At 52.0% G+C, this 67,236-nt stretch overlaps 5 protein-coding genes across 5 annotated transcripts in view; 3 read left to right on the forward strand and 2 right to left on the reverse strand.

Moving 5' to 3' along the window:
* The first annotated feature begins 3,135 nt into the window (after positions 1-3,135).
* Positions 3,136-31,713, forward strand: SIN3A (SIN3 transcription regulator family member A). The gene is made up of 20 exons (XM_074155543.1): positions 3,136-3,324; positions 5,417-5,593; positions 7,064-7,170; positions 8,473-8,755; positions 11,144-11,395; positions 12,788-12,940; positions 13,281-13,439; positions 14,702-14,791; positions 16,276-16,394; positions 19,131-19,341; positions 21,430-21,546; positions 22,266-22,504; positions 23,198-23,381; positions 23,565-24,138; positions 24,646-24,815; positions 25,914-26,087; positions 26,904-26,996; positions 27,348-27,442; positions 28,301-28,508; positions 30,468-31,713. Exons 1-20 carry the CDS (start codon positions 3,136-3,138, stop codon positions 30,696-30,698), a joined length of 3,825 nt encoding a protein of 1,274 aa, XP_074011644.1. The 3' UTR covers positions 30,699-31,713.
* A 2,218-nt stretch (positions 31,714-33,931) lies between these two features.
* On the forward strand, positions 33,932-49,121 carry MAN2C1 (mannosidase alpha class 2C member 1). Its single transcript, XM_074155550.1, has 26 exons — positions 33,932-34,050; positions 34,557-34,682; positions 35,282-35,405; positions 36,210-36,280; positions 36,518-36,695; positions 37,178-37,367; positions 37,852-37,958; positions 38,132-38,242; positions 38,619-38,711; positions 39,087-39,203; positions 40,348-40,443; positions 40,732-40,877; positions 41,333-41,456; positions 41,972-42,093; positions 42,873-42,958; positions 43,469-43,639; positions 43,918-44,000; positions 44,176-44,270; positions 44,399-44,503; positions 44,687-44,843; positions 45,400-45,543; positions 45,627-45,736; positions 46,319-46,398; positions 46,524-46,672; positions 48,367-48,470; positions 48,552-49,121. The coding sequence occupies exons 1-26, from the start codon at positions 33,959-33,961 to the stop codon at positions 48,667-48,669; spliced, it is 3,099 nt and encodes a 1,032-aa protein (XP_074011651.1). The 5' UTR covers positions 33,932-33,958; the 3' UTR covers positions 48,670-49,121.
* Positions 49,122-49,504: 383 nt separating this feature from the next.
* NEIL1 (nei like DNA glycosylase 1) lies at positions 49,505-53,817 on the reverse strand. The gene is made up of 9 exons (XM_074155694.1): positions 53,399-53,817; positions 53,142-53,261; positions 52,917-52,980; positions 51,678-51,777; positions 51,394-51,518; positions 50,871-50,898; positions 50,416-50,477; positions 50,028-50,244; positions 49,505-49,859 (listed from the first exon to the last, which is right to left on the reverse strand). The coding sequence occupies exons 1-9, from the start codon at positions 53,815-53,817 to the stop codon at positions 49,840-49,842; spliced, it is 1,155 nt and encodes a 384-aa protein (XP_074011795.1). The 3' UTR covers positions 49,505-49,839.
* A 259-nt stretch (positions 53,818-54,076) lies between these two features.
* On the reverse strand, positions 54,077-55,757 carry COMMD4 (COMM domain containing 4). The gene is made up of 8 exons (XM_074155695.1): positions 55,706-55,757; positions 55,534-55,605; positions 55,349-55,414; positions 55,060-55,099; positions 54,855-54,974; positions 54,652-54,732; positions 54,385-54,561; positions 54,077-54,296 (listed from the first exon to the last, which is right to left on the reverse strand). Exons 1-8 carry the CDS (start codon positions 55,706-55,708, stop codon positions 54,256-54,258), a joined length of 600 nt encoding a protein of 199 aa, XP_074011796.1. The 5' UTR covers positions 55,709-55,757; the 3' UTR covers positions 54,077-54,255.
* A 7,895-nt stretch (positions 55,758-63,652) lies between these two features.
* LOC141470377 (uncharacterized) overlaps positions 63,653-67,236 on the forward strand; it is a 6,014-nt gene continuing 2,430 nt past the window's right edge. The window contains exons 1-6 of the mRNA XM_074156373.1: positions 63,653-63,871; positions 64,818-64,925; positions 65,821-65,882; positions 66,377-66,530; positions 66,740-66,996; positions 67,195-67,236. The exon at positions 67,195-67,236 is cut by the window's right edge and continues 44 nt beyond it. Coding sequence (XP_074012474.1) covers positions 64,823-64,925; positions 65,821-65,882; positions 66,377-66,530; positions 66,740-66,996; positions 67,195-67,236 — 618 coding nt within the window. The 5' untranslated portion in view covers positions 63,653-63,871; positions 64,818-64,822. The remainder of the gene's footprint in view (positions 63,872-64,817; positions 64,926-65,820; positions 65,883-66,376; positions 66,531-66,739; positions 66,997-67,194) is intronic.

Here is a 67,236-nt window from a genome sequence, read left to right on the forward strand (position 1 = left end):
ACAGCTCTCTAATAGAGAGGATCCTTGGAAGATGCCACGGCAGGACCAGCAGAAGCTCAGTGAGGAATTGAATGGACCTTTGGAGCATCACTGCAGGATGCAGACCAGTTTCTGCTCCGGTGCTGGTTTGCTCACCCCTTGGAGCTTTCCCCTTTCCACAGAATTTGGGGGCTGGTGGTGGTGGATGCAGAGTTAAGGTCACTAGTTTTCCTCTAGGTACGGCAGAGTATCGAAATCACCTCTCTGCTAGGATTAATAAAGCCTTGAGAATTAGTAATCTTTGTTAAGTGGTGGTGTTCTGCCAGCCACTCTTACACAGAGGGTGCAGACCCTACGTAGGAGTTTAGCAAGGTGTCGTCTAGGAAGATTGACTAGTGCTATTGACTGTTGCCTATAATATCTTATATATATATATAGATTATAATATGAGATTTTAAAGTTGAAGCGGGTGCAGTGCTTGGATAGAGGCAGACTCCGCGCTCCATTAGTGGAGGTGAGGGGAATTCAGAGGGAAGAAAAACCTACAGGAGCTTTAATTTTCACTAAACAGAGGCTTTAGTGTTAACTGTACAAAAAAGCTGGGTTTCTGGAAGATTGCTCACTTGATCTGCGAGAACTAGGAGCTTCAAAAACTGGTGTTCGTGCTGCTGGTGTGTAACATATTCTGGTGCTGCCACCATTCCCGTGGCCTCACGGGGCTGAGCTGTTTGGTGGCTCCGTGGGGAAAAGGCTTCTCAGTCAGCCTAAGGTGGCGTTTTAATCTTCGTAAGGGCACACGAGTCTTCTGGCCATCTTCTGTCCTCAAACAGCCTCTGCTTTAAAGGTTGATTAGTCCATAGGAAGTGACAAGTGTGGAATGTTGCTTTGGGAAGTGAGACACAAGGCTGGGACACTTAACAGCTGCCACACCACATATACACTGTGTATATACATATATATCTATAAATATATACGTACACACACATCACACCTTATCGCAGACGGTGTGTTAAGCCTGCTGGAACCATTTAACTTCTTTATAGCAAATCACATGTGAACTTCTTTTATTTTTTTGTGGAACTTTCCTGCTTTGGGGACATCGCATGTAGGTGACTGCAAAGCAGCAGCTCGTGGTTGCTCCTGCAGGGAAGGAGAGCAGTTACACCGTTGAGGGGGTAAGGGGTGAACCAGCCTTGCGAGATGAAAAGAAAGTGGAAGGACTTTTCTGGGGGACCAGTGTTTAGAGCAGGAGGGTGTCCAGGTTGGTGAGCGGGTTATAAATAGATGCCACCAAAGCTTTGCCCAGACTTTACTCATGCAGCCAGCCATTGTCATGCAAAATCCTGGCTAGCTCTGCTTGTGGGATGATGGTGCGTGGCCAGATTTGCTGGCATCGCTCGGTTTAGTCCCAGCCCTATTAGCATAAAACCGTATGTTTTTTCCAAAGCTGAATTATAAGATCCAGTTTGTGAGCTTTCTCCTTTCCTTGGGGTGAGGAGTCCTCCTCTGCCTCTGCCAACGATCTTCTACCTGCCAGGGCTTTGGGGACTTGGTACGGGACTCTCTTCTGAGAGCTTAAAATTGAAAAGCAACTCCAAAAAGAGAAGAAGTCATCCTCCCTCTTGTCCTACCCTCTCCAAGCGAAAGGAGGGACAAGTAAAGAGGGACACGGAGGGGAAAAACGCTTCGTTGCACAAAACCTGCGTTTTCGGGCCCACCTCCATCTGTTCTGAACTCTGTCCTGCCGATTCCCATTTACATATTTGATGTGCGCTTGGAGATATTGGTGAATGATCTTTGGGTTATTTGGATAATGTTGGATTTAGGCTGTGAAGAGCAGTCCTGACCACTGAGAACTGGCTCAGTCGGCTGTTGTACCATTATCCTGGGGGATCTTCATTCCCTCTTATCACTGTGTCCGCATTAGCAATGAATGTGTTTAACTGCACTGGAACTGGAAAGGACTTGTTTCGGAGAGGTCCTGGTGAATTAGAGGCTGAAGAGGCTGGATTTCACACTGTTCTCTGTCCATCAAACACCTTAAATAGGTGCTTTTGAGCACACCCAATGCTTTGATGAAAAGCAGATAAGATCTCAAGGATGGCAGTAATTATTGCCAGCACTGGAATTTGCTTGCAGGAAACAGTAAGTGAGTAGTTTAGTCAAACAGAGCAAAGAATTCACGGCACTTTTAGGAGCGGGACAGTGGACAGTGGCAAAACAACCTGTCAGATTTGAAGTGAAATGAGGTTGCATAAAGACAACTTGGAGTAGGGCAGGAATGTGCCTGCATGTTGGAGAAGACAAAGCACCGGAGTATAACTGGGAGAGCTGCTCATCAGTGCTCACTGGCATCCCTGGTAGCCACACAGAGTACCACGGAGCTTGCTAGTGATGCCATGGAGCCTTTTGAGCGCTGCTCTGCTGTGCACTCTTTGGCTTGGTGCTGGTGAGCGGGGCCAGGGTGCTGGTAGGACCACGGCTGTGTGATGTACGGTATCTAAAATACTCCTGGTATAGTGGGTCTGTGGGTTTCCCTGAGGTTACACCATGTCGTATGTGTATTAAACAGGGAGCGCTTTACTTCAGGGCTTAGTAAGTGATTTCAAAATCTGACTACTCATCGTGCTTTTTGCCTCCTTCTTCCTCCCACATTCTTAAAGCATCTCTTGGAGCTGGCTGCCATCCTGCCTGGACTCTCCAGGAGATTCTTTCTGCTTTCAAAGTAGGCAACTTTATCCAGGCTGTGTGTAGGTAACGCGCCTTCCCCCAAGTCTGTTGTGTTCAAATACTGCATTCAGTGAGCTTTCCATTGCTCAGGGTCTGCCTGTGCTTAAGACACCCCTGCTAGCAACATCCTTTAAGTGTGATTGAAGAAATCATTAACTTTTAAGCAGAGTATTTTATTTCTAACGATAAGGCTGTATTATTTGTGATAAAACACAACTGTATGTTTCATGCAGAACGCTGGATCTTAATTCCTCTTTCCTATCTCGAGATATCAGTAACCTCAATGAACAGACAGAAACTTGCCCTACCTGCTCTTGGTGAAGTTAGTGTCCACAGCGCCGGAAGGGAGCGATGAATCAATTGCCTTTTTGTTAATTGGTGTGTTTTTTCACAGGTTTTGTAGTGCTTCCCGAGCATGAGTTCAGCATGAAGCGGCGATTGGATGAGCAGGAGTCACCCGTGTATGCGTCGCAGCAGAGACGTATCACCAGCAGCACCGAAGCTTTCCAACACCAGCACCGCGTGCTTGCCCCGGCACCTCCGGTATATGAGGCGGTTTCGGAGACCATGCAGTCTGCCACCGGCATCCAGTACTCTGTAACTCCCAGCTACCAGGTGCATGACCAGCCAGCGCCCTGTCATTTCGCCCTAGAATTCTGTATTTGAGACAAGGTTTTATTTTAGTAACCAGGGTTTCCTAAAGAGAAATCAGGATTGAGCAATGTGCTTATCGTACATCCCGTTTTAAGCACTTGCTTTAGGACTATTGACTTCGTTAGTGTTCAGAGTCACCTGAACATACACGGTGTGTTTTTTTGAACACGATTCTTTTAGTGACTCTCTCAGATCACAGAATCATAGAATGGTTAGAGTTGGAAGGGACCTTAAAGAGCATTGAGTTCCAACCCCGCTATGGCAGGGACACCTCCCACCAGACCAGGTTGCTCAAAGCCCCGTCCAGCCTGGCCTTGAACACCTCCAGGGATGGGGCAGCCACAGCTTCTCTGGGAAACCTGGGCCAGGGTCTCACCACCCTCACAGTAAAAATTTCTTTCTAGTATCTAATCTAAATCTCCCCTCTTTCAATTTAAAACCATTACCCCTCATCCTATCACTACACTCACTGATCAAGAGTCCCTCCCCACCTCTCCTGTAGGCCCCTTTAAGTACTGGAAGGCCGTTATAAGGTCTCCCTGGAGCCTTCTCTTCTCCAGGCTGAAGAACCCCAACTCTCTCAGCCTGTCCTCATAGGAGAGGTGCTCCAGCCCTCTGATCGTTTCCATGGCCCTCTGCTGGACCTGTTCCAACAGGTCCATGTCCTTCCTGTGTTGAGGGCTCCAAAGTCCTATAGTCTACAAAATCCTAAAAAAAAAAAAAAAAAAAAGGCCTAAATGGTCTCTAAATCCTAGAGGCGAGTGTGTGCAGGGCTTTTTCTCCATTTTTCTTTATTTCTCTCCAGGAAAAGGTTTATTCTTATGGTTGCTCTGCCACAGGTGTATGATATCTCGGGTGATCTTAAGCTTAACAGGCTGGATCAGATCAGCATTTGGACTGGAGACTTTCAGGAAGATTGAAATGTTTCAGAAAATGTGACCCCAGAGGCATTAGGTGGCACTCTTCCCTCTTTCGCTTCCTTTGCAAGGAGCTGGCAGCTGGGGAGAGGGGAAAAAACACACATGTACTTTAAGAGTGCACTGAAGATACTGGCCAGGGAAAGGCGGTTCCTGTGTGATGTGACTTTGTCGTGTCTTTGGCATGTTGCATCTTCCATGCTGCTGGGTGAGCTGCCCTCCCTCACTGGTACCTGATTTTACACACAGCTTCTTCCTCACTTCTGCAGGAGGAATGTTCACGCTGAGAGTAGCAGCCGCAGAGCTGAAGAGCCCGCAGGCAGGGACGGGAAGAGGAGGGTGTGTTTATGCTGGCAGTCCTTCCTAAAAAGAACTTGAATGGACCAGCAAGAAAACCATTTCTCGGTTCACGAGAAGGATTAAAAAAGTGTATCCCGTCCAAAAGAGGCTTGAATGGAAAACTGTGTAAAATGAAAAGTAATTTAATTTTTTTTTTAAAGGCTCGTTTAACGCATTTTCCAAAATTGAAACTTTTCTGGTTTACTGTATGAAGGGGGCCTGAAAAGTACATGCCTTCTGTTCCTTTTCCTGCTTTTCTAGGGAAGGTCGCAAACTGAGTTTTTCCCTGAGTCTGCTGGGGCCAGAGAGCTTCACTTTGACTTCAAGAGTGTGGAAGCCCTTTAAGAGTCATTCATTCAAATTATTGCTTGTGACACTAGTGGGTTTTTTTTTCAGAGAAAGATAGAGAACTTTTGTCAGGCTGAAAATCCCATTTTGTGCTCCTTTTGCAGGTCTTTATGTTAGTGTTAGTGACCAGACGAGCAGGGAGTCTGTAGGCTGGAGAGAACCTGCGTTGGTAACGTGTTTGGAGAGAAGGCTCTCCTCTATTTGGAGTGTAGGATGAGAGTTGTCTTGTTCTGGTTTCAGATCTCTCTGGGCCATTGTTAAAGAAAACAAAACACACTTTTTGAGTAAGTTGCAGTATTCACGCTCTGGTTCAAGTTCAGACTGACCGTGTTTCTGCTTCCTTAATGTTTACACTTGTGTCTCCGGGTCTGGGAAGATCTTGCTGTGTCCCAGCGGAGGCGGCCGCGAAGCCGCAGCCACATTAAGTGTCGTCCTCTTTGCCTTGCCAGGTGTCGGCTGTTCCGCAGAGCTCGGGCAGCCATGGGCCGGCCATTGCCGCTGTCCACAGCGGCCACCACCACACGGCGCCAGTGCAGCCCCACGGGAGCCAGGTGGTGCAGAGCCACGCTCACCCCACACCGCCGGCCGTCCCCGTGCAGGGGCAGCAGCAGTTCCAGAGGCTCAAGGTAACACCCGGCATCGCTGCCTTAAATAAAACGACCTCTGCCTAAATCCTGGGGGCAAGGGGAAACCTCCTGTAGGGACACCTCCCTGCAAAGCCAGCTGGTGACCTCTTTCTTGACAAAGCTTCTCCTGTTGGGAGAATGCGGAAAGGGACTTCTTCTGCTGAAACCCTTATTACCCCTTTTGTTATGGTATTTGTTTCAAATGCCCTAATAAAAATTGGTCTTGCTAGGAAAAGATGAGGGGCAGGAAGGAAAAGGAGGAAGTATCGATCAGGGGTTTTCATATGAATGGGTTAAATTGCCAAAACATTTGGTGCTTTTCTGAACACATGGCTTATGTGGGTGGTTGCGTGGGAGTAATTTGGGAGTAAGGAAGGCTCTATTCTCGGATTATGTGCTGTAAAATCCGTAAAAAAAGAGAAAACTCCACCAAAAATAACCTGTTAAAGTGGCTACATTTGGTTCAGCTCTAGTGAGAAGACACAGATATATATGAATTGATGCCTGTTTCTTAGTCTTTTCCAAATACGGTGCAGGTCTCTTACAGTTTTGGTAGGAACCTGCTGCCTTGTTGGGTGAGAGGCCCTTTCCTTTTGCTGAATGTAGGATGCTTCGTTTCTAAAGACCTCTCAAAATGGTTTCTTAATGTGTGGTTCTTTCTCTCATTGAAAACAATGGCAAATCCGCTGCCGACGTAAGATTGGGTCTATATGTAATAGCCTTTCTTGCTTTGCTGTCGTTTGATTTCAGACGAAAGAGAGGTTCTGTGTGTAGCTCTTGCAGCTGATGAGCGTGTGGCTTGGCTGTCGGAGGCGACAGGGACCCAGCGCTCTCCTTTTAGGCTGTGGCTGTTCTTTCAGTACATCTGAAAATTGGATGTTGGTACACGAACGGTTCATAAACTTCTTGCTGTTTGAGGTGTAAAACAATTTACCGCCCACAGTTGCCATTTTTGAAATCCTTCTATGTCGAACTGAAATGTCTGGCTTTTAGAAAAAAAAAGTACAAGCATGTACCTGGCAGACATCTACTACACTGACTATGTCATTTCCACTTTCTGCGTATTCTTAGGCTTCCATAATAATTTCCACAAACGAATGCAGGAAAAAATACTCAGTCTAGTTCTGTTTATACTAGCAGTCACTTCAGTGATGGTAAATTTAGAGTAAGGTTTTTTTTTTTTTCTCTGAGTAATTCTGCTGATCTGTGTTGCTTTTTTTTTTTTTTTCTTTCCCTTTTTTGTTTCTTTCTGGTGCAGTTTTATCTTGTGAGCCAGGAGTGGGGAGTGAGTATCTCTTATTCAAACAGTGCTGGTAGTACACTAACCAGGCTCATGATGTTTTGCTCCTTAATTCCCTGCCCAGGCTCAGGGCTAACAGCTGTGTTTTCAAATAACGCGTGTTTTTGCAGAACAATGGGAGGTGAAATAAAATCTTCTCCGCTAATATAACCTGTCTGTTCTGTCCCCAGGTGGAGGATGCGTTGTCTTATCTTGACCAGGTGAAGCTGCAGTTTGGTAGCCAGCCACAGGTCTACAATGACTTCTTGGATATTATGAAGGAATTTAAATCTCAAAGGTAATAAGCTGCATTTTGCTTTTTCCTTCCAGGTTAGAAAGAGTGTATGTCGGCATGGGAGTTCTGTCCTTCCGTGTGCAGAGTAACATGGCTCTAGCAGTAGCGTAAAAATAGTTGTGTGCTTTCTTTTCTGAAAGTTAAATCCTTCATTTCTACTAAATCTGTGCATAGGGTGGGTGTTCACAAGTTCAGCCTTGATAGCTGATTCATCTGGTTGTCTGCCCATTAATAATTGGCCTTATTGAGGTTCAACAAGGCCAAGTGCCGGGTCCTGCCCTTGAGTCACACCAACCCCCTGCAGCGCTACAGGCTTGGGGCAGAGTGGCCGGAGCTGCCTGGCAGAAAAGGACCTGGGGGTGTTGGTCGACTGTTGGCTGAACATGAGCCAGCAGTGTGCTCAGGTGGCCAAGAAGGCCAACAGCATCCTGGCATGTATCAGGTACAGCATGGTGAGTGGGACTCGGGAGGTGATGGTCCCCCTGTACCGGGCACTGGTGAGGCCCCATCTCGAGTGCTGTGTCCAGTTTTGGGCCCCTTCCCACAAAAAAGACACTGAGGTGCTGGAGCAGGTCCAGAGAAGGGCAACGGAGCTGGTGAGGGGTCTGGAGAACAAGTCTTGTGAGGAGAGGCTGAGGGAGCTGGGGGTGTTCAGCCTGGAGAAAAGAAGGCTGTGGGGAGACCTTATTGCTCTCTACAACTCCCTGAAAGGAGGGTGTAGCCGGAGGGGTTGGTCTCATCCCAAGTCGCAGGCGAAGGGACAAGAGGAAATGGCCTCAAGTTGCGCCAGGGGAAGTTCAGATTGGATATTAGGAAAAATTTTTCCACGGAAAGGGTTATTAAGCCTTGGAATGGGCTGCCCAGGGAAGGGGTTGAGGCACCATCCCTGGAGGTATTTAAAAGACGGGTAGGCATACTGCTTAGTGACATGGTTTAGTGATGTTTGGTTTTTTGTGGTTGGTGGTTTATTTGGTGGTTTTTTGGTTTTTTTTATCAGAGTTAGGTTGATGGTTGCCTAGGTGATCTTAAAGGTCCCTTCCAACCTGGACAATTCTATGACTCTATGAATGGCCAGACTTGGGACTAGATCTCACAGATATAAAGTGCTGTCTGGGGTAGCGAAATAACTCTTACATCATTCTTAAGTTCAGCAGTGAATTTATAGGAATCAGTTTTTCTTTGTTTCATCCGTTAGAGGTGATAAGGTAAAAATTCTAATGGCAAATTCTTGCACACAGACCTCGGTGTGTGTCACTGAAAGGGTCTTAGAGGATTGTGACGCTTTTCGTCTTATTCCTTGTTCAGTATTGACACTCCAGGAGTGATCAGCCGCGTATCGCAGCTCTTCAAGGGCCACCCAGACTTGATCATGGGTTTCAACACCTTCTTGCCGCCTGGTTACAAGATTGAGGTGCAGACAAATGACATGGTGAACGTGACAACGCCGGGGCAGGTTCACCAGATCCCCACGCACGGTTTGCAGCCCCAGCCGCAGCCTCAGCCCCAGCATCAGTCGCAGCCTTCGGCGCAATCAACCCCGACACCAGCACAGCCAGCGCCACAGCCACCGCCTGCCAAAATCAGCAAGGTGAGAGGCTTTAAACGACATACATTGATAACACGGGGATCCTGCTGCCTCCAGCTGAAACTGGTGTGGAGCTGGAGGGCAAAAAAGGAACCTCTACGCTGCTTTTTCATAGTATTTGTGAACCCGAGTGTGTTGCTGCTGGATTTGTTTCTCCTTTTCAAACTTCACGGTGCGTCCTGGTTGATTTGACAGTAACTCAAACAAAGCCACCTTATGGATTTGGAAAAGCCTTGGTGCTTTCAGTGGGGAACTGAAAGATGCTCAGAGCATCTGGTAAAGTGTACACGCGTTTTTCGGGGAGTGATCCAGCAGCCCCAGGAAAAAGGTCCCTGAAACGCACGTGACTTTGCAAGAATGGCTTCCTAGTTAAAGCACCGGGCACATGTCAAACTGCCTTCTTTCGTGTGTATTGTCTCAGAATAAGTGCAGTCCTACGAAATTTCCCATAAAACAGAGGGTGTGATGAAGGTGTTGCACTTGATCTGAAAGTGCGTGTGTGGCTTCAGATGCCTGGGGCAATGAAGCCTTTAGAAGAGCTTGGTTAAATTATTTGGTAGATTCTGCACTGCTTGAAGTCTTTTTGTTGGATTGAACGTTTTTGGTAAAAGAGTCTAGTTCAGCCGTCAGCTGGGTGGGTGCAGGAGATACTGGCAAAATCCGAAGTGCAAGAGTTCAGGCAAGACGACTGTGATGTTGCCTTTAGGTGTTGGTTTGTGCGCCTGGAACTGTGACCTTTCGATAACAAAGGGAATTTGACCCTGTTTTAGGATGTAATCCAGATGCTACTGTCTGTCAGACATATTTTATGCGAATGGAAACAGAATAGGATAATAGGCATTTGAGGAGCTTACTTTAGATAAAATATCATGTATTTTAACCTCAAAATATGGGAAGATTTGAGAGCCTTAGAGAGGGAAAGAATCTTCAAATTTTCAAGGGTTAATCTCTAAACTGTACGATTAGCTAACAATTGACTAGAAGAGGAAAAAAAAGAAAAGGGATGATGCGGTTAGAAAGCATCAGGATTTAAAACGTGGCAATTAGACGATCTCTAGACAAGCATTGGCGGGACTTGCAACCTTCAGTTCAGAAATGGCAAACAAAAACCTGCTAAAAGATTTCCAAGGCTGAAAACTGCAAAGCTAAGCCTTCCAGAATTAAATTACATGTGCCAGATTTTAAGGCTTTTATCCAAAGTAGTAGTACATGCTTTCAGTGAAAGAGGTAGCAGTCTCTTTCTCATCACTGGAGGCTAAGTTGTTTTGTCCCCATGTCACCGTCCTGCAAAGAGTTGAACTATTTTTGCTGAAACTTTAAAATTAACCTGAGAGACACACAGCATATTGAGGTGAGATTTCCTTAGCAGACAGGTAAGGAAAGGCACGATCTTGTAATAGGATGCTTCTGGCCATCCTAAGACAATTATCTACACTGTCTGGAGTGAAAAATCTGCGTAATACACATTGTAAAGTTTGGAAAGTGACGGGAATGAGTACTTCGATGTGCATTTAAAATTGCCACCTCAAAACTGCTGCTAAATTTTTCTGTGGCTGTTAGGTGTCTATGAAGAGTATGCAAAATAATTGCTCTGAGAGCCTTGCCCGCTTGGGTTTTTTTGTCTTAATACTGGAAAAAATGCCAGGTTTCCCTTGCTGTTGCCTTTAAGCATCCCAGCATTGTTCACTAGGGGCAAAATAACTTGCAGTGTTGGAGCAAACCATACCTATGCCTTTTGGCTGCCTTAAGTTTTTGAGATAGTATGTGTCTCTTGTCAGATTTCAGTCAAAAGCAATTAGCAAGGAAAATTAACTCTCAATAACAACAGCTTGAATGGGCCAGCTGTTTTGTCTTCCTGATGAAGTGTAGTCCCTGCTGGCCCACTAAATATTTTTCTATTCATTTTTTTTGGGATTATACTTTTCTTCTGCCTGGTCTACCTGTGCTTCTGTTAATTTTTAAAAAAACCCAGCTCTGACTGTGAAATGGTGCTTCTTAATTTTGACTCTTAAGAGCACTTTTTCCTTACACAGCCAGTAGCAAATGTTCAGTTTATAAAAGATATTGTTAAAATTCCCTAGACCTGTAAAGGGAATAATTTTTTAGTAGCAGTTTAAAAAGGCCTGTCTTTTAAGGAAGTGCAGCAAAAGTCGTCCAGGGCTGGTAAATGGGAAGAAGTTGTTTACCTGGATGCTGCAGCAGGAGATTTTGTCCAGTTGTGATATTCCAGAGGTATCTCTGTTGAATCCATGTTGTTCCACCATTGGCATCAGATACAGTTATACACCGGATTGTTTCTTATGGGTATGGTCCGTAAGTGGAATAAAAGTGCCTTTATTCCAAACATAAAGGAATCTGCTTGTTTTCTAACATGGCTTCTTTTCTTCTTAGCCGTCACAGTTGCAGGCACATACTCCCGCCAGCCAGCAAACTCCCGCGATTCCACCATACGCATCGCCGCGTTCTCCGCCGGTCCAACCTCATACGCCTGTGACAATCTCTCTGGGAACCACACCATCCCTGCAGAACAATCAGCCCGTTGAGTTTAATCACGCCATCAACTATGTCAATAAGATCAAGAATCGGTTCCAGGGGCAGCCAGACATCTACAAAGCCTTCCTGGAGATCCTCCATACATATCAGGTGGGTGTTCACGGTGCAGATTTGGGTTATACGTGTGATTATTTCTCTTTCTTTGCTCTGGGAGCTAACTCTTGCCTGTCCAAGACTTGCATTCAGGTCTTCGTCCTGCACCTGGGGAGGAATAACCCCCTGCACCAGGACAGGCTGGGGGCTGACCTGCTGGAGAGCAGCTCTGAGGAAAAAGATCTGGGAGTCCTGGTGGACAACAGGATGACCGTGAGCCAGCAATGTGCCCTTGTGGCCAAGAAGGCCAATGGTATCCTGGGGGGCATCAGGAAGAGTGTGACCAGCAGGTCGAGGGAGGTCATCCCCCCCCTCTGCTCTGCCCTGGGGAGGCCCCATCTGGGGCACTGGGTCCAGTTCTGGGCTCCCCAGTTCAAGGAGGACAGGGAACTGCTGGGGAGGGTACAGCAGAGGGCTACAAAGATGATGAGGGGCCTGGAACATCTCTCTGATGAGGAAAGGCTGAGGGACTTGGGGCTTTTTAGTCTGGAGAAGAGAAGACTGAGGGGGGATCTGATCAACGCCTATAAATACTTAAAGGGTGGGTGTCAGGAGGATGGGGCCAGTCTTTTCTCAGTGGTGCCCAGTGACAGGACAAGAGGAAATGGGCACAAACTTGTATACAAGAAGTTCCATCTAAACATGAGGAGGAACTTCTTTCCTCTGAGGATGGCAGAGCCCTGGAAGAGGCTGCCCAGGGAGGTGGTGGAGTCTCCTTCTCTGGAGACATTCCAAACCCCCCTGGACACGTTCCTGTGCGACCTGCTCTGGGTGGACCTGCTTTGGCAGGGGGGTTGGACTACATGATGTCCAGAGGTCCCTTCCAACCCCATGTCATTCTGTGATTCTGCTGGATTAGCGTTGGCCAGCAAGCTAAGGAGAGTTCTTGCCAATTAAGAGATCCCGTGGCAGCATGAAAGAATAGATTTCAGTCCATCATCTTTACCTGCAAGTGTCTGAAATGCCTTTTTAAAATCCTATTTGGATCAGGAGCATGGATCAGGAAGAGACAACATGCCAATAGTACTATGTTAAAAGTGAAAAAAAACCCTTCAGTTTTTATGAATGGAGAAATATTTCCATTTGCAGTAGCAGTACATGTTTAGGAGCTACTGTGTCAATGGGTTCCTACCTGGCTTGATGTTATTGGACTGCTTTTCTGTGGTCTCTTCAGTGGTCGAGAGCATGAGGTTCCTCACACAAAGAATTTTTACTGATGACATGGTGTCTTTGTCCACTTCCACTTCTGCCTCGTTCATAAATTCATCTCATTCATAAACTCAGTGTCCTGCTAGTCCATGGCCACCTGGGCATTTAGTGTGATTTCCTTTGTCACTTAAATAGTTTCTGCATCCTTTCTTCTGATGCTTCTCCTCTTTCCTATGACAGAAGGAGCAGCGCAACGCCAAGGAGGCAGGAGGTAACTACACGCCGGCTCTAACGGAGCAGGAGGTGTATGCGCAGGTGGCTAGGCTCTTCAAGAACCAGGAGGATCTGCTGTCTGAGTTCGGGCAGTTCCTGCCCGATGCCAACAGCTCTGTGGTGAGTGGCCTTGGAGGTAGACTGGAACTGAAATACCTAGCGGAAAGCTCTTTCGGTATCTAGCCAGAGTTCAGAAAAATGTACTTTTGCTCTTTGTTTCTTGGGGTGTTTTTTTTTGGAGTAATCTTTTCCTGAGTGTGGGAATGGGATCAGGGCAATAGACTGTATTTTCTGTCTTTTAAATACAATCCCTTTGCCTAAAAAGGTTGTTTTAAGACTGCAATAACTGTAGTAAAATACACTGGTCATCTAGAGCTAGGAGAAGCAGGCGTATTTTTTTTTTTTGCCTGGATGTGTGGAACTCAGCTCTAATGGTCTTCTGGGTTTGTCTCTAAATAAGCTGTTAAGTAAGACAACTGCGGAGAAAGTGGAATCGGTAAGAAATGATCACGGTGGCACGGTGAAGAAGCCACAGCTCAACAACAAACAGCAAAGACCCAACCAGAATGGCTGTCAGATCCGACGGCACTCGGGAACTGGAGCTACCCCTCCGGTGAAGGTAAGAGCCTGTGCTGTTCCTTCCCCAGTCCCCTGTAAAACGGGCAGAGCAGGATGCTTTTTATGAGTCCCTGCGATTTTTTTGGCAGCACGGGCTGCGGCTTGAGAGCACCGAAACTAATGCTTTGCCTTTAAGGAAACTTTTTGAAGTCCTTTCTAAGCACAAGTCTGTGATTTTCAAAAACTGGCGTTGTTATCTGTACCTGAGGGTAGTGATCGTTACTTTACTGGCTTGGGAAAAATAGGATTTTCCCCACTTTATTAGGGCGCTGTGGAATGCCTGGGGGTAGTCGGATTGGTGAATAAAATCTCGGTAAAGTTGCGAAATAAATTTATCCGAAATTCCTAGTGATGTTTCTGAGGCACATGGGAAGATAAGCTGCGGGAAAGATAAAGGTGTTCCTGAAAGCTTTGTTGTAGCAGAACTCGGAGCAGACGCGGCAGAATGGTGTTTGCTCGTCTTTTCCTATGATAAACGTTATAATACAATGAAGAATGATTCTTCTCTCAGCAGAGTTTGCCCTTTGCAAATGACGCATGTTTTGAGAGAGCGAGGCTTTGTAGTGTAATAAAAGCGGTCTCGTGGCCAGGTGGTTTAGTGTTTGTGCTTTAGGGACAAGTTTGCCTGCCTTTTTTTTTTTTTTTTTGAAGGTGGTGTATCTTGCTTTGTGACGAGAAGCATTAGCATGTGTAATTGTATCATTTAAATCCAGTGATTTACTTCCCCTCCTGTGCTTTCTCCTCTTCTTCAAATAAAGGGCAGCAAAATAAAACACGTTTTGGAGGCAGCTTTCGGAGGGTGTGGAGCGCAGTGCTGGTGTGGGGAAAATAAATGCAGTGGAATTCAAGAAAGAAAAAGAAATACACTAATTTTAGAGGGGGGTGAGACTTAAAAAGAACTGGGTGAGCGATAAGAAAAAAACAGATTTATTTTGGTAGTTTGGAAAACTAGTTAGAAAAATGAGATGCGCTACAAGCAGTGACTGTTTCAATCAACTAGTTACAGGAAAGGATGCAACAGTGTATTAAAAATATTTGGAGTTCTATGCTACTGATTAACCTTTAATAGATTAACTTGTGACACACGCTTCCATGCAAGTTTCCTTCCAAAAAAAGCCACTTTTCTTTTATTTCAAAGCAAACGGTGGGGTCAGGCAGGGAAAACTCTTGTGTGAAAGATAATCAAAATATGGCAATTCGCTCTGCTGAACTGCCCTTTTTTGTTTTGTTTTGTTTTTTCTTTTTTCTTTCTTTTGTTAACAGAAGAAACCGAAGCTGCTTGGTTTAAAAGACCAGTCTTTGGCGGAAGCCAGCAAACACGGCGTGGGGACAGAATCGCTCTTCTTTGAGAAGGTGAGAAGCGAGATTCAGGGACAGCCGTCTGGTGTCAGTGATTTATATTCTTAGGGAATATACATTCGGATTTTTATCGCGGTGAGGTACGTGGTGTATATACCACCCTGATAACATTTGTCAGCTTAACCTCAGATGTAGCATGCAACCTCTCAGATCCATAGAATTTTTTTTTAAAAGACCGGTGATCTTTTTTTATGTGGATATTTGTGGGTTTTTCCCAAAAAGATCACTCTCCAGCTTTTCACCTGCTGCCGATACAGGTTTTTTTGCAGGAATGGGATTTTTTTTTTTTTATATTTTTTTTTGCTGTAAAGTACGCTGCAAATTTTTTTTTCGCCTTTCTGAAGTCCCCGTCCAAGCGCTGATGTGCGTGGCGTGTCTTACCGTGTTGGCACAGCTTGCTCTACCCATCTGCAACCAGCTGCCTGCAGTGTGGGAGCTGGGTTTACAAAAGCAGCTGATTCATGTCAATGCTGGGGTTTGTTTTGTTTTGTTTCTGGTTTTGGTTTGTTTTGTTTGTTTTTTTTCTTTTCCCTGAGAGATGAATCTAATTAATTGCATGGTTGTTACCTGTTGCCCCTTTACCACGCAGAACAATTGAAGGATATGTGGAGTCTTGGAGTCTTCCCTAAAACCTTGGAGTCTTCCCTACGATGTCCATACATTTCTTTATGGCTCAGAGGGGAGTAGATAGTGAACGTAAAGAAGTTTTTTAAGTAATATTCATGTGTCGATGGAAGTCTTGGTTGCTCCCTGATGACGTGGTGTGTTTTGCAGCACACTGTTGGACCAGCTAGTGGTAACTCGGAACCAATCTATTGCTCGGAGGGTGTGTAGGGGTTAACACGAGTAAACCTAGAAATCCCTGCTGTAGGATTGTAACTGTAATGACGAGTATCTTAATGGTGCTAGATCTCCGTCTGATGCGTAGATGCTAACTGTTCTCCTGGGAAAAGTAATGGTGTTGGGATGAAGCGTTGGGTTTCTTTATACTGCTGCCTCTTCCCTGATAACCCCCGCAGGCAGGGGCTGGAGCGATGTTACCCAGGGCACAGGTGTCTCTCCTGCTTCCTCCTTGCAATATTTGCTGGTGCTTAAAGGCAGCCTATGTGGGTTTGTGGTGCTCAAGTTACAACTGACATCCATGATTCCAGCATTTCATAATCCAGCTGTTTGGTGGAGAGGTTTTGAGGGATTTCATTCTTCACTTGCAACTCCATTCTTCATCTCCGGGCGCTGACCGTGCAGGGCATCCCCAGCACGGAGATGGCTCACATGGAGATCTGTTTGTCTGGCCCCTTGTACGAGGCAAGTTACTCTCTGTTCAACTCACGTGAAGATTTGCCTTCTCATTCCATGCATAACCTCCGTGCATCAGTGGGAAGTGCAGTGTTGAACCCAGGTCTCCTGGCCAGCAATAGCACACACAGCTTGATCTCACACTGACAGCAACTGTGTTCCTCTTTTCCTCTCTCTCTAAGGTCCGCAAAGCTCTGCGTAGCACAGAAGCATATGAAAACTTCCTTCGCTGCCTGGTTATTTTCAACCAGGAGGTGATTTCCCGGGCTGAGCTCGTGCAGCTTGTTTCTCCATTCTTGGGGTAAGTGGAGCCTGTTTCCTTACGTGAGGTGAGAAGTTTAATCCGCTTGGACTGTTTCTGTTGGAAAGCCAGGAGAGAAACACTTTTATATCACAGAATCACAGGATGATATGGGGTTGGAAGGGACCTCTGGACATCATGTAGTCCAACCCCCCTGCCAAAGCAGGTCCACCCAGAGCAGGTCGCACAGGAACGTGTCCAGGGGGGTTTGGAATGTCTCCAGAGAAGGAGACTCCACCACCTCCCTGGGCAGCCTCTTCCAGGGCTCTGCCATCCTCAGAGGAAAGAAGTTCCTCCTCATGTTTAGATGGAACTTCTTGTATACAAGTTTGTGCCCATTTCCTCTTGTCCTGTCACTGGGCACCACTGAGAAAAGACTGGCCCCATCCTCCTGACACCCACCCTTTAAGTATTTATAGGCGTTGATCAGATCCCCCCTCAGTCTTCTCTTCTCCAGACTAAAAAGCCCCAAGTCCCTCAGCCTTTCCTCATCAGAGAGATGTTCCAGGCCCCTCATCATCTTTGTAGCCCTCTGCTGTACTCTCTCCAGCAGTTGCCTGTCCTCCTTGAACTGGGGAGCCCAGAACTGGACCCAGTGCTCCAGATGGGGCCTCACCAGGGCAGGGCGGAGAGGGGAGGATGACCTCCCTCGACCTGCTGGTCACACTCTTCCTGATGCCCCCCCAGGATGCCATTGGCCTTCTTGGCCACAAGGGCACATTGCTGGCTCATGGTCATCCTGTTGTCCGCCAGGACCCCCAGGTCCCTTTGTGGTTGTTCAGGGAAATGCATCTCGTGTAGTTGTGTGGCACAGAGGAGGAACGCCACTCCGGGAGCCGGGTGGTGGTTTCTTGGGCCGCAAAGAGATGGCGTTACCCCTGCGCTGCCCGCCTCCTCCACTGGTGATTGGCTCAGCTTTTATCTGGGGAGGCTGCCACTGCTTAATTGTTGGGTAAATGTTTGTGTGAGTTGCTTCTGTGGCAGTTCTCTGATCTCCTCTTCCCTCCAGCTCAGCCCGAGCGTCATGAGTGTACGTGGTGAGGTGCCATGTGCTGCTCTATGGGTGGGAACAATACACTGGTAGTTCGTGGAAGCCCTTCACTGGCTAATACCATGCAGGTGCCACATGCTTTAGGCTTTCAGAATTCTCCTTTATGGGAGCAGGACTATAAGGGCGGCCCTGCTTCAGTTTTCTTTCCAACTTCATGCTCTTCCGCACCGCCCTTTTCTGTTCCTGATCCGAGAGGAGGTGAGAGAGGAATTCCTAGCTACATCTCGGCAGGCAGGCAGCATTCAAGAGCAGCGCTGGTACTGCTTCCTCTGTTGCTTGCTTTTTCAGAAGAGCAAACAGAATTATTTAGCAGCCTGTTATTGCAGTCTCTTGCTCTAGAATCACCGATTATTTAATTTGAGAAAAGATTGACTGTCTTAATTACATAGGAAATGTCACATTAAAAAAGGAGTGCTGATATAAACTCGCTAAAATTTCCAAAAAGCGGCTGAATTCTGTCCTGAAGCCAAAAATAAGGAATGCTATGGTTTAAATAGAAATTACGCCTTCCATAATTGCCAGTAGTGTACGGAATAACTCTGTATTAATCAGCTAAAACCTACCCATATCCCCTCATCAACTTTGGGCAACAAGATTAACGTTCCTTCTTCCTGTGAATGGAGTTCCTGGGTCCAAGGGAAAAGGCAATAGCATCGTAAATTGGGTTCAGGACCCCATTACATTAGCTACTGTGCAAAGAAACTGCCCCAAGGAGCTTCCACTCTCTCCATAGCTCCACTGGAATTAGTCAGGCACCAGCAGGATGCTACCTTTAGCTAGGAAAGGTGAAATATTTGACAAAAAATTCTGGATTTCTCTCATCTGCTGTCTGTGCTCCTAGCTATAAGGGTGAATATCTGTATTGGAGAAGGTATAATACAGTTTTCTTATTCTGGAGTTGGACATTATCTCCTGTCGTGTAATGAAAAAGCAATAAATGAGCGGTGATTCAATTAGCCTCAGTAGCAGATTCAATTCCTCATGTTGCTGGAGCTTTGCATGAGATAAGAGGAGTTGAACAGATGTGGTATTTTAGACTAATAAATTCTTCCGAAAACTTTTCTCTGCAAGCGGGCGAACGTGGGCCTTGCAGGCAAAGGCTTCTCCATAATTTGTGCTGGTTGGTGTAGTTGGGGGGTGCGGTGCCGGTCGAAGCGATTGCTCAGCACTAAAGCGTTTTGCTCTGTAGTTACGGAATCGCTTTTCAGTTTCTTCTTGCTGCTTTTTGGATAGCAAAGGTCTGGTTTGAGGTTAAGAACATTGGCAATCAAGTAGGGATGTGGCCTGGGTTCACTGCTGGGAGAGCTTCGGAGACCCAGGTGAGACCCTGCAATGGGTGCTGCCACTGCAGTGAAAGCTTTGACCGCTCTTCCTCGCTTGTCACTTGTCCCACAGGGACTGTACTGTGTATCCCTGGCAATATGAGGGGGTAATCCTAAAGCACCTTAGTTGCAGCCAGAGAGTAATCGATCTACCACCTGGTCAACAAACAGGTACTCGCTTCGCATTCAAGCAGGCTCTGGGGAAGTGGGACTGAGCAGAAAGGGTCCTCTTTCCCCACACTGATAATTCAGAGGGGCACACTCTATCTGTAGCAATCGGTTGTAGCCTCAGCAATGCAGCTCAGCGCTGTTTGATTTCTACTTAAATAGGTGTTTTTTTCACTTCATTCATTTCATTTTTAGGAAATTCCCAGAATTGTTCACTTGGTTTAAAAACTTTCTGGGGTATAAGGAGTCTGTTCACATGGAGACGTATCCGAAGGAACGGGCTACTGAGGGGATTGCCATGGAGATCGACTATGCCTCCTGTAAAAGACTGGGCTCCAGTTACCGAGCCTTACCCAAGAGCTACCAGCAACCCAAGTGCACAGGGCGGACTCCACTGTGTAAAGAGGTAAGATGCTCTGGGCCGGGAATTGCATGACAAGGGAAGGTTATTAGCGCAGGAGGAACATGGACCTGTTGGAAGGGGTCCAGAGGAGGCCACGGAGATGCTGCGAGGGCTGGAGCCCCTCTGGTGTGAGGACAGGCTGAGAGAGTTGCGGGGATTCAGCCTGGAGAAGAGGAGGCTCTGGGGAGCAGCCTTTCAGTACCTAAAAAGGCTCCAGGAAAGCTGGGGAGGACTTTTGATCAGGGAGTGGAGTGACAGGACGAGGGGGAACAGTTCTAAACTGAAAGAGGGGAGATTTAGATTAGATATTAGGAAGAAATTCTTTACTGTGAGGGGGGTGAGACACTGGAACAGGCTGCCCGGAGAAGCTGTGGCTGCTCCATCCCTGGAGGGGTTCAAGGCCAGGCTGGACGTGGCTTTGAGCAACCTGGTCCTTCTCGGAAGGATAGAGCAAGGACAAGTGGAACAGAAGAACAGGATGGGGAATTTTTTTTTTTTTTTTTTTTTTCATCCCTGCTCTATGCTGAAAAGGTTCCAGGGGGTGTTGGGGCACGTCTGCTCTCTTGCAGCTGGGTTGTGTCCCAAAACTGGCACTGGGCATGGAGCCGGGGCTGGGTTAGCTCTGATCCAGCACCCAGGCGTGCGCAGGCGTTATCGTCCTGGCTCAAGATCATATATACGTGTCAGAGCCTGAGGTGAGCACACCCTGAGGTGTTCCTGCAAACACCTGGATGGTGGCCAGCAGCTATTGCACAGGGCAGGGCATCAGTCTAGGAATGGGTTATGCTGGAATGCAGCTGGGAGATGCCATAGCCACATGGCTTTGGTGGTTGGCATCAGCTCTTCTCCGGTGGTGGTGGTGAAAGGATTGCATAAAGCACTGGTGGGGGGGAACAACTGGGAAAAAAAACCCCAACCAAATAGTTGTGTTGCTTCTTTCTTTCTACTCAAAATGCTCAGACGACCTGTTGTCTTGAGAAACGGTGCCTTGCTTCAGGAAATGGGCTCCCTACAGGGGAGCCTTCTTGGTCAGGAGTCAACACTGATCTTTTGATAAAGTGCTGCAGGATCAGATGTATGTTGTTGTTAATATGCTGTAATGACCTTTTGATCAAAGTGGGAATGGTACTGGCTGATCCTGTTCCTTCACTGGTGTTGAAGGTAATGTTTTGGAGGTGAGCGAGCTGAAGGCCAGTTAATTAACATGTCAGTTAAGAGCATTCACTGGAGGAGGGGAGAGCCCCAGAAATCCCTTCCCTGGGTGACACCAGTGGCGCCTGCAACAAACAGCGAGGAGATTGCATGGTTTTTGTGTCGTTGAGCTCCTTGAGTGATGAGGAGGATGAGTGTGGGTGACCAAATCAGGCAGTGAGCAGTGGTGATAGGCGTCCAGCTGAAGTGGTGGCAAGATAGTGAAAACAACCTGGGCAAGAGACAATTGTAAGTTTGTTTTTTTTTTTTTTACTCTAAGTCCAGACATATCTCTCAAAAGTGTCTTGTGTGATGCTGTTACGAACTTTTCTTTCTGTGAGAATTTAACGCCTCAGTTGTTCAGGCTTCAGGTTACTGAAAACTAGGCCTGACTTTCAAGACTGCCTGCCAAAATCCCTGTTTCTTTGCCTTTGGCCTCTTTGAGGTTTTTCTGAGTGTTCTGTTCTGGTTTTGGAGGTGGTGAAAGCTGCAGGTGTTCAGCTGCTTTGTCAGAAAAGGTGTTGCTGGGGTATGGAGGTAGAAACCATGGTCATGTTTGACGTGATGACCACCCAGTGTTGTCGATGGTGAATTACACGCGTGATGAACCAGCTGGTTGCAGTTGACTAATCCAAAGTAACAGAAAAGCTCCTTTCACCTTTCTTTTTCTCTTCCCTTGCAAGTCTTTTTTTTCTCCCAGCTAATAATTTTTTGAGACTGCCCGGAAGTTTTGGTTCTGGCTCTTTGGGGTTCTTTTGTTGGATGCTGGGTGGTGTCTGGGCTTTGTACAGGACACACAGGTTTTCCAACTGGGGAATTAGATCCTCCCATCAGAAGACCAGGTTCAGAGCCCCTTGGAAGGCTGACTGTCACTCTTGTCTCCCCATCTTTCCCTCCAAGGTTTTGAACGACACCTGGGTCTCCTTCCCATCCTGGTCCGAAGACTCCACATTCGTGAGCTCCAAGAAGACGCAATACGAAGAGCACATCTACAGGTGTGAGGATGAGCGATTCGAGGTAAACTGTTTTTCCTTGATTCATGTCTTGGAAAGCTTCTGTGAACAGTTAATGATCTTGATATAATTATACCTTTAATCCTGCTACTTCGAATCTGTTTTTATTGTGTGTCTGTTGTCTGTTTTTTTGCATAAAAGCTTGTATTCTCTTAATGCAAGAAGCAGCGGCTGCGGAAACACTTCTCGCTCCAAGCTGCCGCCCCTGCCCCTGGCTTTCTCTGCAGAGCTCTTTGCTCACGCTGCTCCAGATGAAATTGCTCAATGGCCGGCGTATAATCGATGCGTCTTTTCTGTTCTTGCTGCCCACGTAGCGCAGGAGAAACATGCATTCCCCTGTAATAATCTGAAAAGCGATACGTTCAGGATGTTAAATGATTGACATCTTGACTTGAAATGGAAGTTAGCTTGGCAATTACCTGAACACGCTCAGATTCAGCACGTCCTTTTGTAGAGTAACTGTCAATTGTGTTCTGTTCCCAGGTGGAAAATGTAATTTCCTAACAGTATCGTTCTGGTAGCCTTTAAATTCTTGCGCAGTATTATCTAGGTGGCAGATGAAATATAATTGGATTATTTTAGAGCAGCTGAACATGGAAACAGCTGCTTGAGAACATCTTGTTAAACATGCACGGCTTCTTGTTTCGTGTCACTTAAATGTTAGCCTCTGTGAAGTATCATGTTTTATCTATTCAACGATGGCTAATGCACCATTCGCTTCAGCTGGATGTTGTCTTGGAGACCAACCTGGCAACGATCCGCGTCCTTGAGGCAATCCAAAAGAAACTCTCGCGCTTGTCCGCCGAGGAGCAGGCCAAATTCCGGCTGGACAATACTCTGGGTGGCACTTCGGAGGTGATCCACCGCAAGGCTCTCCAGCGGATATATGCTGATAAAGCAGCCGACATCATTGACGGACTTCGGAAGAACCCCTCTGTGGCTGTTCCCATTGTACTGAAAAGGTACTGGCTGCTCTTACCACCCTGCCCCGGGGGGCTCTGCCAAAGGATAACACACCATAAGTGAGCCAGATTTATCTAAAAGTAGCTAATTTCTGCCCCTAAAGGGTGTGACCTCCACAAGGCTGTAATTTAAGAAGTGCATTTTATGTTCTGGTCAGATGCTGTTTTTCATAATAATCACCCAGAAAGGGGGAATTACCCTTATGAAACAAAAAAACTAACCAGCTCAGCTGGAGGGATGTAGAGCTTTTTGTTTTCTCCTCTTAAACCTTATTTCTTCCCTGGTGTCAGCATCGTGTGTAAGATGAGGAAACTATTGTGTGGATTGGTGCAGGGCTACACTTGATCCCTTTCCAAATCCCACAGCTATATGCGACCGTGGGCTCAGACTGCGGTGGCCGTGTTACCCTCACATTCCCAGGCTGGTGGCTGTTGTCTCGGTCAAGAAAAAGGGAGTGGGTGCTGCAGCTCCTTGAAGCTCAAGGATATGTGTAACGAGCTGGTGGTCCGAGGTTCAGGAGTCCATTCCCAAGAAGCTCAGGTTCCAGGCGCCTTTCTGTGGGACAGCTTTCGTTTAAGCCCGTTTCATAAGGAGTTCAGTTCTTTTCAGTGCTGGCCAGGAACTGTGTGGCTTGGTTTTGTTTATATGCTCAGGGTAGACCTCTTAGCTCACCCTCGTTTTCTTGCTCCAAGGTTAAAGATGAAAGAGGAAGAGTGGCGAGAAGCCCAGAGAGGATTTAATAAAGTCTGGCGAGAGCAGAATGAGAAGTATTACCTGAAATCCTTGGACCACCAGGGCATCAACTTCAAGCAGAATGATACCAAGGTCCTGAGGTCAAAGAGTCTCCTCAATGAGATTGAAAGCATCTATGATGAGGTAAGGAGGTTACCAGTAGTTTCCTTCCCTCAAGCTTATGTAGTTTTCAAGCTTGGTTTCAGTTCCTTTTCCTTGCCGCTTAGTGAGAGAGGAGGTCTGCGCCACCGGCAGAGCTTTCTGAAAGGGTCTTGGCTGAAGGCAGATGTTAGGGACTAAATTTTTTCCTGTGTCTCTCATTTGTAGAGGCAAGAGCAGGCTTCAGAAGACAACGCTGGAGTCCCCACAGGCCCACACTTATCACTAGCCTATGAAGACAAGCAGATCCTGGAAGATGCTGCCTCTCTCATCATCCACCACGTGAAGCGGCAGACGGGAATCCAGAAAGAGGACAAGTACAAAATCAAGCAGATCATGTATCACTTCATTCCAGACCTGCTGTTTGCTCAGCGAGGCGAACTCTCGGATGTGGAAGAGGAGGAAGAAGAGGAAATGGATGTGGATGAAGCTACGGGGGCTGCGAAAAAGCACAACGGTGTTGGGGGCAGTCCTCCTAAAACCAAGCTGATGTTCAACAACACGACGGCCCAGAAGCTGCGGGGCATGGATGAGGTCTACAATCTCTTCTACGTGAACAGCAACTGGTACATCTTCATGCGGCTGCATCAGATCCTGTGCTTGCGGCTGCTGAGGATCTGCACCCAGGCTGAGCGGCAGATCGAAGAGGAGACGCGGGAAAGGGAGTGGGAGAGGGAAGTGCTGGGCATAAAGCGAGACAAGAGTGACAGTCCTGCCATCCAGCTGCGACTGAAGGAGCCCAGTGAGTGCCCTCTGGTGGGAGGCTGGGGAGGAAAGACGCTTCTATTTGTAGCCTGTTGACAGGGCTTGCCTGATATCTTCAGGCACGTTACATCAGTCACCCTTTAGGACAGGGCTTGTCTCTCTTTTATTGTCACTGAACTGAGGGAGGAGATGGGGAGGTGTGGGGTACGTGGGACTCAAAGAGCAGAATGGTAATATACAGCAGTTATTTCATAAGAGCTCTCATTTTACGTTTGCGTATCTAAAGTATCCTGGAGGTCCCTAACTAAAACCTTTTTAAAATGTCTTTTCAGAGTAAAGGCCTCATGGAGGAGGCTAGAGCTAGAAACTAAGAGACTATGAAAGTACCCGTGGCCTTAAAAGGACTAATTTAAATGTCTATAAAATTCAAACTCAAGTCTATTCCAGTAACTCTTCAGCTTGACTGGGTAGTCTGAGGACCAGAAGTCAAAGTGACCCTTCCCGGCGGTGGTGTGTTCATCTCTCACATTCTCTCCTGTTGCAGTGGACATCGATGTTGAGGATTATTACCCGGCCTTCCTGGACATGGTGCGCAATCTCCTGGATGGGAACATGGACTCGTCGCAGTACGAGGACTCCTTGCGTGAAATGTTCACCATTCACGCCTACATCGCCTTTACTATGGACAAGCTGATCCAGAGCATTGTTCGACAGGTGACTGCCAGCAAAGGCTGTGGAGGGTTGGATGGTCCAGGGTAGAGAAAGGAGCCGGGATGTTTGCTGCAGTGAGAGCCCAAGCCCACATTGGAGGGGAGTGTTGTAGGTCTAAATGGGGAATTTCAGGGTAAACCAGTAAATGCTGGGTGTTTTTAACACAGCCTTTAACACTGATGTGAAGAGACACGATAAAAGGTAATTTCTGATGTATTTAAATTATTGAGAATATCCTCTCTCTGCATATGGAGCTCTCCTTTTGTTTTACAGAGGTTTTAGGATATAAGTATTCAATTTCAAAGTATCGCCAGAGCTGATCTTGCTTGAACTTTAAATGCCATTTAATCCTTCTTTTCCAATAATTTCTTTCCTTTTCACCGGTGTTTGTAGGACCAGCGCATGCCTTTTTCTCAAAAGCTTTGTCTCTTATCTGGCTGTGCGAGTAGCTCATTTTGGCTCTTCAACTCTAGTCCTTTTATTGGGCTGGTAGGAAGAACGTGTGACCAAGGGGAAAAATTCTTCATGCGCCTTTTTGTAGCGTAAAGAACAAAAACAGACACAAGGGGCTGTAAGTGGAATGGCTTGAAAGGCCTCTCCTCTTTCAGAAGGGTAGCGCTGCTTTTCAGAAGCCCTGTACTTCAATTAACTGCATTCGGAAGAGAGTCGAGCGACTTCTGATTCTTTTGAATTTGTACAAAATAAGGATTTGATAGTAATTCCCCCACCCCTGTTCTCAGACGCAGCAGCAGCACCTTGCTGTGGAGGGGATATACTATGTGATGGTGCTCTAGTCCTTCCTCCCCTGCTGCTGATTGGGATATTCCCTGCCCGTAGGTTTTCTCTGAGTACTTTGCCACCTGCTAAGTTTTTTAAAGATATATTGTGTTTTTTACATAGCAGCTGAGATCGTCTGCAACTGGAAGAAGCTATGAAAAATCTAGCCTTAAACTCATGCTTTTTCAGCCTTTTTTTGGTGTGTTTTCTCTTGGCTTGGGCTTAAACCCATGGTTACGCCTTTGTTTCTTTCTGTTCTATGCTGTTGGGCCTGTAGCAGGCTCCCTGATGAACACCTTCCCTGTACTCTTCCCTTTTTTGCAGCTCCAGCACATCGTGAGCGATGAGATCTGTGTTCAGGTAACAGACCTCTACCTGTCGGAGAACAACAACGGAGCAACGGGAGGTCTTCTCACTTCCCAGTCTTCTCGTACGCTCCTGGAGGCCGCCTACCAGCGCAAAGCTGAGCAGCTCATGTCAGAGGAGAACTGTTTCAAGGTAAAGACCAAAGCGCGGTGTAAAAGCAGCAAGCAGTGAGGGGGAATGCCTTTTAAGAAGGGAGAGGCACCAGTCCTTTAAAAAGGGAGCCTTATTTAGGCACCCAAGAGCCCTGAGGACATTCTGTAGCTCTGAAAGTTGAAAGGAAAGTTTTGGTGGCATCTCCCCAGCTTTTGGCATGTAGGTTAATGCTTCTGTGAGGGCCTCTTGGAAATGAGGTTTCAAGCAGAAATTTATTTTCTGGAACAGCAGTGAATATCCCTTATGTTTCATGTCTTCGGGTTGTGTCTGCTTTGCTGTCACCGGTTCTAGTTTTTAGCTCAAACTCTCCCATTTCTCTCATGTCTCAACCCTTTGTCAGCTGCGGGGAGATCTGTTAATACTGACTGGGCATTAAATCACTGCCAACGGCGTATGTTGCTAAATAAACCTGGTGCACCGTGCTAATCAAATCCATACTTCCTTCTCCTGAGATGCAGGAAGTGGTCAGGCCCTTTCTGAGCAAATAAAGTACTTTGGGTAAAAATCCTGCCGGTATAATCTCTCTTCCCTTGCCTTTGAAACTTATTTTGGGGGCTCAAGAAGGACCCGCACCACTCCAAAAACAACAAAAGATTTTCAGAAAGCTTTACAATTTTTCTGTTCCTTAAAGATTGCAATTTGGCCGGTGTCTTCCCTTTGCTGTCGGGGATGTGGAAGCACGTTTTTTTTTCCTTAAAACTACGCCAACTTGCTTCATTCTCCCAGTGAGAAGTGGAGGTTGTTTTTTCTATTCGAAACCCCTTACTGAAGCCCCCTTCTGCCTTTTCTTTATAGCTGATGTTTATTCAGAGCAGAGGTCAAGTTCAGTTAACCATTGAACTGCTGGACACAGAAGAAGAGAACTCTGATGACCCTGTAGAAGCAGAGGTAAGGGCAGCTTGTCCAGGGTGCTGACTGTGACACCTAAGGGTGTGCTGGACGAGAGTGTCCATGGGACTGTTGTTGTGATCTGTTAGCACGAGATAAAGAAACATCAAGGACATGCCGTAAGAGTTTCAGTGATGTGGGTAGGCAAATCCTTCGTGGTTTATTTTGTATTAGAGCACCCATAAAACCATATAGAGAAAGGTTGTATCTGCCTGTTTGGGGATAAGTCGCACAGGGCCTTCAAAAGCGACCTTGTGTTTGTCCATGGAACCTCCAGCTTAGCATCCTTAACCATTCCATGTTGTTTGGTGGGAAGGCAGTGGCTGATCTGTGCTCTGTGCTCGCTTCCAGCGCTGGTCAGACTACGTGGAGCGGTACGTCAACTCCGATTCTACCTCCCCTGAGCTCCGGGAGCACCTGGCCCAGAAACCTGTTTTCCTGCCAAGGTGAGTGGTCGGATTGTGCCCCGAACCCAAGCTGGTGTGCTGTGTCTGGCTGTAGAGGGTAGAGCCACCATGGAACGTTACAGTCTTGCCTGTATTTCAGTGCTATGACACAAACCATTACCCTGGCAGCACGGTGTAGAGGTTCTTCTTCAGCCTGTGGGTCTGCCTCAGGCTTCTGCTCTCTCCCGTGACTGTGTCCAGTTCTGGGCTCCCCAGTTCAAGAAGGACAGGGAACTGCTGGAGAGGGTCCAGCAGAGGGCTACAAAGATGATGAGGGGCCTGGAACATCTCTCTGATGAGGAAAGGCTGAGGGACTTGGGGCTTTTTAGTCTGGAGAAGAGAAGACTGAGGGGGGATCTGATCAACGCCTATAAATACTTAAAGGGTGGGTGTCAGGAGGATGGGGCCAGTCTTTTCTCAGTGGTGCCCAGTGACAGGACAAGAGGAAATGGGCACAAACTTGAACATAAGGAGTTCCATCTAAGCATGAGGAGGAACTTCTTCACTTTGAGGGTGGCAGAGCCCTGGAAGAGGCTGCCCAGAGAGGTGGTGGAGTCTCCATCTCTGGAGACATTCAAACCCTGCCTGGACACGTTCCTGTGCAACCTGCTCTGGGTGGACCTGCTTTGGCAGGGGGGTTGGACTAGATGATCTCCGGAGATCCCTTCCAACCCCATGTGATTCTGTGACTGAGATGGCTGACTTGTAGGGGTCTAAGCCTGAATAACTGCAACAGGCAGTTGTGCTCCAAGCCCTTTGTCAGGCTTTTGATGAGCCAGCACAGATCCGCCAGCTCTGTCCGGCCTTGTAATGCTAGAAGGTGAGCACTAATTCCAAGAGGGGTTCTCTGGTTTGCAGGAATCTGAGGCGGATCCGTAAGTGTCAGCGCGGTCGGGAGCAGCAGGAGAAAGAAGGGAAGGAGGGAAACAGTAAGAAGTCCATGGAGAACGTGGAGAGCCTGGACAAGCTGGAGTGTAAATTCAAACTGAACTCCTACAAGATGGTGTACGTGATCAAATCGGAGGATTACATGTACAGGAGGACCGCTCTGCTGCGAGCCCAGCAGGTAGGAGCAGAGGACTGGGGTGGGCAGTTGTGTTTTCCGGGACAGATGGAAATGTCCTTGGGGATCCCGATCGGTGACATTTACTGGTCTTTGTGTTGCCAAGAGGATGGTGCCCTGTTTTGTCCTTGCAAGGCACTAAAGATTATTTTTATTTTTAATGTTTCTAAGGTGTAATCTTCTTCCATCTCTAACTCTCATTGTCCTCCCTTCTCTCCAGAGAGTTTTATTATGGTAGGACAGTAGTGTTGACAGGGAAACTTTCAAACTTCTTCTAGGAGGTACTTCCCACGGGTGGTGTTCCCCATGATTTAGGATCCCTCTGGGTACCATCCCCTCATCATTTCCTGTCCCCACGGTCATGGAGAGCGGGAGTTCTCGGGTCACTCCTGCACGGCAGAGCATGGCCAACATGCGGCAGCAGCTCTAGAAAAGCTGTTTTTTGTGACAAGGATGGGAGTGGTGAGGTCACTCATAGCGAAAAATCCCCATGGGTGTTTATCCAGGGCTTGGAAGTCCTGGACCTGAGTGTCTGTGACATCTCACATCTAGCAATCAGTGATTGCCGATTTAAATGGGGATTTGGCTTTTTGAAGTTAGTTAAATTTGCTTTTGGTTCTGTGTGCCAAAAGTAAGCGTTGGGGCGAGGGAAGGAGGATGTGATGGGGACGGGTGGGGGAGGTAGGGGAGCGGAGATGCAGGAGGGAAGGAAGTGTTGACTCTCTGGCTGTTCTTGAGCTGTAAAGGTTGGGGTTTATTCAAGATGAGAACAGACTGTGACTCCAGATGGGCCAAATTCAGAAGGGTTCAGTTGGAGAAAGCCAATTTCGTCTTCTGAAGTCTTTGACACTTTTCTTATCCCGTGGGAATATTTCCATCCGATAGAGAAAACCATTGGAGCTTTAACAGCAAACTCCAGTTCTAGTCCTGCTTTTATTTCATTAATCATAAAGTAATTTTGTTAAACTTGCATTCGCAGCAGATGGGAGTGTTTGTTTTATTTCAGTAATGACTCTGAAATGCCAATATTGAGGCGTTTGAATTCCATTTATCCCATTCAACTGCTACAAACCTCAAGGAAAAGTTACCTCCTAAGAGGATACTGCATGGCAGTGTTACCGCAGAGAATCTGAATATAACTATCGAAGTGTTAAACACATAGCACACAGCGTAGCCCCTCGATCACTGAAGTAACCAAGGGGCTGTGGAAGTACAGCGAAGTACCAAAGGAGCTGCAGAAGCTACAGTGAACTACAAATCTATCGGATTTAACGGTTAACGCTGAGCAGCAATCGGCCTTTGGGAGGAGAACAAAACAAATCATAAAATACAGAAGTTTTAATCTTGAGCTTTAATTATATTTAATGTTTCCGATTATGACTGTAGTCATGGTTTTCAAGCTGTGGCTTTAAGCCATCCGTCCTTAATTTTACATTCCTTAAGCAGATGCTGTTACTCAAAAACATGCACAGTTTTTCCTCTCCCGATGCTTCCGTTAAAGCCAGTAAGTTCCCCCTACATGTGTAATGTTGAGCTTGCTCTCTCCTGGGACCGTGCCCCTCCAGAGGGGCAGGGCTGGAGGCAGACCCCAGGGGTTTGGGGAGGTCTGGGGTTCTACCTTGGCTCCTGGCTGCTGGAGGAGGAGCAGGAGGAGGAGGAAGCAGCGCAGAAGGGACTCCGTGCTGGGCGTGCAGTTCTCAGGCTCCCGCAGGATGTGTTTTACGTCCCCAGCCTGACAGCTGCTGTATTAAAGAAAAAACATAAACTTTTTGGTATTTCTGGGTTCGTTTTGCCACTGTAATCACCTTGGAGAGAAGACCCAGGGGCCTTTATCAGAGCTTTTCCTCTGTCATTAGCAAGGCCAGTGTCTGTGTTACAAATTCCCTCTGGCTGTTGATCCCCTCAGCTGAGCTTTGCGGGTCCAAAGCTGCCACCATCTAACACCTCTTCCTCTTTCTGTAGTCCCACGAAAGAGTGAGCAAGCGGCTGCACCAGCGGTTCCAGGCCTGGGTGGACAAATGGACCAAGGAGCACGTGCCCCGTGAAATGGCAGCCGAGACAAACAAGTGGTTAATGGGCGAAGGGTTGGAGGGCTTGGTGCCCTGCACCACCACCTGTGACACAGAGACCCTGCACTTTGTCAGCATTAACAAGTACCGCGTCAAATACGGCACGATATTCAAGACACCCTAAAACTCCCCCGAGGCGAGGGAAAGAGCCCGGGAGGTGTGTGTGTGTGTGCGCATCAAGGAAAGGAGGAAGATGCTTTTCTCCCCCTCACTGTGTATCTCCGTAACATGGCCACTTGACTAGTGCGTGGCTGGTACAACCTGTCACCAGCGGGATTCCCCGTAGGGACGCGGATCTCCGCTGGGAGCGCGGGCCACCAGCCCTTGGACTTGGGCACGCGTCCCCTGGAGGGTGGGAAGGACCCTTCTCTGAACTGAGCCATCCCAGAGAAACACAAGGAGCTCGTACACACCAGCAGTGTTGAGGCTTTGACTCCCCGGAGGCCCCGAGCGGCGAGGGAAGAGGAACTGGAGGCTCTCGGCCACTGGACCGCTTTGGATGTGTCCCCAAATCCCCAAGGTGCCTGTCACCACTGGATTCTCCTCCCTCGACCCCCGACGTGTGTGGGGCCGTGGGGGAAGCCACACGCCACCTCACGGAGCCGACCCTGGGTTCCTCTCGCCGCCCTCTCCTCCCTCCCAGGCTGGACTCACCCCGTGCAGATCGGTCTGTTCTTTCTAGTGCCAGTGGAACTGTTTTATTTTAATTTTTTTTTCTTTTTGTTTTTTGTACCTGCTTGTTTACTAGTCTCTCCTAGTGCCATGCACCAGCTTTTCACACACATGTACGTACACACACACAACAGAGAACAACAAGATTTTAACATGTTCCCCTCCTTTTTTTTTTTTTTTGTAAATAAATGTACAAATTGTCCATTTTGGTTTTTTTTTTGTTTGTTTTGGTTTTGTTTTTGTTTGTTTGTTTTTTTTTTATTAAAGGAAGTATGCTTGATGTGCTAGCATAACTGTACTAGCTTCTTGTGTACCATAGTACCAGGTGGCTTGAGAATTAGTACCCACAAGACAGACTGACGGAGACATTTATTATACTTTTTACCAAAGGGAGTTATCATTGTAGTGCTTTTGTGTGGAAACTTTTTTCTCCTTTTTTTTGTAAATAAAAAGAATGTCTTTGTTCTTAACTGGAGGAAGACACTCGCTCACCCACGGCCCTCTTCCTGGTCTGAAAGGCACCGTGCAGCATGCAGGTTGTTTTTGAGGGGTTTTTTTGGGGTGGGGAAGGGGGGGAGGGATGGTGCATCCAACCATTTTATATGATTGGCTTCACAATCTGAGAGGAAAAAGCAGAGGCAGCGTGTGTGTGTTTTTTGTGGTTAACACAACCGAGGTATAAACAGCTCGTTAAGATATATAAATATATATTATATAATTTTAATTTTTTTTTTTTTAATTTTTCATTTTCTTGGTGGGTAATTTATATCCACCTGGTCTTCCAGCTCCAAGGAACCTTCGCTTTTGGGAAGTGTTGCCGAGCTAATTAGCAGGGGTTGATTGTGCTGATGTATTTTTTTCCCTCTCAGTATTGGAGAAAAAAACGTGAAGTTACCGAACCAGTATTTGATAGAGCTGCTCTGCGTGTGTGTGTGTGTTTGTGTGTGTGTGTTTGTGTGCGGTGCGTGCAAAAGAGAAGGGCGGTGGGGTGGGGCGGGGTCTCGGTGCATTTCGCTAGTGAAATCCACATAATGGGATATATATTTTTTTAAGTAGAGAAGTTTAGCGCTGTCAGATATTTAAAACACGGGGGAAGATTCTGCTTTTAAAAAAAAAAATAAATAAAAATAAAATTAAAAAAAAAAGAAGTCGGCACGGACTTCGTAGCCAGGACAGACACAACTGCACTGTCTCTCCTCCTCAAAGGAGGCAGCTTTCCTTGCACAAACCCGCGCTGCCAAGTTCTAAGCACCTGAAATGGCACCAGGGACGGCTGGGGAGACACGAGCAGGGCGTTGCCACTGCTCAAAACCTCTCCCAGGGATTTTTTTTTTTTTTTTCCCAAGACAGCAGGTCCTCTCCTCCGGGAGAGGCTGGGGAGCGGGTACGGAGGGGAATCTCGCCAGCTCTTCTGCAGCCGGGAGAGCCAGGATGAAAACGCGTGGCCCTCAGGGGCCACTACTCATCGGCAGCCAACGTGCGGCAGGCAGATCTTGAACGGGAGCCTCCTATGGAGAGAGGGAAAGAGAGGGAAGAGCCCAGCGGGGAATATCCACAGTTTGCCAGCAATAAGTTACCTGTCTCGCTTCTCCTCCTTTGCTGTAACCGGAGAGGAAGGGGCTGTTGATGTCCTCTTCCATTTCTGAGGTTTCTGGCACGTTCCCCCGCTATTTCCCCCTTATTTTCCCTGTTGTATGCTCGAGGTGATCTGGAAGCGAAAATCTTGGGGGTGGTGATTTAAGACTTTTTGACCAGCTTGGAAGTTACCAGCTGCTGCTGCTGCTTGGTGGGTGTCTTGTCCCAGGAGTCTGTGCCTGCATGTCATTGAGCGCAAGGGTGGCTGGCGCGGATCGCTGGGATACGCCGCAGGGAGACCTCTGCCTCCGTCCGACAGCCCAGCTCTACTCCCAGCCTGTACAATAGCAGAGGTTTGGTTTTACGTTTTCCCTTCTTTTTATTTGAACTTGCTTTTTGTATTCTGTAATGTGATCCTCGGGCCCACAAATCCATGTGATTTCTATACAAATGTTGTAAAACTTGACTGTAGTGCAGTATTTCCATTAAAATATCAGGGCTAATCATTGTGTACAGATTCTTCCTTCCTCCCTTCCTGATCATACACAATGAAATTTCGGGGCGCTTCTGAGGAGAGAAAAAAAAGGGGGTAGGGAGGACAAGAGGTGCGCGCGGAGTGGCCTAGGCCCAAGGATGGAGGGAGGAGAGGCCTCTGCTTCGGGTTCTGCCTCGGGCTTCCCATTAATTTACTAAAAGGCTCAGCGTTTGGCGCCGGCTGGAGGCAACAACGAGCCGCTTATTTTTCTCCCGGGGCCGGCAGAGCGAGTAACGCCGTCCCCGGGAGCGCGTTTCGAGGCCCGAGGCCCGCTGTCCCTCACGGCCCAGCCGAGGCCCCGGCACCCGAGGTCACCTCGGCGGGGCCAGGCAGCCCCGGCCCTTGCCCGGAGCAAGCCGTTTGGCCCCGGGATGCACCCCGCAGGGTTGCCTCGAGCCGGGAGAGGAGGCCTTGCCGCAGGCGGCGGCCCCTGGAAGCGGGGATACCGGGGACCGAGCCTCGGCTCCAGCAGGCCCGCAGCCGCCATACTGGACCCGCCTCGGGGCCGCGCCGCCCCGTGCACATGCGCGGCGCCGGGCGGCGGGGGAGGGGGCGGTGCGCAGAGGGCCCGCGCATGCGCAGAGCGCGCCGCTCCAGCCAACATGGCGGCCCTGAAGCACCGGCGCACGGCGCTGGAGCGGGTGGAGAAGTTCATCTCCGAGGTCTACTTCACCGACTGCAACCTGCGGGGCAGGTGGGCGGTGGGGCTGTCGTCCTCCCTCCCTCCCCTGTCGCCTCCCCTGGGCCCTCCCAGCAGGCAGGGGTGGGCTGCGCCGCCGCCCCTCCTCCCTCCCCCCCCCCGCCCCAGGCTTGCTCCCCTGTGTGGCCACGGCCGGTGAGGCCGCTCCCCCCGGGTCGCTGCCGGTCGGAGCCCGGGGATCTCAGTGAGCAAAGCGCACACGCACCCTGGCCAGCATTGAGCTCTGCCTCAGGGTGGTGCTGGCACAGTCACCTCTGCCCCCCCCAGCCCTCCTTGGCGGGGCTGCAGGCCGGAGGGACACTGCCGTGGGGGCAGCTCCAACAGGGCCCTTTAACAGGGCAGATTATTACTGTGTTGTTCAGTTAATGCTGTGAGGCTGTGAAGTGGTAGCAGGGTGATACAGCCATGCTGGGGAAGCAGAGTGGTCCCTGTCTCCCCCCCGACACATAGCCCAGGCTGGTCCCCGCACGACTAGCTTTATTAATGGTCTCTGACTGCAGGCTCTTTGGGGATCGCTGTCCGCCAGCGTCGCTCTCCTGCTTCCAGACCCCGCGGCGCATCCCGTACGATGAGGCTGTTAGGCAGGAATTCACACCGGCTAAAGTGGGAGACTCCTTCGGCCCCACGTGAGTACCCGGTTTTGGGGGCGCCATGACTGCGGTGGGGCTGGAGCTCGTGTCTCGGAGCTACTTGTGTGTGTGAATCCTCACAAGCTCTCAATGGTCAAGAAATGAGTGGATAATCCTCTTCCCTGGTGCTTTGGGGAGAAGGTGTCTGCCTAGAAGCCCTTGGGGAGGTTCCATGAGGAAACTGACTGAGAAGTGTCTCTTTCCAAGGAAAGTGAAGGGCCATGTTCATTGATCCTTTCTGCTAAGACCTTCTGTTTGTAATCATGGTTGTAACTAAATGGGTGGGACCTGTGTGCTTTGTCAGGGCTGGGAGGAGATTGTTTTTTTTTTTCCTAACTGTCCTCAAAGACACGATGCTGCTGCCTGTTTATCTGGGGTCCCAGAAGAGGCTGGTTTGAGGCCAGCACCACAGGGTTTGTGTGCTGCCTTCTGAGCTTCCTCACCCACTGGGGCTGGCGTGCCTCCTCACAACCTGGGCACGTAAGGGTTGTGAGCAGTCCTCACTCTGCTTTTTGCTGTAGAGGCTCTGAGGAAGCGTGGCTTCCCTCGGGGAGAGGTCTTGCAGTGGGCTGAGGTTGCTGCCTGCTCTCTTCCAGGTGGGAGACGTGCTGGTTTAAGGTGGAGCTGAGCATCCCCCCGGCGTGGGCAGGGCAGGAAGTGCACTTCGTCTGGGAGAGCGATGGGGAGGGCATGGTGTGGCGAGACGCCCAGCCTGTCCAGGTAAGGAGGTGTGGATCAGGGCTGTGCCAAGGGCTGTGTGTGGAGGGGTTCTCTCCCCTACCCCTCTGCAGTGGGGCTGCAGAAGAAACTCCCCTCCCATTTGTTATGCACTCTCAGAGCAACGTCTGCATGTGAACCAAGAAAAATGGGAGGTGAGGAGGAGGACGTGCAGAGGGTTTTTAGCCTCGAGTGGTAACTTTGAGGCAAAAGAGAGCTGTCTTCAAGTACAGGGAAAACTACTGCACAGAGAGGGGCAGTGTTTGTGAAAAGCCTGATGCGTGGGGTGGGAGAGAGGACCGTTCTCGTGGTTTGTGCTGTCAGACCACAGCGGGTCCGTGGGCTATTTCCAAAGCTCCGCCCAGAAAGGCAGACCTTGCTGGTGGGTTTGAGTATTGTATTCTAGAGGTTCCCCCCTGCCAGGAGATAAAATTCTGGTCTACAAACTAGTAACAGCTGAAAATCCCTTGCTTAGGCGTTAGCAAATCTGTCTTGGAAGAAGGATAGGCAAGCACTGGGCTTGAGATGTGAATCTCCACCCCTGTCAACAGCAGTGGGACAGACTCTTGTCACATGGGTTAACTTCAGTCCTGCTTTGAAGGGGTGGAATGGCTCGGGTGGCCTTTTGCAGCCCTGCCCTGCTCTGTGGTGGTGTCCACAGGGTTTGTGTTACTGCTGGGGCAGCGGCAGTTTCTGAGCCAGTTGTTCTGTCCCATGAGACCCCATCCAGCTGGGCTTCGGGGTGTTTTTTCCCGCCCATGGTGGACCTCTGAAGACGTGTGTTAAATGTGCCACCTTCCCCTGCAGGGTTTGACGAAGGAAGGCGAGAAGACCAGCTACATCCTGACAAGCAGCCTAAAAGAGACGGAGCCCCACAGGTGGGTGGTCAGCCTGGCTGGAGCCCCACCACCACTGGGGGAGCTTGGTGTTGTTTGAAGCCAAGAGGCCGGGGTGGAACGTCCTTGTGTGCGTCCTGGTGCTGTGAAAAGCGTCCAGCATTCGGGGTCTCTGTCGGTTGTTCAGGTTGGGCTGGTCCCGCCACAGGGAGGGGAATGGACTTTCCCAGCCGATTCCTTTTGATCTGCTCCCTGACAGTTTCCTTCTGGTCCCCACAGTGTGACGCTCTACGTGGAGCTGGCCTGCAATGGTCTCTTTGGGGCCGGCAAGGGCAGTATGATCGCCCCTCCAGACCCTGACAGGAGGTTCACCCTGAGCAAGGCTGAGCTGGTCATCTTCAACAGGGATGTCTACGAGCTGCTGGTGGATCTGGAAATACTGCTGGACATGGCCCAGGTCTGTGAGCTCATTCTCTTCCCATCTCTCGCCATTTCCACCTCCTTCCACAATTTCATTTTATCCCTTTTTCCCGCCATCCCATGACCTGTCTCCTCCCACCAGAAGGTGCAGGAGGAGCAAATGTTTGCTCCTGCTGCTTTAGCACAATTGACGTTGTCTAGAGTAGGAAAAAACTGAACAGAGAGCCACAGGTGTTTTTTTCACCCACTTTCTATTCCAAGGCAGGATCTATTAGACCAGAGGCCCCTGGGATGGGGTTGTGTGTCACCTGGCTTTAGAAGGCACATGAGCAAAGGCATACGGTTGTGTCTGTGAAGCAGGGACGTGGTGTTTACCTAACACCGCTGGCAGAGCCAGATGTTGGAAGGAGGTAGCAGGTTCTCCCTTGGGCAGGTGGCATCCGAGGTGGGACAGAGAGCTGCTCTGAGCCAGATGATGTGCTGAGCTCAGAGTCAAGCTGCTGTCCTTCCCAACCCCAGCTCCTCGGGGAGGAAAACCAGAGGAGTTTCCAGGCACTGTACACGGCCAACCAGATGGTCAACATGTGTGACGTTATGGATCCCTCCACTTTCCCCGCTGCCCGTGACCTGGCTGCGGCCATCTTCAGCCAGAGAAACGGCGAGAGCCAGCACACCATCCATGCCGTGGGGCACTGCCACATTGACTCTGGTGAGAGCAGCGCAGCGTTCCCTCTCTGCTGACCTGGACGCCAGGGTGTGCTGCCCAAGGGGAGAGCTGACTGCCCTTGGGCTCCAGGCTCTGGGTGCTCTGTCCTGAGGGAAGGGAAAGGGACCTCTGTGCTGCCATGTAGCTGGTCTGTCACTGAGGCAGGGGAGCGTGTGTCTGACTAGCTGTGCCATTCAGAGCACTGGTGCGGCTGGAGAGGAGGAGTGAATTACAGACCGCTGTTTTCCACCTGTTGGACTTCACCCCTCGATTTTCAGTCCCTTTAAGGGCTTCAATCTCAACAGAAAGCCAGCAGGAGAAGCGGGAGTTGGAGGCCCCTGGCTGTGTTGCTGTCAGACACTTAGTCAAAGGACAAGATTTTGCCCTAGCACTTTCCCTGGCTGATCTGCGAAAGGCAGCACAGCCCCATTCCCAGAGGAGCTTGTGCTGAGTAATAACCATGGTGGGGCCATGCCTGTCCCCGCAGCTTGGCTCTGGCCATATGAGGAGACCATCCGTAAGTGCGCTCGGAGCTGGGTGACGGTGGTCCGTCTGATGGAGTGCAATCCGGAACTCACCTTCGCCTGCTCCCAGGTGAGTGATCTCCCTCTGGGGAGCTCTCCTTTTGCTCATGGCTTGTTGCTTCTCCAGCATGACTCAGAAGGAGCTGGGGGGGCTCACTGGGAGCGTCCTGCGTAGTGGCAGAGAGGAGGGGCGTTGGTGTGGAGCTGTGGTGGGAGCTGTGGCTGATCTCTGTGCTTTGGCAGGCGCAGCAGTTCGAGTGGGTGCGGAGCTGGTACCCCGGGCTCTACGCACAGATTCAGGACTTCGTGACGAAGGGGCAGTTCATTCCCGTTGGAGGCACCTGGGTGGAAATGGTGAGAAGCATGGCGAGCCTGGCTCACTGCGCCCTCCCTGCACCATCCCTCTGGGACCAGTCCTGACACCAGAATGGGGCAGAGCAGAGCCTTTGCTGTGCCCTGTCTGGTTGGTGATGGTCTCCGGGTCCAGAATGCAGTGTCTAGCCTAGCAAAAATACCATCCCTCCCCCAAATTGTCTCATTCCCTGAGAAAGGAGCTTTGGGCTGGACTGGCTGAGCTCTGCTCCTGCCTTCACCCTCTGCCAAGCTCTGTTCAGATCCTCCCCGTGATCTGCCAAGACAGGATGACAGTGGGTGGGAATGGGGGACTCACAAGACCTCCCCTTCCCTGGTGCCTGACTTGCCGCGTGGAATCCCTGTGCTTTTCCCCCAGGATGGGAACCTGCCCAGTGGGGAGTCCATGGTGCGGCAGTTCCTCCAGGGGCAGCGGTTCTTCCAGGAGCAGTTTGGCCGGATCTGCTCAGAGGTACTCGCTCTTTTCCAGCACACCTTCCTTACACCATCTCCTTCCACCTCTTGCGATGCGTGAGGGTTTCTCACTGGTTTGCCTCCCAGATACGATGTTCGGGTGCCTCACATTGACCTGCTTTTCGCAGCTGCAGCTGTGATGAGTAAATATCTAATGCCCCATGTATCATAGCAGTTAGCACAGGCACAGGCTCTGGTTATCTTGCCTGTAGGTCCCTGCCAGGTCTCTAGAATTGCTCCTTGTCTGGCACATTTTCAGTTCCCTCTTCAAGAAGAGCTAAGAGCCTGACTACCAAAAAACCCTCCACTGGTTTGTGGCCATTGTGACTCACATGTGTCTCTCCCCCTCTGCTGTTGTCACCTCTGCTCCCAGTTCTGGCTGCCAGACACGTTTGGATACTCGGCCCAGCTGCCCCAGCTGATGTGTGGTTGTGGGATCAGGCGGTTCCTCACACAGAAGCTCAGCTGGAACCTAGTGAACACCTTCCCGGTGAGCTGTGCTTCCCTTCTTGCCAGGGGATGGACTTGCAGTTGCCGGAGTCCATCTGCAGAGTTGGTTCCACAGGTTGAGCTGGTCCCTCCGCTCTGCTGACATGGGCTTTTCTTCCAGAAGCTCAAAGACCTGGCCAGTTTATGGTGGTAGCAATGTCCTGTCAGGCTTTAGGGGAGATTGTCTTGGGTCTTTTTAGTCTGGAGAAGAGAAGACTGAGGGGGATCTGATCAACGCCTATAAATACTTCAAGGGTGGGTGTCAGGAGGATGGGGCCAGTCTTTTCTCAGTGGTGCCCAGTGACAGGACAAGAGGAAATGGGCACAAACTTGAACATAAGGAGTTCCATCTAAGCATGAGGAGGAACTTCTTCACTTTGAGGGTGGCAGAGCCCTGGAAGAGGCTGCCCAGAGGGGTGGTGGAGTCTCTGTCTCTGGAGACATTCAAACCCTGCCTGGACACGTTCCTGTGCAACCTGCTCTGGGTGGACCTGCTTTGGCAGGGGGGTTGGACTAGATGATCTCCAGAGGTCCCTTTCCAACCCCATATTGTTCTGTGATTCATTCTGTGATTCTGAGAGGAAGGACATGGTTAGAGATCCCAGCTGGGCCCCTAGACTACAGATTCCTTCTGCTTCCAGATGGGAAGCTGTGACTTGAGTGCGTGTCTAACAGAGAGCAAACCCAGTCTCTCCTCTGCTCTCCCCTGCCCTTGTGGCATTCCCTATCCTTGTGCGACTATCTCCTTGCACTGATCTGTCAGAGCATCCTGCAACCCTGTGGAGAGAGAGTGAAGGCCCAGTTTGAATCCTCGGGGGGGCTCAGACGTACCTGTCCCCTCTGTGCTTCCCTGGTGACAAAGGTGCTGGGCTTTATGTGTTTGACAGGGCTTGCAAGGAAGCATAGGCTTTTAGTGCCGAGTTCTGTGCTGATGTGGTTGAATTGTGCTCTCCATGCACACATTTTTGTGGGAATTCAGTTGAAATGCTGAGCTAAGGGTGAATTTATCTCTTTCTGATACCAGCATGACTGGAGATTCCCTTTGGGAGCTCCTGGGAATAATGAGGCTGTGCTTTAGCATTTTGCAACTGTGTGGTACAGGAGGGCCGCACGAGACACTGTGCTTTCCTTTGGTTCCCCTCCAGCATCACACCTTTTTTTGGGAAGGCATTGATGGTTCCCGAGTCCTGACCCATTTTCCCCCTGGTGATTCCTATGAGATGCACGGGAGAGTGGAGGAGGTGAGTGAGGTTGCCAGACCTGCATGTGAAAGGCAGTGCCAGCCCTTCTGGGCCAGATCTGAGGCTCCAAGGAGAGGGCACTGCCTGGGAAGGGAGCGGGATAGCTGGCAGCATTGCTGGAATAATGCTGTTTGGGTGCCTGGCAGTAAATTGCCTACCTCTGAGATGTGTCTGTGCCTGATTTTTGGCAGTTCGGGTTGAGGAAGAGAGGCTTCCACCCCAAAGGCTTTCTTGTGTGGAGCTGGGGCTGGGCACCAGGGGATTACAGCTGTGCAAAATTCCCTCTAGATGCTGAAAACGGTGAAGAACAACAGGGACAAAGGACGCGTGAACCACAGCGCTCTTCTCTTCGGCTTTGGAGATGGAGGAGGAGGCCCCACGCAGAAGATGCTGGACAGGATGAAGAGAATGAGTGACACAGACGGGCTGCCAAGGTGAGAGGAGAACTCTCTTCCTCCGTCCTCGCACTTGTTTTGAGCCGAGCCTGGCCTTCAGCAGTGCCAAAGGAAAGGGTGTGCAAAGGAGAGCAGGGAGCAAGCGGGACGAGTGGAGCGCTAGGAAGGATTGTCAGGGAGACAGAATCTCTCCATCATCAGGGAATGTAAGAACAGGTACGTGGGGCAGCCTTGGACTGTTTGCCAGCCCTCGGTAGAGCTGTGGGGTGAGTGGCCGGTGCAGCAGAGGTGCCTGGCAGTCAGTCCCTGCCTGGGGAATGTCTTCACGGCAGGCAGCGTGGAGTGGCAGAGGGATAGGAGGAGGTTGTGTGTGGTTGTGTTGGAGTTTCTGAGGCCTCTGTTCTGGAGCTGTCGCCTTTCTGGTTGGGCTGCACCATTAGCTGTGCCACAGGCTTCTCCCCTGGCTCATCGCTCTTTGTGCATCTCTCCTGCAGGGTTCAGATCTCCACTCCTGACCGACTCTTTTCCGTCCTGGAGAAGGAGTCATCGCAGCTGTGCACCTGGGTGGGAGAGCTCTTCCTCGAGCTGCACAATGGGACGTACACCACCCAGGCCCAGGTGACTGCACGCGTGGGACGGGGACAGCGGTCTCCCCCACCCTGAGGGATAGCGGCCATTCCCAGTTCTCTTTGCTACTGCTCAGGCGGCTTCAGGGTTTGGGTAGTGACCTTTAGGTCTCAGCAGTGGGAGCCACCTCGTAGCCAGGACTCCAAAAGGCGGATCTATTGTCAGACTTTCTTCAAGGGGTGAAGAAGAGGAAGCCAGGACACAGCAGGGCCCCCTTGGTCAATAGCTGCCACGTCCTTCACTTCAGCAGATAGTTGCAGAGCTTTGGTGAAGAGGCAGAAGAAGGGGAGGAAGGTGAGAACAGAGACAGAGGAAGCTATGTCCTGTGCTGGGAGTTTCAGCTTGGTCTGTGGCAAAATATAACTCGCTGGCAATGGCAAACTCATGACACCTAGAAATAACTAGCCTTCCTGCTCCAGAGCTGGGCTTTTCCTGCTGGTGTGAGAAACCCACTCCTGGCTCCTCATTTCCTAAGCATCTTTCCTTTCTCCTTACTTTGACACCAGATAAAGAAGGGGAATAGGGAGTGCGAGCGAATACTCCACGATGTCGAAGTACTCAGCACCTTGGCTCTGGCACGGAGCGGCATGTTCCAGTATCCCGCCGGCCAGCTGCAGCGGCTCTGGAGGTGAGAGCATATCGGGGGAGGATGTAATGAGGGCTGGGGACTTGAACATGAGAGCTTGGCTGCTCTTGAGGTACCTCTCCCCATCACCAACAGCTCCTTGCCCCTGCCTGAGCCTGGGTAGAAATCCTTGCGATCAGTGCATCAAAATTAGCCCGGACCAGTCGGACCGCGCTGGAGCGGGCGGTTATTGGGCTGATGGTGAGAGATGGAGCCAGAAGGTGACTGACCACAACCTGTCTTCATTTGAACTGTCTCTTGAGTGAGTGGGAGAGCGGTGCACAGCTAGGATGTAGAGACCTTGGCAGATTCACTACCACACTGCTGCGTGCGCACAACCCCTTCCATAAACCACTCAGGGCTCCACCTGGAAAATGTTCCAATGCTTTGCTTGATTCTCTCCTTGGAAGATAGCTCCGAAGCCACACTGCTCTGCTGGCTGGAGGCTTCATTTCCCACCTAAGCTTATTCCTCACCAGTTTGGACTTGTCTGAACTTGTGCAACAATATATCTGGTAGCCCCAAGGGATAAAAAAAAATGATTCTCACTCTCGATGGTTGTGGTTTACTAAGATGACAGCTGGCAAGTCCTAACGTAAAGGATTTTAAGGATGGAAATTTTCCATTTTTTATGGAAAAAATCCTTTTCTCTCAAGTGTTTGCTAATGAGGGGATAAGAAACAGTTATTAAGTTTGTCCATCTTGCAAACGGGGCTTACTAAGCAAGAACAAATCCACTGCTCTCCCCTGTTTCCTCACCTGGTTTCTCTTCCCTGTTTTAGGTTATTGCTGCTCAACCAATTCCATGATGTTCTGCCAGGCAGCTGTATCCAGCTGGTGGTTGAGGATGCCCTGCGATACTATGCAGGTGAGCAGGGAGTTTGTTTAGGAGAACACTGGGTCCTGCCTGGTGGGGCCACAGAGGTTTCAACCCTGGACTGCCAGGCGCTGTGGGTTGAACCTCTGCAGGCGTGGGTCCGTCGTAGCGCTAACTCAACAGGGAATTAGCAGGGGAGCCCAGGGATTAAAAAACACCCCGGATTACTGACTTCTCTGCTCCCTGCTGGCATGCCAGGATAGACCCCAGCAACGGTTGGCTTCTCCCTGCCCACAGGCCCTTGCAGTAGCTTTGCTTTATTATAGCACCACAATTTTCCAGTGAGCTGGTGTAGCTCATTGTAGTCTTGTAATAACAAAGTTAAGAAGAATTATAAACTTTAATTACTTACTAATAGATAATAAATATTAATGATAATAAGCAGTTGTAGCTTGGAAGTAGCTAAAGCGCGTGTACATTCTGGCACAGAAGTGCCAGAAACTCTCTGAGATGTGAGAAATGGCGTGGCTGGATCCAATTCAGGCTGTTTTATTTGCTCAGAGATCCGCAGGGCTGGCGCTCAGCTGCAGGAGGAAGCTGTGCAGTCCTTATGTGGGGACCTGCTGCAGCCCAAGGTAGGGAGCGCTGGGAGCACCCTTGTGTTGAACACCTTGCCCTGGGAACGGACCGAGGTGATCTCCAGGACTGGGCCAGCTGGAACAGAGACTTTAGGTATGTCTAACTCATGTAGCAGGATTTCTTCCAGGGGCAGAGGTGGCTGGCAAAGAAATATTCTGCCTCCCTTTGCCTTGGGGGGTGGGGTTTACTGATTTGTCAGATGCCTCCTTGGGACTTTATCCCACTTCAGGTTCTCCCTGAACTATGGATAAAGAAGAAGAGGAGGGTATGAAGGGAGGTGGTAGGTCTGATGTGAGAGCAGCAGGGCAGCACGGTATCACTAAGGGTTAGGTCAGGGACATACATTGGAACAGAACCTCTTCGTTTTGCAGCTCTGGTGACAGTCCCGAGCATGGGCTATGCTCTAGTGAAGGAGCCCTTGCTGCCCCCTCAGCCTGTGGCCGTGAGGAAACAGGTAGGCACAACGGCCATTTTCCTCAGATCGGTGTACCCTGCATCAAAGCTTGACTGGGGAGAAATCTAGAGAATCCAGCACGCAGCAAGTCCCCATGCTAGATTTGCAATTGGGGCGCTCAACTCCCGCAGGTGTGTGGGTCTGTGAAATCTGTTTCTGTCCTTCCCCCCCGAAGGAGGATGGCTCCATTACCATGGAGAATGGGGTGATTGCAGTCTGCCTGGACACGATGGGGCGCCTGACCTCGCTTCACCTGGTGGGCTCTGAGAGGTATGTCTGTCACCCAGTTACTGGAAATCGCACTCCTCAAACCTTTCTCAGGTCTTCTTCTCACCGTACAGCCTTCTCCACTGCCAGTTCTTCTGACGCTGCTGTTTCTCTGTTCCACTTTGTTCCAGAGAGTCAGTCCCAGAGGGCTGCTATGCCAACCAGTTTGCGCTCTTTGATGATGTTCCCCTGTACTGGGATGCTTGGGATGTGATGGATTATCACTTGGAAACCAGGTAGAGGAGAAGTGCATGCTTGGATTTCGTCTTTGCGTTGAGCTTCTTGCCTCCCCATCAGCCCCGGCTGTAACAAAACCTCCAACAGAACATTCACTCTGTTGTGGGTGGGAGGCTGGATTGGGGTTTGGGAACCTGGATCTACCAGGCTGAGACCAGCTCTGCCTTTATCCCTTTCTCTAGGAAGCCAGTGACAATGCTGCTGAAGCCTCTGGAAATCAGCCTGGCTGGGGGCCTGCGGGGAAGCGCAAGCTTTTCTCTGCAGATCGGGAAAAGCAGCACCTTAACCCAGGAGATCATCCTGGATGCCACGTGTCCCTACCTCCGCTTCCTGACCCAGGTTTGGCATCTGTGCTGGGCAGACAGGGCCCCGGGGAGCTGAACTTTGCATCTCAATTATGTTCCCCCTCCTGTTTCCTTCCCTGGAGCCCCCCACTGCCCGTCCTCCTCTGCCTTAGGGGAAGGCAGTGCCAGGGTGGGGGTCCCAAGGGACAAGGGTGGCAGAGAGACCCATCAGTTCGTTTGTGTTCAGACTCTACTGTGATTTAGTTGTACCTGGTCCGGCTTGGGTGCAAGCTGGCTGCTGCGCACCGGGGAAAGATGAGTGCAGCCTGTCAGTCCCCCGTGGTGATCACAGAACCATAGAATGGTTAGGGTTGAAAGGGACCTTAAAGATCATCCAGTCCCACCCCCTGCCCTGGGCAGGGCCACCTCTCACCAGACCAGGTTGCTCCAAGCCACATCCAACCTGACCTTGAACCCCTCCAGGGATGGGGCAGCCACAGCTTCTCTGGGCAACCTGGGCCAGGGTCCCACCACCCTCACAGCAAAGAATTTCTTCCTAATATCTGATCTAAATCTCCCCTCTAATGATGCCCTTCTGTTACCACCTTTAGGTTGAGTGGAAGGAGGCTCACAAGTTCCTGAAGGTGGAGTTCCCCCTGCTGGTCCGGAGTACAAACGCCACCTACGAGATCCAGTTTGGCCACCTGCAGCGGCCGACGCACTGGAACACCTCCTGGGACTGGGCTCGATTCGAGGTGAGAGGAAAAGTGGTCTTGGCCCTCCCGTGGTGGGGCTGCGTTTGTTCCGGAGCGAATATGGCCCTTGGTACCTCCTGCAGGTGTGGGCTCACAAGTGGCTGGATCTCTCAGAGCACGGCTTCGGGGTGGCGTTGCTGAATGACTGCAAATACGGGGCATCGGCCCATGGGAACATCCTCAGCCTCTCGCTGTGAGTGGGGTTGGGGTGAAGGGGGAGCTGCAGCAGTCGCTTTGCCTTCTGAGGTGTATCTGGGAAGTGAAGGCAACGCCTGGTCCTAAGCGATCGTCGTTAATGAGGAGATAATCTGGTTTTGGTCACTGGCTGTTGTCTGAGAACTTTTGGCTGACTTAATTACAGTTGACTAAGATAATGTAATTGCTGTGAGTTACGCTGATAGGTAGTCCAGGAAAGATCAGATCCATATTTGCACCAGGTAAATTTTCTGTTGCTGGCCAAAATATAGACTGAAGGGGAGGGGAGAAATGGCAAAGTTATGGATTTATGCAAAGCTGAGAGAAACTCTCTGTATTTTAGTTTGAGTCCATCAGCCACAAGTTTCATGGGAAAGCGCCCTTCAGAGGTCGATTTTTAGCTTCTGAGACACCTTGTCTGGGGTTCTGTTTGCTCTTGGCAGAAACCAGCAGCACGTGTGTTCCCGCCTCAGGGCACAGTCTGGAGGCGGTTGTCTTGTCACAGTGCTCCTCTGGCTCTGGGCTGGGTGACAGAGAGTGCTGCCAAGACACCAGTCTCACCCACCTCTTGTTGCCTTAGGCTGAGGGCACCCAAGTCCCCCGATGCCACCGCAGACATGGCTCACCACCAGTTCACCTACGCCGTGATGCCTCACCGGGGTGAGTGATGGGCAGAGCTGGGTCCCATGGGGACAGGCAACTTGAAGGAGGATGCTCTGGTGAACCCTCGGGGTGAGCACATGAGGCTGTGGCCGCGTAGAGCCTGGCTAGAACTTGTGTTTCAGGTTCCTTTCAGGATGCCAGTGTGATCCAGTGTGCCTACAACTTGAATTTCCCCCTCCACGCGGTGCCGGCCAGCTCTGCCCAGTGCCCAGAAGCCTGGAGCGCCTTCTCTGTCAGCTCACCCGCCGTCGTGCTGGAGACTGTCAAGCAGGTGAGTCGCCGGGGGCAGAAGCGGGGAAGGCAGACGGGTTAAGCTGACGTCATTAAGCATGGTGGTATGGTTTGAGGAACCCACGACAATTTATTGTCGTTCAGACAATTATTCTCTAACCCGATGACTCTCCCCACCGCGGAAGGGGAATTGGGGAAAAAACAAGGAAACCTGAGAGTTGAAATAGAAACACATTTAATAGAATAAGACATTAATAATACTAAAGAACCACTATTGATCCCGATACCAATATAAAATACACAGGGACTATCCCCAGCCCATTCCATCACAGGGAGCCGTGCACTCTCAGCAGGGACAGCCAATGTGGGACCCTGTGAGGGGAGGAAGGGAAGGGCTTAGGGCTCCAGCACCGGGGCAAGGAGTTCTCTGGACCCAACACCATTAAGGGAGAGAGAGAGAACTTCTCAGCAAACTTTCTAGTTTATATTGAATGTGATGTTCATGGTATAAAATAACCCTGGTGGCAGCTTGGATCACAGAATCATGGAATTGTCAGAGTTGGAAGGGACCTCTAGAGATCATCCAGTCCAATTCCACTGCTAAAGCAGGGTTGCCCAGAGCACATCCCTCAGGATGGCATCCAGGTGGGTCTTGAAAATCTCCAGAGAAGGGGACTCCATACCCTCCCTGGGCAGCCTGTTCCAGGGCTCTGGCACCCTCACCAGAATGAAGTTTTTCCTCATATTTGAATGGAACTTCCCATGTTCCAGCTTGTGCCCGTTGCCCCTCATCATGTCACTGGGAACCACTGAAAAGAGTCCGGCTCCATCCTCCTTCAACCCACCCTTTAGGTACTTGTAAACATAGATAAGGTCTCCCCTCAGCCTTCTCTTCCCCAGGCTAGAGAGCCCCAGCTCTTTGAGCCTTTCCTCATCAGGGAGATGCTCCAATCCCTTAATCATCTCAGTTGCCCTACGCTGGACTCTCTCCAGTCGTTCCCTGTCTCTCTTGAACTGGGGAGCCCAGAACTGGACACAGTATTCCAGTTGTGGCCTCACCAGTGTAGAGTAGAGGGGAGGAATGACCTCCCTCGACCTACTGGCCACACTCTTCCTTCTGCAGCCCAGGATCCCATTGGCCTCTTGGCAACAAGGGCACATTGCTGGCTCATGAATAATTTACTATCCACCAGGACCCCCATATCCTTCTCAGAAGTGCTTTCCAGCAGGTCCATCCCTAACCTATATTGGTGCCTGGGGTTCTTCCTCCCCAGGTGCAGGATCCTACACTTGCCCTTGTTGAACCTCATTAGGTTCCTCTCTGCCCAGCTCTCCAGCCTGTCGAGTGCCCGGGTCTCGCTTCTCCTCATCCCCGCACTTGGGGAGCTCAAAAACACTGAGACCTTGAAACCCGCACTCCAGAGCTGGCTATAAAATAAATATCTTCACAAATTCAGGCAGCAGAATCTTCTAAAAATGCGGTTTTGCCAGGCGTTAGAAGGGAAATTAGTCTAGGACACATGGTTTGCTCTTTCCACCGCAGCTGGGTGGTAGGGAGGCTCAGCTGAGGGGAAACCCTCTGGTTTGCGTGTCCTGCCGGGTGAGGAGAAGGGGCAGGTCAGGAATGCCTGTGCACCAGGCAGAGCATCTCTGGGGTCCGGCTGCACCCCGAGGTGTAGGGTGGGATGCGCCCATGCTGTTTGCCTGACCTCCCCTCTGCTCGGTCCCCCACAGGCTGAGGACAGACCCGGAGCGGTGGTGGTGCGGCTGTACGAGGCGCACGGCAGCACGGTTGTGGCCTGGCTCCGGACCTCCCTCCCCGTTCAGGAGGCAACGCTGTAAGTCCACAATGGAGGGGCTGGGCCTGTGTGGGGAGGGAGATGGGTGGCTTTGACCTCTCCCCTTCCTTTCTTCCCCAGCTGTGACCTCCTGGAGCGGCCGGTGGCCAGGGGCTGCCTGCCACTGGAGCAGCGGGGCATCAGGCTTTCCTTCACACCCTTCCGTGTGCTCTCTGTCCTCTTGGTCCTGAGGCGGTGATGCTGCTGTCGGTCACCCTGGCAACCTGGACCAACACCCTGAGCTCAAATTGTAGCCTGAGGCTTCCTCCATCCCAAGAGCTGTGCAAGGAGGCACGCAGTTCCAGGGAGGAGTCTTCCCCTCATCCCCCCGCAGCCATCGGAGAGCGGCGCTCCAGAACAACCACCTTCTTTAGGAGCAGGGAACGGTTGCCCTCTGCCTAACCAGAGAGAAGTGAGTTCCCCGCTCGCCGAGGCATGGGTTAGGGCTGTGGGACAGGCTGGCTGACCCCACACGGGCTCTGCTCCATCCTGGGAAGTTTGGGGAGCAGCAGCTTCTGCATCGCGGCCTTTAGCTTGTCCACACTCCAGCAGCGAGCGTAAAGACACGCTACAGTCATTCCTCTCTCCCTTCGCCTGCCTCTTGCACTGCCCTTGGGGAAGGGGAGCACAAGTAAAGAGGAGAATTACAGGAAAACGTGCTCCAGCCTGTTTTCTTAATTCATTTCCAAATAACTGCGCTGATCTGCCTCCTCCCAGGGGCTCTGCTGTAGCTGCTGCTCTCTTAGTGTCTGTGCAGGACCTTGCTCCTGGGACCGGGGAGGCAGAGCTTACCTTTGTTTTGAATCACAGAATAGTTTGGGTTGGAAGGGACTTTTTAAAGGCCATCTACTCCCATCTCCCCCACCTTGCAATGACCAGGGACATCTTCAGCTAGAGCAGGTTGCTCAGAGCCTCATCTAACGTGACCGGGAATGAATTTGGGGGAGGGGGCGGAATTCTGCTCCAGCCCACATGGGGAGGAGGCTGGGCACAGAGGGGTTACCCTTAGCATAAAAAGACGTGCGCGGTAATTTCTACACAAAATACTTTATTAGTCAGCTAAAAAACACAGCCTTCTCCGTGATGCAGGCAGCAGGCAGAAAGGGAAGAGAGAAAGGAAAGGGGGGGGAAATCCACTTTTAGGCAGAGGGAAGGGTCCATGGCCCTTATCCCCCTCAAAATACCTGGGGACAGCAGAAGGACGCTGGATAAATCAGCCCCGTCACCAAACCCAGCTTCTCTGTCCCACGCTGGCAGGACGCAGTGGCAGCGAGCGGGGATGAGCGCAGGGACAGAGCAGCCCCATTTCTCCCCAAGCTCCCTCTGCGGCTGTTAAAATGCCCCTCGGGAGGAGGGCAGCGCGTGGCACTCACACGGCAGGGGCTGCGCCTGCAAGATGGGAGAGGAAAATGAGAAGTCAGAGGGTGAGGAGGTGCCTGGTTCTGCCCCCCTGGGCCCTCTCCCGCCCCTTGGCACACCCTTGGTCCCCTCACACCAGGGAGCGCTCCTGCAGCCCCTGCCTGCGCATTTGAAAGCTGCAGGGACGGCCAGCCTCACCTCTTCTGCCCCTGCGTCCAGTCATCCGGTGGCTTCTTCTGGCTTTGACGGGCACCTCAGGCTCAGACAAGGCTGGAGCAGTGGTTGCTTTCCTCCTCCCACGAGCACGACCCTTCCTCGGCCTGTCAGCCACCTCCTCTTCCTCCTCCTCCTTCACAGCCAGCTCTGGGGACTTTGCAGCAGCCTTAGGGTGCCGTTTCGAGGCACGCGAGGTGACCTAGGTGGACACCAGAGCCGGAGCTTAGCAGCAGAAGCGTGCTTGGGACCGCTGGCTGATGAGAAACTCCCGGTTAGGAGCCCCACTGTGAATTTGGGAGCAGGGCACAGGGTACAGGACAGCCTCTAGACCCAGCAGGAGACCCACATCAACCACAACAAAGCTTCTTACCTTGGGGGTCAGAGCCTTGGGATCTGCCTTCAGCCGAGCACGTTTCTTGTGGGACGCCTGCCCTGTGTGGGAAGATGTGCCCGGGTTAGGTGGGGAGAGAAGAAGATGCGACAGAGAGCGCCGGCCCCCCGGGGACAGGCTGCGGCACGGTGACCTTTCAGGGATGCCCGTCCCGGGTGACGCGTGAGCTGAGCACTGGGGAACTGGCACTGGGGTGGAGGAAGGGCTTGAGGGGGGCTCCCCCACCCCTGCCAAAACACTGCTCGGTTCAGGCTCGCAGCCCCGGGGAGAGCACACCCTACGGCTCTCAGGCTGTCACAGGCCTGTCAGCGCCCCAGGGAGAGGGGCTTTTCTCCTGCCTTTGCCCCCACGCTGTGCAGTGAGCGTAGGGCGTCCCAGGCTCCAGCCCTCCCGCAGAAAGAGCGAGACCCACGGGGAGGAGAGAGGACACTCACCTTTGGGAGCCATGGGGCCGGGCTCTCCCTGCAAGGAAGGTGACAGCGGTGATTGGGGCGCAGTCGTTCCGCAAGTAGCGGAAGCAGAATCCGTGCCCCTTCTGTGCCCCACAGCCAAGGCAGTGATAGGGAAACGGCCACGTTTCCCTGGGAAGCCAGAGGAGTCAGGCTTGCTCCGCCTGCCCTGTGCCTCAGGGACTCTCCCGTCAGCCCCTGCTCCTTCTGCAGGGCCCCACCAGGCACGGGGCACAGGACAGGGCTGCCAGACCACCCGCTGAGCCCCTGTTTCTGCCATCAGCCCCTCTGCTCCAGACTGCCCGCCATCCCTCAGCCAGCCAGCCACCACACAGAGGGTCCTTGTCACCTCCACGTCCAGCGGTCACAGCAGTCTGGTGGGAGAGGGAGGCCCCCAGCCACGCAGCATAATGCTGGGGTGGGTCTCGGGAAGCAGAAAATGGGCTGGTGTCCCCTTGGAGGGATGGTTGGGGGTACCCAGCCCCAGGCAGCGACCCCAGACTCCTACCTGGAACCATATGGTCCTGCCGTTGCGGTCACGCAGGGAGCTCATGCCAGGCACCAAATAACACTGCAGCCAGTTCTTGAAAGCGGCATAGTTATCCAAGTCATCTGGGTCCAAGAGCTTTTTTTCTGGGAAGGGAGAGAAGGAAAGGACAGAAGTAGAGAGGAAGCAGCGACCACCGTGTCAGGGCGCCCTCCCAAGCCTCCTGCTGCTGGGAAGGCGAAGCCCAGGCCTCCCCACCACCCCCAGCTGTCCCTGTCCCCCCCCCCACGTCACCCTGCCCTCACCCGCCGAGATGACCTCCATGGGCACGGTGTGGCACAGCTCCAGGAGATCTGGGTTCTCCCGCATCAGCTTCAGCTTCTTGCTCAGCGTCAGGGAAGGATTCTGCAGGGGGGGCAGAAAGGGAGGGAAGTCACCTGCCACCCGCCCCAGCCTCGTCGGGGTGTCTCCTCCCGAGCAGCCGCCTAGTTCCCCCCTCTCTTCTTGCCCTCCTGAGCTGCCACGCTTCCGACCGAGTGCTCTACCAGGGCACGGGCCAGCCCTGAGCTCACCCCACAGACCCCACCGAGGCTGCAAACTGCGTGTTAGCACATTTCCCCGCAGCTATAGAGACACAAAAGACGGCTGGCATGCAAGAACACCCGCAGTTTGTAAAAACGGCCCTCAAGTAGCACGTTTTGTTTTCAGCCTCCTTTAAAATAGCGACCTTCTCTCCCTCGAGGCTGCGAGATCAGCTGTGGGCTCTATTGCAGCCTTCCCCAGAGGTTTTAAGTTTGTTTCCTTCGCCCCCTTCCTCTTCGCTCACCCCAAATACACCCCAGAGAGAGGTGAAGCCGGGCGCCTCACCGCAGCCGTGTGCCCGGGGAGCTGCCACAGCTCATCAGCCCGGCCACGTGCGAAGGAACGCCGCACACGTGAGGTTACAGAACTGCTGCACCTCGTTTGCCGCTCCACTGGAGGGGCAGACGTGCTCAGACAGGGGTGTTTATGGCAAAGGACAGCGAAACGCCCGAGGAGAAGTATCCCACGCAGCGAGCGTTCTAGCTGTGATGGGAAAATGCTTGGCCTCGGGTTGGGAAAGGCTCAGAGAAGCAAATACCTCCCGACAGTGGTACTGGCAGAGGCTGGCTGAGCTCTGCAAGGGGCTCCTGACGATGTTCTGCCCCATCAGAGTGAGGAACCAAACACAAACTGAAAACTGGCCCCAAGCTCTGGGCTGGAACGAGCCCAAAACAGCAGACCCAAACCAGAGCTTCGTGCCCAGCTAAGCCAAAAGTAGAGCCAGAGAAGGGCAGCTGGGCTGAGCCCAAACTGAACCACCTCCACCGCTGCTGAGCCCAACCTGGAATCAGGAACACTTCTCAGCTCACTCTGGGTCCCTGCATGCGAGGCAAGAGGCTCCCGGGAGCCCAGAGAACTGCTGAGACATCCCGCAGGGCCACAGGCAAACAAATCTGTCTGGAAACCTGCCCCTTTCTGAGTCTGTGAAAGCACCAGGTATTCCTCACCTTCTTCCTCCTCGCCTGCTCCTGATCCTTCAGGGCCTCCAGCACAGTCCGAGCCTTTTCAAAGGGAGGGATCTTCGACCTGAGAGGGTCCGTCTGTTACACACAAGCCAGAACTCTCGGTTCTGGCGTTTGCCTGTGTCTACCAGGCGCAGAGGATTAGCCAAGGAGCCACCAAGCTCTGGCAAACTCTTGGGAGACCAAACCTCCACAGCAGATCAGCAGGTGCTCAACCCACCTTACCTGTACAGGATCTCAGCGCGGAGGTAATTCCCAATTCCATTGAAAAACTTCTGGTTTAAGAGGGCCTCGCAGATGGGCTTGTCAAAAGCCCTGTCCTCCAGGTTCTTCAGCACGTTCTCCCTGCAACAGAGCGCAGGACCATCAGGCAGGTCCACCTGGTCATGGCCGTTCTACTGCCCTGCAGCGAAAGCAGCCCAAGTGGTGGTGGTGGGGGAGAGCCTTCCCTCGGGCTGGGCCGTGGCTGGCAGGGTGCTCACCTGAAGGCCTGGTACTCGGAGAGGACGCAGGGCCCGCGGCCCGGCTGCCAGGCATCCCCCAGACGCCATGAGCCGAAGCGGCGAGCGTCGACGAAGCAGAGGGCGCGCGGGGGGGTCTCCCGGGTGAGGAAACGGAGGTGGGCATGGCGGGGGAGCTGGGCGGCAGGGCACAGCCGGAACGACCCCGACATGCCGAAGCGAAAGACGAGGTCCTGGGGTTCTCCGGGGCCCAGCGGGGCCAGCGTCAGCCGCAGCTCCTTGCCCCGGGAGGTGGCCGAGATGCGGTAGGCCTCGCTGGAGAAGGGCACCGCCGGGTTTTTGCTCACCGCCGACCGCTCCACGCCGCCCGAGAACACCACCTCGCCGCACGCCTCGTTGATGTAGCGACCGGCCAGGTGCAGCTCCGGGCCCTCGGGCATGGCCGCCCACCGGAGGACACCGGGCGCCGCCACCCGGCCCGGCCCGGCCCGGCCCGACCCGACCCGCCACACCGCCGCCCGCCGCCCCGTTGCCTGGAGACACGCCCCCCCGCCCGCCTCCCATTGGCTGCGCGGGCGGGCGGCGCATGCTGGGAGTTGTAGTCCTACCGCGTCGCCATAGCAGCGATCCCCCACACACACTCCCCCCCGGCCGGCAGGGCACGGCCGGCGGAGGGGAGAAAGAGGCGGAAAACGGCTCGGCACGGTCACCGGTATCTTTAATGGGGCTTCCCCCAGGGCACAGCCTCACCACGGGCCGCCCCCAGCTTCCCCCCACCCCCCCAAGCCAGGCTGCCCCAGGGTCCAGTCGGGCCCACCAGGTCCTGCCCCACCATCCAAGTGTCGTCGCCAGCTGCCATTGCTCCTTCTCCCGGTGCCTCAGAGAAGGGTGTTCATCATGGCCTGGGCCTGCTTCAGCTCTGAGGAGGGATGGAGGAGGCGGTGAGGCAGTCCCACCACCTGCCCGGGGAGCAGGGCTCCCCTCTGCCGCCCCTCCACCGGCCTCACCTGCCAGCAGCACCCGGAACTTGTCGGCTGAGAGGACCATGGGGACGGCCACCGGCCCGCCATGCTGCCCGTCCCGCAGCTGGAAGTTCAGGTGCACAAGGGGCTCGTTGACCTCCCGCAGCTCGCTGGAGCTGAGCGTGTAATCCACCCGCCAGCCCACCGAGCCCAGCCGGCTCACTGGGGGCAGGAGGGTGGCCGATGTCAGCACCCCAGGTTGCTGGGGCTTTGCCACCCACCCACCCCAAAAGCTCCCCATGCCATACTCACACCGCAGGCTGCAGGCCCTCAGCCTGTCCTGGAGGGAGCTCTGCTTCTCCTCGTAGGACCGACACAACCCACCGGCGTGCTCTGCCCCGTGGGGAAGGGACAAGAATGCCGCCTGCAACCCCAGTAACGCAGCCAGAGGGGACAGCATGGCTGCGATCCCAGGCCCAGCCAGCGGTGACCACCCCAAGGGTCCCTTCCTCTACCTTTGGGCAGCCCCAGCTGCTGCAGCTCGCTCGACAGAGACTCGCCGTCCACGTTGTGCTTGGCAGCGCTGGAGAGGATGAAGCCGAGGACGGCGATGGTGGCCTTCACATCCCCCAGCTCTGCGGGCGAGAGGGAGGGTCAGCTCCCAGCCCTGGAGCTGGGATCCTCCCCCCCCCAGGTCGGGGACGGGACAGCACCACTCACCCAGCTTGGCGTCGGAGGTCAGCTTCAGGATCTTCTCATACTGCGGGAGAGGAGGGAACATCAGGTACCGCACCACCACGTAACACGCTCATTACCGACACTAACGTTAATCATTCCCACTTCAGCATTAACGCTACCAATAATTAACACCCATATTATCACTGCAAGGACTGGCCGGTAGCACTGGTAGTGCTAAGGCTTGTGTTAAGGGTATGAAACTCTGTAATATTGCTAATTATGCAGTTTTCGAAGGCGCTGACCCGGTGGGGGTGTGGGGGGTCCCACTCACCTCCATGGCCTCCCCCAGCAGGTCCCGCAGCACCTGGGCGCAGATCAGCTTCAGCTTCACCGAGGACTGCGGGGTGGTGGTGGGGAAAGTGTGACAAGGGGGAGAGGTGGGGGTGAGCACCGTGCCCGAGGCAAGGAGAAGTGGGGGGGGGGCACGGACAGGGGAGGGGGACACGGGCACTTAACGATTTTGGCCAGGGTGCTGATCTCGGCCAGGACCCAGTCGGGACAGTCCAAGTCCCCGCAGAAGCGGAACCGCTGCGGGGAAGGAAGGAGCAGTCAGACCCCGCCGCCGACCCCCTGACCCCGTCTCCCCGTCCCCCCCATCCCCGCCGCCACCGTTCCCCCAGCCCCCAACCATGTCGCCGCCGCCGCCGCTCTCTGGGTCCCCGCCGCAGACTCCGCCTCCGCCACCCGGAACCTCTCCCGCCCGGGCGGGAAGTGCCTCCACCGGGGCCTCTCCGGGAAGGCTCCGGGCGAGCAGCTCCCGGGCACGGTAGCCCTGCCCCTGGCTCCCTCCAGGGCTGGGGGTGGGAGGGGAGGGTGCTCCCCGGCTGGTGCTGGCCCTGCAGACACACACCCCCCCCGCCCCGGCAGAGCTCCCGCTCGCCCACAGGCAAGTGCAGCTCCTGCCCGGCATCGCCTGGCCCCGGTGGGTCACCCCCAGCCCCAGGGTCAGTGTTTCCCCCCCAGCATCGATTTCAGTCCCAGCTCCGTTATCTTTATTTTAGATTCAACCCCGGGTCATTTCTTCTCCAGACCCACAGTCGCTATTTCAGCCTCGGGGTCTTTAATTCAGCTCCGTGCCCGCCCGTAAATATATAGAATCATAGAATCACAGAATGGTTAGAGTTGGAAGGGACCTTAAAGATCATCGAGTTCCAAACCCCCTGCCCTGGGCAGGGACACCTCCACTAGAGCAGGTTGCTCAAAGCCCCATCCAGCCTGGCCTTGAACCCCTCCAGGGATGGGGCAGCCACAACTTCCCTGGGCAACCTGTTCCAGTGCCTCACCACCCTCACTGTAAAGAATTTCCTCCTAATATCTAATCTAAATCTCCCCTCTTCCAATTTAAAACCATTACCCCTTGTCCTGTCACTACACTTCCTGACAAAGAGTCCCTCTCCGGCTCTCCTGGAGGCTCCCTTCAGATATTGGAAAACTGTCCCCTCTTCTTACTTCCTCTGGGAACTGCTTTTATTGCCCTGCAAACCTTGGGGCTCCAGGCTTTCCCGGCGACCTCATCCTCAAAATCACCTTTTTTTCCCTCTCCCCAGGGCCAAGCTCAAAGATGGCACCTTCCACGTGGAAGCAAATCTTTAGATATATTCTTGTTTGGGCCATGTAGACCATAAAGTTCTTCCTTCGTTGATGTGCAGAGGTGGTGCTTGTGCAGGGTGATTGGCTTGTAATTTTAATCTGCGCTGGGGACGTCCTGTGAGAATAACTTCACAAGTTTTCCCGTTCAGGGCCAACCCTCGCTCTGAAGCGTTTCTTTACCCGTGGGACCTAGTTTTTGATGGAGCCACTCCGCAACCGACACCACTTGGGATGTAAGGCGATCCCTACTTTTATTTTCTGAATTTTAATCAACTCATCCACTTTTGGGTCACGCTTTGTGGCTGGTTTCTTGTACTTGGCGTGAGCTTTCACCCATCCTATCCTGCATGCTGGATTTCTGGCTACGTCTACTACTAATTGCCAATCTTGAGTTCCTCAGGCTGGAGATCTGTTCTCTTCTCAGTTCAGGGTTTCCCACTGACAGAGCCATGGTATGGCACTGGCCCCCACAGCTCAGAAGTCTACGTAGAAGTCTACCTCCCTCATGAGGGGTGGTGCCTTCAAAATTGGTGAGGACTTTAAAGGTTGTTGTAAGGCTAATGGATCTGCAAGTAGAGGCATCTGTAACTTGGAAAATTTAGTGTGTCCTTTGGTTAACTTAATTTCCTCCACAATTCCTGTCAGGTAGGAATACCGTTTTCTGACCCTTTTCTCCACCAGAGCTCTACGAGGTGGAGCTGCTGCAGGTGGGTGAGTGAGGATCCCTGCCAGGCTCAGCAGGGCTGGGACTGGTGACCACCCCCCGCTCGATGCCAAGACCCCATTTCCCTGCAGAGCCCTGCAGACCCTCGGCTCTGCCTGGAGAGGAGCAGGAGCAGGTACCTACGTCCATGTCCCTCCTGGATGGCCCCATGTCTCCCCTGACAGTCTTCGTGCCCACTCTGGGCTCCGGCGGGCCCTCGGGTGCTGGGTGGCCATGGCCGGGGAGCGTGGTCTCTCCTGCGGCAGCTCTGGGGAGCTTTGGGGGGGCTGTCTCCTGCCTTGTCCTGCTGCCCGCTTTGCTCCTGTCTGTGGGACATGCAGGAGTGGATGGCAGAGGAGCCCTGGGGAAGCTGGGGGGAGAGAAATCAGAACCTGGAGAGACCCTGTCACAGCTCTGCTCCAACTCTGTGGACCAGGAAGAGAAGTTGAGGGGACTCTGAGCCCAGCAGCACTGGCCACGGAGGAGGCGATCACGTCACTCTCCTGCTGTTGGTGGTGTGTGTAGCTGAGAGATTCAGAAGCAAGAGGATGGAGGGAGCAGGGGGACATGCAGGAGCCAGCTCTTACAGTCATTTTTTCATGGATGATCCGGAGCAGAGCATCGTCTTCCAGGGAGACCGGCTTCTTAGAGAAGGACGTGATGTCGTCCACCTCAGGCACCGAGTACATGATCTCAGCTGGATGGAGCACTGGGGAGAAAGGAGAGTCACGTTGAGGGGAGGGCAGCCCCTGGCCCCTGCCTAGGAGGACCAAAGGTGGGCAGTGAAGGCTGGGGACCCTGGACTCAGTGCAGCAGGACATCACTAGCCATATTCTGTGGCTGATGAATCTCAGGCTGGGCAGCTCAGGTCCCCCCTCCCTAAATGTGGCCAGGGCGATGATTTCCCCTCTGGTCCTGGGCAGGAGATTTCCTGCCCGGAATTGGCAGGTTTGGGGAAACTGCAGGGAGAGCTGCCTGTTGGCAACAAGGGGAAAGGCACCCCCAAAACGCCAGAGACCACATCTGAGGTATTTGTCTGACCATCCCATCTCTCCTTGGTGTGGGGGGCTCAGACATAGAGGGAGAGAGAGTCTCCGGGGCTGGAAACAACGTCCTGCTCTTCCACAGCAGTGGGGGAATTCCCAGCCTTCCCTCTGTGGCTGGAAGTGCCCTGGGGAGGTGGGACTCGGTGACCCTCCCCAGGGCATCCCACCCAAGGTGGCTGGGAGGCAGAGGATGGGCAGGGCTGGGGAGCGAAAGCAAACAAGTACCTTTTTCCCCTTTCCCTCCTGGGGACGGGACATCACCAGGGATCCCTAGTGAGAGGCCCCAGCAACTCCACCAAGGAGCTGAAGTGCTTCCAGGTGCCTTGTCCCTGCAGGCGCGAGGGCCAGGAAAAGGATCACTGACAGCCCCAGTACCTCCCCCGAGCAGTGACCGGGCAGAGGGGCTTGCCCTATCATCCTGGAGACCCAAAACCCTGCTTTGTTTTTTATTTCAGGGCTTTGTTTTCCAAGAACTGGAGCAACGCAGGGAAGAGAGTCTATAAAATCTTCAACGCTCAACCTGAAATGACGTGGCTCGTTATGGAGTACACCTACATGGGGACGGCACTGGCCATGGCTGGCAACGTTCAAAGTTTGCTGACTGCAGCCGACCGGTTCAATGTCCTGGGGATTGTGAGACTGTGCTGCAAGTTCTTAAAATCCCAGCTGTGCTTGGAAAATCGCCTCGGCATCTGGAGATTCGCAGGTGGTTACTACTGCCCCCACCTGCGAGAAGCAGCCCAGGTGTTCATCCTCCATCGCTTCGAGGAGATGAACAGAGTTTCTGGGACTCTCCCTCAATGAGCTGGAGCCCATCCTGGAGTGGGGTGAGCTCTGTGTGAGAGAAGAAGAGGCCGCGCCGGAGGCTGTTCTGCAGTGGGTTTCCCACTGCTCGGCAGGACAGGAGGCAGCAATGTCGCAGTCTTTCTGGGCGAGGTGGGTGCTGTCACGGCGCGGGCCTGGATGGAGCTGCTGGGTCTGAGCCACTTTGCTGTTCTTGGGAGACTGGAAGAAACTGCAGCCTCCTGGCGCTGCTCACAAAGCAGGCGGCTTTCAGACCATGCCAAAGCAGAGGCAACTCCTTGACATGAAATCCAAGGATTTACCCTTGCACACCCTTTCCTGGACTAGCTAAAAACTACACCTTTAATTCTCTGGTTCTCTGCTAAGCTTTAGACAACACTGTAGCCTGAAAGCGAAGCCGTCCAGCATTGGGGCCACCCACCAAGGATGCCAAGGTGTAAAAGCACCTGCATTAATATTCTAACCTCCTTTTGGCATTTTTCAGGTTCGACTGGCAGGGATGGAAGCAGAATACTTGCTGAGCAAGGTCAAAAGGCACAATGATGCGTGGAGGACAAGGACTGCAAAGTTCCCATCACGAACACGCAGACAGAAATGTCCAACATCCATATGCGTGGCCCATCTTCTGATTTTGCTCGCCTGCTTTGCGCCATTCTGCCTGGAATAGGTGGGCACCGATTGCCCTCATGCACGAGCAGAGAAGCAATGCCAGCACGAGCACGCAGCGTGAAAGGGTAAACGGGCTGTGAAATCACGGAAGGCAGTTCAGGTTGGAGTCTGGTGAGCAGGACAAGGAACCAAACCCATACCAGCGGCAGCGTGATGCACTGAGCAAGTCCTGTCCTGTCCTAAGGCACAGATCAAGGTAGGGGCTCTTATGGAGCTCAGCCAGGGAGGAACGCGGCTTCTACCTCTCCCAGTTCGTCATCTAGAGAGAAAAGAGGAGCCGTTGTGAGCAGGAAAGGTAAGAAATGCTCCCTTAAATGTACCGGAAGAATCATTTAAAATAAAAGAGGAGGAAAGTTCACATAAACCTTATTCATCAAATCCTGGAGCTACAGATACAAGGCTAAGAGGTGCAGGTGGAGACCGGAGTGGTGAAACTTCCAGAGCTGGTATCACCAAGAGCCCACTTGCTGCCAGACAGTGCTTTTCCTGGCCACACATGAAATGCCATGCCTGTTTGCTACCTCCAGTTCAGGAAATAAAGGGTGTAAATTCTGATGGCCCCAACAAGTCACTGCACTTTTATTACTTCTGACCAAGGACGCCCATTCCCATTAAGAAAACCCCAAACCCCAACCAACCTCCCCCAAAACCCAGCCACACCGTTCGTTTCCTCCTCCACGTGTTCTCCCACCGAGGGAATCGCTGCCCTGCTCACAGGTTTTTTTCTCCTGTAATTGGGTTTATGTATGTGATGGGTTCAAGGGAAAGGAAAAGTTGATGGCAACTGAAGTGAACAATGCCACAACAAGGCCTTTGATACAGTCTCCCACAGTATCCTCCTGGAGAAACTGGCTGCCCATGGCCTGGGTGGGAGGACTCTCTGCTGGGTTAAAAACTGGCTGGAGAGTGGTGGTGAATGGAGTTAAATCCAGTTGGCGGCCAGCCATGAGTGGTGTCCCCCAGGGCTCAGTATTGGGGCTGGTTCTCTTTAACATCTTTATCAATGATCTGAACAAGGGGATCGAAGGTACCCTTAGTAAGTTCACAGACAACACCAAGTTGGGTGGGAGTGTCGACCTGCTGGAGGGCAGGAAGGCTCTACAGAAGGATCTGGACAGGCTGGCTGGATGGGCCGAGGTCAGTGGGATGAGGTTCAACAAGGCCAAGTGCCGGGTCCTGCCCTTGGGTCACGCCAACCCCCTGCAGCGCTACAGGCTTGGGGCAGAGTGGCCAGAGCTGGCTGACAGAAAAGGACCTGGGGGTGTTGGTCGACTGTTGGCTGAACATGAGCCAGCAGTGTGCCTAGGTGGCCACGAAGGCCAACAGCATCCTGGCCTGTGTCAGGAACAGCGTGGCAAGTAGGACTCAGAAGGTGATCGTTCCCCTGTACTGGGCACTGGTGAGGCCCCACCTTGAGTGCTGTGTCCAGTTTTGGGCCCCTTCCCACAAAAAAGACATAGAGGTTCTGGAGTGGGTCCACAGAAGGGCAACAGAGCTGGTGAGGGGTCTGGAGAGTAAGTCTTATGAGGAGAGGCTGAGGGAGCTGGGGGTGTTCAGCCTGGAGAAAAGGAGGCTGAGGGGAGACCTTCTCGCTCTCTACAACCCCCTGAAAGGAGGGTGTAGCTTGGGGGGGTCAGTCTCTTCTCCCAAGTCACAGGCGATGGGACCAGAGGAAACGGCCTCAAGTTGTGCCAGGGGAGGTTCAGATTGGATATTAGGAAAAATTTTTCCACGGAAAGGGTTATTAAGCCTTGGAATGGGCTGCCCAGGGAAGGGGTTGAGGCACCATCCCTGGAGGTATTTAAAAGACAGGCTGATGTAGTGCCTAGAGACATGGTTTAGTGATGGTTTTTATCAGAGTTAGGTTGATGGTTGGACTAGATGATCTTAAAGGTCCCTTCCAACCCAGACAATTCTATGATTCTGTGCTAACGAATCGATGGATCTTCCCTGCCCCGATGGGAAGCAGAAGTGGAGGAGGTTATGACTGTGCGTGGAAACCCGTTGTGTGTGGTCAGGGAGAGGCGGTACCTCTGCTATAACACCGCCCAGCACTTCCCATCATCTCTATTTCTGGGATTTTCAGGCTGGCCCTTTGCTTGTAAATCAGATTTAGGGACGAGTGAAGCGGAATGGTTGATCTACCCTTCTGAGAACATTATCACCTGCGACTTCTTGTTATGAAAAATGTGTGGGCAATTTTTCAGCAGCCGCAGCAAAGTAATTATTATCCTTCTGAAAGCGTTAGCAGCACAGAACATCCACTTGGTCCCGGTTATCCCATCCAGGTACTGCATTTAAACTCTGTAGAAGTGGAGAACCTGACAGTTGTTGACAGCTTTTGGAAGCTCCAGAAAGAACAAGGGAGCAATCTGCACTGAGCAAGAGTTGTGTTTTGAGCTCACCTACCCTCAGCAAAGCTCCAACTGAAGGCAGCGAGGCAGAGACCGCGCCTCCCCAGACTAACATGGCGGCCGGGCCCCCGCCTGTGGGCGGACATGATGGCTGCAGGCACGGCCGGAAATGAACATGGCCGCCGGGATCCCCATGCCGGGACTACAGCTCCCAGCATGCCCCGGGGCACAACTTCCTGCCCTCTGACTCCAGGGGCAGACATGGCCGCCTACCGGCGGCTGTCAGGGCCAGGCCCCGGAGCCCCGGTGAGGCCGGGAGGAGGAGGGGAGAGAGGAAGAGAGCGGCAGAGAGGGGTGGGAGAGGGCGGTGGTGGGGCGGGAAGGGACAGAAGGATGGGGAGCGCAGGGGGGGAGCTGGGCAGGGAGCGGAGGGAGGAGAAATCCTGGTGAGGAGCGGGCAGGGGGATGGAGAGGGACAGAGATGAAGGGGAGGGGACAGCGGGGACAGGTGGAAAAGCAGTGACGAGCAGCAGGAGAGGGGCAGAGAGAGCAGGAGAAGGGCAGGTAGGGGACAAGAGGGACAGACAGACATTCTCTCTCAGTGGCTTTTAGCTTTCTAACACGACTGAAACGCAATGAATATCGCCTAAGCTTGATAGCCGCCGTATTTGCCACCACCCAGTCGTAACGGTGGGTGGAAAAAATGGTCTTTTTCTTGCTGAGGGGCTGCTTCAAGGGTAAGGAATGTATGGGAGCACCCAGCCAAACCGGTGGCAGAGCGCAATAGGTGAGATGCAGGGAGTTGTCATCCGGCTGGGCTTCATCTCTGCCTTGACAGATCCCTGTCTCTGCAGAGATAACCTGGGGGGAGTTGGGAAAGAACCGGACGCCGAATGGAGCCTTGAATACTCCCTTAACAACAAAAAAAAAAACCCACCCTGAGTCCCATCCCACTGCTATTCGGTGACTTCAAGGTGACGTCTAGACATCACAAAATCAGTGCCACAAACTAAGAAGCCATCACACCAACGAGAGATAAACATTCCAGATAGCGTAATCCACTCAGATACAATCCTGCACCCCCATCGAATCAGGAAATACAAACCCCTGTAAGATTTGGGGAGAAAAACGGGGAATCTTCCAATGATACAGCTGGCTTGTAGGAGATTCTTCCCCCTTGTCCAGGCATTGAGCAACCTTTCCTGAGAGGGAGGGTAAGTGATTAAGAAACATACCTGTGGTATATGGCATGCTACTAAGATCGTGATTAGTGCACTCTCTTAAGATATTAGTATCTAGCGTGCTTGTGGTTTGTGTTGTTACTTTTCAGGGTCACTTTTAGGTTGAAATAAGTGTATTCCACGAATTGGTTTTAAATTGTAATAGTGCGTTCTCCATTGTATCCACAGAACCTGTGTTGGACCTGCGGGTGAAGTCCAAATAAATTGTTAATTTGAACCTCTCGGTGACGTCTTTTTCTCCCCGCCACAAGGATACTTAAAGCCTGGTGTGTTTTTCTTCAACGGCTCAATATGAACCGCAACAAGGAGAAGCAGCAGCCTCTCCGGAAGAAGGATGCTCTGCTCAAGAGGGAGATGGTGTCCTGTTGTCTGCACAATTCCAGTGCTGTGAGTATTTCTCACCCTCGCTGGTGCGTGTGTGCTGGGGGGGTCATCCTCCCCCTCTGCTCTGCTCTGGTGAGGCCCCATCTGGAGCACTGGGACCAGTTCTGGGCTCCCCAGTTCAAGGAGGACAGGGAACTGCTGGAGAGGGTACAGCAGAGGGATACAAAGATGGTGAGGGGCCTGGAGCATCTCTCTGATGAGGAAAGGCTGAGGGACTTGGGTCTTTTTAGTCTGGAGAAGAGAAGACTGAGGGGGGATCTGATCAACGCCTATAAATACTTCAAGGGTGGGTGTCAGGAGGATGGGGCCAGTCTTTTCTCAGTGGTGCCCAGTGACAGGACAAGAGGAAACGGGCACAAACTGGAACATAAGAAGTTCCATTTAAACATGAGGAGGAACTTCTTTCCTGTGAGGGTGGCAGAGCATTGGAAGAAGCTGCCCAGAGAGGTGGTGGAGTCACCTTCTCTGGAGACATTCAAACCCCGCTTGGACACGTTCCTGTGCGACCTGCTCTGGGTGGACCTGCTTTGGCAGGGGGGTTGGACTAGATGATCTCCAGAGGTCCCTTCCAACCCCATAGCATTCTGTGATTCTATCCTTGGGAGCAGGCGCTACAGGCTCTGCAGTGGCTGCAGCACAAACCCTCCAGCTTGGCTTCTAAACAAAAATTCCAGAAGTTTTGGAGTTAAGACATCAGTTAAAGTGCAGTTCCTCTGAATAAGTCAGAAAAAACATGCTGGGCAATGACCAACCGTATGAAACGTAATGAGAGCAAGTGCCCCATTCTCCACCTGGGATGGGGTCCTGTGAGGAGCAGGCAGGTGGACTCAATGATCCTTATGGGTCCCTTCCAGCTTGAGATATTTGATTCTATGATCGTGGAGACCACACATCCTCTCTGCTGTTTAATGGTCATCACAGTACACGTGTTTTTTTTCCTTTGATGCAGTCAGAATGTCCTCTGTCCCAACTGATCCCCACTGGGTGCTGAGAAGGCACCTTGTTTGGAGCACTCAAATGTGGCATATGAAGAAATCACGGACTCGAAGGTCATGCAGTAAGCGAATCCAAATTCAACCAACTTTATTGCTACACCGAGAAACTTACATACACTAAGACACAAACCCACTCCCCTCGTAATGCCCAATCATGGACTTAGAAAAATATTTTCTACCTTCTACTGAGCTTATCACAATAACAGGTACTCTGCTAACAGGACAAGTTTCGGTTCCCAGACTGTGTTCTGTTTTTGTCAGGATGAGCTTCAGGATGTGTAACTTACGTTTCTCATCCTCCCCTGCTCTCAAGGTCGCTACTGGCACACACTGTTGCTTCAGATGCACGTAAATCTTAGCTGTGTGAGCGAACTTTAACTGAACCCACACTCAAATTCAGCCACCGGGGCAGCATCACAGGGGGCAGCAGGTCAGTGGGTGCCCTGTCACCGTCAGCAGCGGGTCAGTGGTGGCCATGTCACAGTCGGCAGCAGAGCCAGCAGTGGCCGTGTCACCGTGATGTCACACTGGGCCTGTGACACGGCAACACTGGGGTATAAAAGGGGCTGCAGGGCAGCGGGTCCTGCACCCTGGAGAAGTGTCCATAGGACGAACAGGGATGAGCTCCCACATGGCTGCTGCCGCTAAGGAGCGACCCGCCAGCGTGAGGCAGAGGAAGATGGATTTCTGGGATGGGATGGAGCACACCTTCATGATGCCCAGCATCACTGCCGAAGGTACAGGCGTCCACAGCCACTGCAGGAGCGTTTTCATGACCGACAGTCACAGCCTTGTGTGGGCGAGACTCAGCCCTGCAGCCATCTCAGGGGTGTCTCCGTCTGGGGCCGGGGACAGCAATGACACTGTACATCTGCCAACGCGTGACAGCTCAGGGGATGCTGGAGGGCTGAGAGCCCGTGAACAGGGAGCATGACCTGGTTTTCCTTTGTTTTCCAGAGCAAGCGGCCATCTGGGATGCAGTGGCCGGCTACGTTCAAGAACAGCTCCTGCTGCACAAGGTGGGGTGACCCCCGCATCCTCCTCATCCACCCAGAGGCGCGGGGAGTCCCCATGGCCTCGAGGCATGGCCTGCAGTTACTCTTCCCCTCCTCAGAAAGCAGGAAACTCACCCCAAAAGTCCCCACTGATGGGACACCTTCTAGTAGACCAGGCTGCTCAACTCTCCATCCAACCTGGCCTTGAACACCCCCAGGGATGGGGGGGATTTGTAGGTGGTGTTGTACCTCAGAGCTGATCCCAGTTGCTGGAGACACCCTGGATGCCCTTGGGCTGCTTCTGCCCTGACTCCAGCACTGAATTTTTGGAGGGTCAAGTGGAGGGAGAGGACTCAGCATCTCCTCCCCAAAGCTCTTCCCACTTCCATGGCTTCTGCCTCTGAACAGTGGGAGGGGGAGGGTCCAGCCTGAAGCATCATCCCCGGAGGGGGCTAATCCCAGCTCTTCCCTCCAGCCATTCCTCACCCTTCAGCTCTTTCCTGCCCTTCCACTTGCAGGGGCTCCGAATTCCCAGCCTCGGCTCCTTCGACGCTGTCCCCATACGGATCCAGGTTGGAGATGAGACCGTGACTATCCAGAGCCCTGTGTTTCATCTGGCCAGGAACCTTGCAGTTGTCCACAACCTGATGGATGACGAGGCCTACCTGCCTGGTAAGATGGCCGATAAAACCCTGGCTGGTGCACGCCATCGTATCCCTTCCCTGGATCTGAAATGCTTCCCTAAAGCAACTTCTCTGCAGAGCAGGTCCACAAATGGGGTTTCTCTGGGGGGTGCAATGATTGTAACATGCAGCCCTTGGGAAATGCATGCAGAAGGGCTGCTGGGTGAGTGTCTCCATCCCTCTTGTGTGGTTTTCCAGGCAACAAGGAGGTGGAACCCCTCAAATACTCCAAGGTGGCCACGGTGGCCTCTGTGTCCCGGCAGAAAGTGGAGGCCTGCATCCAAGGCACCATGTCCCTCCTCTCTCACTGCCTGGGGAAGGGAGAGAACATCGCCCTTGTCCTGAAGGATGTAGGGGTGCTCCTCATTGAAGGCATGAGGGTCACAATGAAGTATTTTAACAACTTCCTGGAGAAGATGTCTGGGAAGAAGAACTTGGAAATAGCTGGTGTTAAGGTGAGCGTTTTGGCTTCTCCACAGCCTGGGCAATCCCACAGCGGTGCCCCAGCACTGCTTGCATGTGGCCCACCGCCAGCCACTCAGGCCAGGCAGGAGCTATGGTCCTACCCACTGTCACTGCCTTGGGCTCCTCCGATATCAAATGCCTCAGCCATGCTGAGGACATAGTGCCATCTTCCTGCTCCTCCGTTGCAGGTCCCCCAGCTGCTGGACATGGTGGTGTCCCAGGCAGTACCT

This window comes from Numenius arquata, chromosome 11, assembly GCF_964106895.1.
Source record: "Numenius arquata chromosome 11, bNumArq3.hap1.1, whole genome shotgun sequence".
Lineage (NCBI taxonomy): Eukaryota > Metazoa > Chordata > Aves > Charadriiformes > Scolopacidae > Numenius > Numenius arquata.

Coding starts and splice junctions, on each gene's coding strand:
- SIN3A (XM_074155543.1), top strand. CDS start 3,136: ATGAAGCGGCGATTGGATGAGCAGGAGTCACCCGTGTATGCGTCGCAG. Junction 24,139..24,645: donor GCTGCGACTGAAGGAGCCCA/GTGAGTGCCCTC, acceptor CTCCTGTTGCAG/TGGACATCGATGTTGAGGAT. Junction 24,816..25,913: donor TCCAGAGCATTGTTCGACAG/GTGACTGCCAGC, acceptor CCTTTTTTGCAG/CTCCAGCACATCGTGAGCGA.
- MAN2C1 (XM_074155550.1), top strand. CDS start 33,959: ATGGCGGCCCTGAAGCACCGGCGCACGGCGCTGGAGCGGGTGGAGAAG. Junction 38,712..39,086: donor TTGGCCGGATCTGCTCAGAG/GTACTCGCTCTT, acceptor CTCTGCTCCCAG/TTCTGGCTGCCAGACACGTT. Junction 45,737..46,318: donor AACATCCTCAGCCTCTCGCT/GTGAGTGGGGTT, acceptor TTGTTGCCTTAG/GCTGAGGGCACCCAAGTCCC.
- NEIL1 (XM_074155694.1), bottom strand. CDS start 53,817: ATGCCCGAGGGCCCGGAGCTGCACCTGGCCGGTCGCTACATCAACGAG. Junction 50,478..50,870: donor CGGCCCCATGGCTCCCAAAG/GTGAGTGTCCTC, acceptor CTTCCCACACAG/GGCAGGCGTCCCACAAGAAA. Junction 50,245..50,415: donor CCAAGGCTCTGACCCCCAAG/GTAAGAAGCTTT, acceptor GTGTCCACCTAG/GTCACCTCGCGTGCCTCGAA.
- COMMD4 (XM_074155695.1), bottom strand. Junction 55,100..55,348: donor TGCTGGGGGAGGCCATGGAG/GTGAGTGGGACC, acceptor CCTCTCCCGCAG/TATGAGAAGATCCTGAAGCT. Junction 54,297..54,384: donor GTTCCGGGTGCTGCTGGCAG/GTGAGGCCGGTG, acceptor ATCCCTCCTCAG/AGCTGAAGCAGGCCCAGGCC.